This window comes from Theropithecus gelada, chromosome 9 (genome assembly GCF_003255815.1).
Source record: "Theropithecus gelada isolate Dixy chromosome 9, Tgel_1.0, whole genome shotgun sequence".
Lineage (NCBI taxonomy): Eukaryota > Metazoa > Chordata > Mammalia > Primates > Cercopithecidae > Theropithecus > Theropithecus gelada.
In genome coordinates, this window is record NC_037677.1 from 34,641,519 (window position 1) to 34,702,277 (window position 60,759).

At 44.0% G+C, this 60,759-nt stretch overlaps 2 protein-coding genes across 2 annotated transcripts in view; one reads left to right on the forward strand and one right to left on the reverse strand.

Annotated features, from left to right (window-relative positions):
- The window catches only part of ACBD7 (acyl-CoA binding domain containing 7), a 35,091-nt gene extending 33,198 nt beyond the window's left edge, over positions 1-1,893 (forward strand). The window contains exons 2-4 of the mRNA XM_025396329.1: positions 817-934; positions 1,103-1,165; positions 1,253-1,893. Of these exons, the coding sequence (XP_025252114.1) occupies positions 817-934; positions 1,103-1,165; positions 1,253-1,326 (255 nt within the window). The 3' untranslated portion in view covers positions 1,327-1,893. The remainder of the gene's footprint in view (positions 1-816; positions 935-1,102; positions 1,166-1,252) is intronic.
- A 5,353-nt stretch (positions 1,894-7,246) lies between these two features.
- OLAH (oleoyl-ACP hydrolase) lies at positions 7,247-34,089 on the reverse strand. Its single transcript, XM_025396328.1, has 7 exons — positions 33,895-34,089; positions 31,449-31,579; positions 18,899-19,037; positions 16,257-16,356; positions 15,005-15,174; positions 8,641-8,723; positions 7,247-7,432 (listed from the first exon to the last, which is right to left on the reverse strand). Exons 1-7 carry the CDS (start codon positions 33,924-33,926, stop codon positions 7,290-7,292), a joined length of 798 nt encoding a protein of 265 aa, XP_025252113.1. The 5' UTR covers positions 33,927-34,089; the 3' UTR covers positions 7,247-7,289.
- Between the last annotated feature and the right edge of the window lie 26,670 nt (positions 34,090-60,759).

The following is a 60,759-nucleotide window of genomic DNA, read 5'->3' on the forward strand; positions in this document are numbered from 1 at the left end:
AAAAAAAAAAAAGCCAGGCGCGGTGGCTCACGCCTGTAATCCCAGCACTTTGGGAGGCCGAGACGGGCGGATCACGAGGTCAGGAGATCAAGACCATCCTGGCTAACATGGTGAAACCCTGTCTTTACTAAAAATACAAAAAAAAATTAGCCGGGCATGGTGGCGGGAGCCTGTAGTTCCAACTGCTCGGGAGGCTGAGGCAGGAGAATGGCGTGAACCCGGGAGGCGGAGCTTGCAGTGAGCGGAGATCGCGCCACTGCACTCCAGACTCGGTGACAGCGCGAGACTCTGTCTCAAAAAAAAAAAAAAGCAAACTCGCCAGATGTGCAGTGGCTCACGCCTGTAGTCCCAGCACTTTGGGAGGCCAAGGTGGGCAGATCACTTGAAGTCAGGAGCTCCAGACAAGCCTGGCCAACATGACAAAACTCCATCTCTACAAAAAATACAAAAATTAGCCAAGCATGGTGGTGCACACCTGTAGTCCCAGCTACTTGGGAAGCTGAGGTGGGAGAATGGCTTGAGCCCCAGAAGTAGAGGTTGCAGTGAGTGGAGACAGCGCCACTGTACTGCACTCCAGCCTGGGTGACAGAGTGAGACTCCGTCTCAAGAAAAAAGAAGGTAAACCGAACATTTTCTGTAGTTCTTCATATGAGGTAAGTCCCAGGAGAGGTGAACTCCTAGGAATTCAAGTAAATTAAGATCATTCTGATAGAACCAGAGCAGCAGAAGTTCATTTCTGTTTGAAACCTTCCTCTTCCTCTCTTTGAGTTCCTATTCCTTGGTGGTAAAATGCTCCTTTTTTTTTTCCCCCTTTAGGCTGATTTTGACAGGGCTACAGAAGATGTGAGGAAGCTGAAAGCAAGACCAGATGATGGAGAACTGAAAGAACTCTATGGGCTTTACAAACAAGCGATAATTGGAGACATTAATATTGGTATATATTATTAATATTAATATATTATGTTACAATTAATATGCTAATTATAATTATAATATATAATATAGCATTACTTAGTATAGTAATATACTTCGTTTGAACAATGTTTATAGAAGTGCACAGTAAAATGTTAACTTGCAAACGCATCTGTCCTCCTCTTGCCAGAGTGTCCAGGAATGCTAGATTTAAAAGGCAAAGCCAAATGGGAGGCATGGAACCTCAAAAAAGGTTTTTTAGTCTTTCACAAGTTTATGGCAAACTTTCTTAATTTCCCCATGCACCAATCAGGGAGATAACCTGTTTGTATCTTTCTAGGGTTGTCGACGGAAGATGCGATGAGTGCCTATATTTCTAAAGCAAAGGAGCTGATAGAAAAATATGGAATTTAGAATACAGCATACGAGGAATATTTGCTTTTGAAGCCTTCCTAATGCTATCATGACCTAACATTTAGAGGGAGAGGCACACTGTTAACTTGATGTATCATGTGGATTTTTGCTATTAGCATGAATTGTAATACTTAGGAGCATACTGAAACTACATAGTTTACTCAATTGTACTTGCTTAAACCAGGTGTCTTTAAAGTTCTTTCTAAGAAAATATGGTACATATACACCATGGAATACTATGCAGCCATGAAAAAGGATGAGTTCCTGTCCTTTGCGGGGACATGGATGAAGCTGGAAACCATCATTCTCAGCAAACTATCACAAGATCAGAAAACCAAGCATGTTCTCACTCATAAGTGGGAGTTGAACAGTGAGATCACATGGACACAGGGAGGGGAACATCACACACCGGGGCCTGTCGGGGGTGGGGGGCTAGGGGAGGGATAACATTAGGAGAAATACCTAATGTAGGTGACCGGTTGATGGGTACAGCAAACCACCAGGGCACGTGTATACCTCTGTTACAAAACTGCACGTTCTGCACATGTAACCCAGAACTTAAGGTATTTAAAATTTAAAAAAGTTCTTTTAGAAAAGTATTTTGTGTTTTATTTTTATAGAGTTAGAGAGGACAACTGCAGTTTTTGTTCGTTTGCTTGTTTGTTTTTCCTTGAGGAGTCTCGTTCTCTCACCCAGGCTGGAGTACAGTGGTGCGATCTCGGCTCACTGCAACCTCTGCCTCCTGGGTTCAAGCGATTCTCTTGCCTCAGCCTCCCGAGTAGCTGGGATTACAGGCGCTTGCCACCCTGGCTGGCTAATTTTTGTATTTTAGTACAGATAGGGTTTTGCCATGTTGGCCAGAGTGGTCTCGAACTCCTGACTTCAGGTGATCTGCCCACCTTGGCCTCCCACAGTGCTGGGGTTATAGGTATGAGCCACCACACCTGGTCACAAGTGCAGTTCTGTTACATGGATATATTGTGTAGTGGGGAAATCTGGGCTTTTAGTGTAATCATCACCCAAACACTGTACATTGTACCCAAAAGGTAATTTCTCATCCCTCACGCCCTCCCACCTTTCCAAGCCTCCAGTGTCTATTATTCCACACTCCAGGACCCTGTGTTCACACTGCTTAACTCCCACTTATAAGTGAAAGCGTGGCACTTCTTTTGTTTGTTTCTGAGGGTTTTTAAAAATCTTTATTTTCTTGTTTTTTTGTTTTGTTTTGTTTTGTTTTTTTCTGAATTTTTTCACTTAAGATAATAGCCTCCAGTTCCACTCATGTTGCTGCGAAATTTTCTTTTATGGCTGAGTAATATCCCCTGGTATATATATACCACGTTTTCTTTATCCCATCATCCGCTGGTGGATACTTAGGTTGATCCCATATCTTTGCTATTGTGAATTGTGCTGCAATAGACATACAAGGCAGGTATCTTTTGGATAGAATGATTTCTTTTCCTTTAAGATGCCCAGTAGTGGGATTGCTGGGTAGAATGGTAGTTCTATTTTTAGTTCCGTCAGAAATTCCCATGCTGTTTTTTTATAGAGGTTGTACTAATTTACATTCCCACCAACAGTGTATACGCATTCCCTTTTCTCCACATCTGTTGTTTGACTTTTTAGAAAGTCTCGCTCTGGTAATATGTGTACAGATTTGAACAGCTGTTTGTTCTTTTGGCTCATCTGTTCTGTTACAAAGAGTTAATGTTACTGGTGAAATAAAAACAGGTTATTAAGAATCAATGGCAAGGCTGAACGTGGTGGCTCATGCCTGTAATCTCAGCACTTTGGGAGGCCGAGGTGGGTGAATCACTGAGGTCAGAAGTTCGAGACCAGCCTGACCAACATTGCAAAACCTCATCTCCACTAAAAATACAAAAATTGTTATCCGTCTCTTAAACGAAAAAAAAAAAAAAAAAAAAAAGAATCAATGGTAAGACTGTTCCTTCCTTACACCATGTGGCTTTGAGGTCACAGTGATACAGAGACTGTGAACCAGAGAACATACTTGATTCAGGTCTTCATTCATCTGTGAACGTGCTAGGTGACCTGGAGCAAGTTACTTAACCTTATTAAGACTTATCGTAGAGGAGGGAAAACAATGATCACTCTCAAAGGGCTGTTCTAAGAATTGAAAGAGAGGCCAGATGCGGTGGCTCACGCCTGTAATCCCAGCACTTTGGGAGGCCGAGGTGGGCGGATCACGAGGTCAGGAGATCAAGACCCTCCTGGCTAACACGGTGAAACCCCGTTTCTACCAAAAATACACAAAATTAGCCGGGTGTGGTGGCGGGCACCTGTAGTCCCAGCTACTCGGGAGACTGAGGCAGGAGAATGGCAGAGAATGGCATGAACCCAGGAGGCAGAGCTTGCAGTGAGCAGAGATCCCGCCACTGCTCTCCAGCCTGGGTGACAGAGCGAGACTCCATCTCAAAAAAAAAAAAAAAAAAAAAAAGAAATTTACAAGTCTGTCCATAGCAGTTTAAAGAAATTTAAAAAGCCACCATAGAAATATCTCCTGTTTTTCTTTAAATTTTTACATTTAAGACAAATAAAAAAGCAAACTAAAATGTATCTAGTGATAAACTGTACCACTACTGTACCCCATGTGTTCAGTTCTATCAGAGTAAAAAGAGTCTGGAATATAATATTGGCCCCCGACTCAGCCTTTCTGGATGGTACACAGGCTCTTTGAAAGAAGAGTCTTTTGTTAACAATTCAAAAAATTGTTTGAGATTTCTTAAGATAAATATCCCCCCAAAACAGTGCACCTCTGTTCCCCACATAACAATTTAGATTTGGAATTGTATGACCAGAGAAATAGATCAACTTCATGTTACTGCTACAACAACAACAGAACTGTCTAGGTCCGCTAGATAAATTTCCAGGGAATTACGCTGAGCAGAAAAAGCCAGTCCCCAAACGTTACATGTATAATTCCATTTATGTAACGTTCTTTTTCTTTTCTTTTCTTTTCTTTTTTTAGACAGGGTGTCATTCTTTTACCCAGGATGCAGTGCAGTGGCACCATCTCAGTTCACTGCAACCTCTGCCTCCCAGGGTCAAGCAATCCTCCCATCTCAGCCTCCCGAGTAGCTGGGACTACAGGTGCATGCAACCATGCTCGGCTAATTCTTGTATTTTTCATAGAGACAGGGTTTCACCATGTTTTCCCAGGTTGGTTTGGAACTCCTGATCTGAGGTGATCTACCTACCTCGGCCTCACAAAGTGCTGAGACTACAGGCACGAGCCACCGCACCCGGCCTCTCTTTCAATTCTTAGAACAGCCCTTTGAGAGTGATAACTATTTTCGCTCCTCTACAGATAAGGCTTAATAAGGTTAAGTAACTTGCTTTTTAAGTTACTTAATAACTTAAATTATTAAGTATTAAGCCACCGCGTCCAGCCAGGATTCTTGAAAGGGAAAATTTATAGACACAAAGGATGGAATAGTGGTTGCCAGGGAGGAGGGAGGTTAGTGTGGCTTTAAAAGGGCAGCAGGAGGGATGATCCTGCAGTGATGGAATGTTCTGTGTCCTGATTGTAGCAACACCAATATCCTGCTTGTGATATTACACTATATTTCCTATAACAGTTACCATTAAAGGAAATTGGGTTAAAGGCTACACAAATCTCTCTGTATTATTTCTTACAAATAAAAGGGAATCTGCAGTCATCTCAAAAAGTTTAGTTTTAAAAACCAAGGTTGATTTCTCATCGGGAAAATTTTGGCAATTGAGATAATTCTTATCTTTCTAAATTTCTCCTAATGATAGACGTCTTCCACAAGGATATGAAGGCCTAATTTCTTCAAAGAGAAGACATCAGCAATGACAGACTTGGTGTCTTAGAGTTGAGGGCTTGAAAACTCCTAAAAGTTGTTCCCATATGGACTTCACCTCCCCCAGGTAGAGTTGCAGGGGAAAAAGCTCACCCCCAACGCCTGGCATTGGTTCCATCATGAAACTTCAATTTGTAGACTATATCGACGAAACATTTTTCAAATTAGTAACCACAAATCCTAATTACTTTTTTTTTTTTTTTTTTTTGAGACACAGTCTCATTCTGTGGCTGAGGTGGGAGTACAGAGGCACAATCCTGGCTCACTGCAACCACTGCCTCCTGGGTTCAAGCAATTCTCTTGCCTCAGCTTCCCTAGTAGCTGGGATTACAGGCGCCCGCCACCATGCCTAGCTAATTTTTTTGCATTTTTAGTAGAGATGGGGTTTCGCCATGTTGGCCAGGCTGGTCTTGAACTCCTGACCTCAGCTGATCCGCCCGTCTCGACCTCCCAAAGTGCTGGGATTACAGGTGTGAGCCACCACGCCAGACCTCCCAATTACTTTCGTACCAATCTTTCAGTAAGGGAACCCTGAAAATCGTATCAAATTAAAGGATAAAATACAACACATACTACAACATAATTTGCTTAAGGCTAATTGTAGCCTAAATTTATTACCTGCATTCTAACTCAAAGTGCCTCCCCCAAATAGTTAATTTTATATTTTTTGTACTTTTTTAAAAAAGAGTGATAAATTTTGGAAAATACCACCTGTATGCATTTTCCTTAACCTTATTTACTAAGGCCTTATGTACTTTTTTTGTGTGTGATAGGGTCTCACTCTATCACTCAGGCTGGAATGCAATGACATGATCCTAGCTCACTGCAGCCTTGACCTCCTGGGCTCAAGCAATCTTTCAGTCTCAGCCTTCCAAGTAGCTGGGACCACAGGTGCACACCACCATGCCTGGCTGATTTTTAAAATCTTTTGTAGAGACAGGGGTCTCCCACACTCCTGATCTGAAATGATCTTCCTACTCAGCCTCCCAAAGTGCTGGGATTCCAGGTGTTGAGCCACTGTGCCTGGCTCCTATTTCTGCTTTTCTTTTTCTCTTCATTCCTGTTTACTTCCAGCTGTTGTGCTTTCTCCCTAAGTCAAGTTCAAGTTATTGCTGAGTGAGGCTGAGGCAGCCTCTTAGGCGCGACATTTGTGCTTGGCCACTCCCTTTGTCACGGGCCAGACTCTAGATTGGTTGTCCACTGGGGGGACTGGACCCAGGTCCCAGCCAGTCATGCCAGGGTGGCAGAGCCACTCTCCCTCTCCCCCTTCCCCGCCAGCAAGTGGCGTAGAAGAAACTCCTTAGAGGGCTGGGGTATGGGCATTCTGAGGACTTGCCTATACAGGTGACAATAATTATTTAGGGTTATCTGCTTTTAACAAAGCAGTAGATTACATTTTCTTACTAAATGGGGCTATTCTACATTTGAAAGAATGAGATCCAGCTTTGAGCCATGGTGTGTTGTTGAAACAATCATTTACTTCAAGCACTTCCCCTGTTAATCATCTTCACCATTAAACTAACTGAAGAAAAAAACTGATAATTTACCAATCATGAATTTTATTGACAAACTTCCCATAAAGGAGAATCAAGTGAGATTTTAATATGAAGAATAAAGGACTCTGCCAGAAGTATTCTTTTTTTTTTTTTTTTTTTGAGATGGAGTCTTGCTCTGTCACCCAGGTTGGATTGCAGTGTTGTCATCTCAGGTCACTGCAAGCTCCGCCTCCCGGGTTCACGCCATTCTCCTGCCTCAGCCTCCTGAGTAGGTGAGATTACAGGCACCCGCCACCATGCCTGGCTAATTTTTTGTAATTTTTGTACAGATTGGGTTTCACCGTGTTAGCCAGGATGGTCTTGATCTCTTGACCTTGTGATCCACCCGCCTTGGCCTCCCCAAGTGCCGGGGTTTCAGTCATGAGCCACCGCACCTGGCCTGCCAGAAGTATTCTTTACTGGCTTGACCTTTGTCCCCAGATACCTCAATATATTTATGTAACGAATCTCCCTGACAGTAGAAAATGTGTAATTTCCAATCTGAATAAAACTGAGCTACAGCTGAATAACTGAAAAGAGTATCATATTACTTTGATTATTTTAAAAGTGAAAGGAAAAATATCTAAAAATTGGCAAGTGATGATACTTCTAGACACTTGACTATGTAGTTCTTGATTAATTTCTCGTTGGCAGGATCCAGAAGATAAAAGTGATCCCCTGGAAGCTGGTGAATGTTAGTATTTCCACTGGTTACATCTTTCCAGGCTGAAAATAAACAAGATTATATTCAATAACAACACCAATAGCAACTAAAGATTCACTTCAAGACATTATTTCTTTAAGAGCTGACACCCTGGAGTACAGTTACTTTCAAAGCCTTATGTTCTAGGTAAGAAAGCAGGAGCATTGCCATCTTGGACAAGCCCCTCATTCTAAAGTTTACCTTAATCAAAAACCACCTAAATCCAAAGGGCATCAGTCTAATGGCTGAGGTCACCATAACCATAAACCATAGATAACATCTCCAACCAGAAATGTTCGAAACTCCTCCCCAACCAGAGACATGTTAGCCCCAAGATAACTCCCCTCTGGCCAGGAAGATGACGGCCTTGAGATAATCCTGCTTCTGGCCACCAGAAAGATGTCTGCCCCAACATAACCTCCCTTCCTCCCAGAGACATTTCAACTCCACCATAAAACTTCTCCCTCACACAGAAGCATTCCAAGCTAGTAATAAGCCCCTCACCCTAAAACCAGTATATACTCTTCATCTGTAAGAGAAAGTGCTCCTGACTGAAATCGGCCAAGAACCCCTCTCAGGTTTTATCTAAAGAAAACCTGTCTTTGACTGATAAGCTGTGTTTCGTGTGTCTTTCCTCTTTCTTTAACTCTTACACTATGTGTCCTGCATTTTTTATTTCTTTGAGACCTATCAGTATACAGCAGTTGTCTCATTTTACACAAGACCAACATCTCTCCTTTTATACTAAATACAACTTCAATTAATTTTTTATTCGTTATGGTAACTGATGGTTGACACTGGTCAAACACCATTGAACATAAATATATATGCCTACTATGTACCTACAAAAATTAAACATACAAAAAATTTAAAAGCTGGTTGGGCGTGGTGGCTCATGCCTATAATCCCAGCACTTTGGAGGACAAGGCGGGCAGATCACGAGGTCAGGAGTTTGAGGCCAGCCTGGCCAACATGCTGAAACTCCGTCTGTACTAAAAATACAAAAAATAGCCAGGTATGGTGGCTGGCACCTGTAATCCCAGCTACTCAGGAGGCCGAGGCAGGAGAATTGTTTGAACCCATGAGGTGGAGGTTGCAATAAGTCGAGATCGTGCCATAGCACTGCAGCCTGGGTGAGGGGGGGCGAGACTTCGTCTCAAAAGAAAAAAAAAATTTTAAAGCCATCAAACATATATTTCAATACGATACCCGAGATTAAAAATAATTTCACCTTCCACGTCCTTTACTATGTCTTCAGATCCAACAAAACATGTTAAGTCACAAGAAAGAACAGCCTTAGATGGTATGTTAGAGCTGTAAACATAAAAGAGCTGGTTAGTAATAGTTTGAAATCAATATACCAGAATCTTTTCCTGTTCCTAATGTCAATGAAACTTGGGGTGGGTTCACTTCCTTTCTTTGGCTACTTCTAGCAGTGTAAAACATTTTTCACCAATGGCACTTCTACCTGTCAAAGCCTGCCTGAGACTCAGTGTGGAGACTAATTTCCAATATCTAACTTCTAGGATGTGACAAGTGGCAGCAGGATGGCACTGGGGGGCACACAGTTCAACTCAAGGTAAGGCTGGTGGAGCCAGTCCTTTAAACTGTCATCAGAAACAAAGACCTCTTTGGTAACTCTCAGCTCTCATTGACCCAGCAGAGGGTTGCTCTGCACAGAACCTCACAACAGCAGCAAACATGCTTATTGAGTCAGAGGCTCAGTGCTGCGCTAGACACTAGGGGCACATGGAGAAACAAACACAGTCCCTTCCCTCCTGCAGCTGAGAGACTGGCTGGGAGACAGACATTACGGAAACAATCATTCAGCCAGAGAGAGAGGGAAGGTGCTACAAAGTCCAGGGGATGGAGAACTCTTGGCAGGAGGGTGAAGGTGGGGATAGGATCAAGGCAGGTCTCCTGGGGAAGGGGAGAGGATCTGAAACCTGAATGAATAGAAAAGAACCAGTCAAAGGGCAAAGCGCCAGCAGGGAGAGAGGGAAGAGAAAGATGACAAATTAATGGCTAGGTCAGGTGTGATGGCTCACGCTGTAATCTCAGCACTTTGGGAGGCCAAGGCAGGAGGATCGCTTAAGGCCAGGAGTTTGAGACCAGCCTGGGCAACACAGCAAGACCCCATTTCTACTACATAAAAAAATTAGCCAGGTGTGGTGTCAGGTACTTGTAGTTCCAGCTACTCGGGAGGCTGAGCTGGGAGGATCACTTGATCCCAGGATGTCAAGGCTGCAGTGACCTGTGATTGCACCATTGCGCTCCAGCCTGAGCAACAGAGTAAGACCCTGTCTCAAAAAAGAAAAAAAAAAAAAAAAAAAGGCCAGGCGTGGTGGCTCATGCCTATAATTCCAGCACTTTGGGAGGCCGAGGTGGGTGGATCAGCTGAGGTCGGGATTTCAAGACGAGCCTGATCAACATGGAGAAATCCCGTCTCTACTAAAAATACAAAAATAGCTGGACATGGTGGTGCATGCCTGTAATCCCATGTACTCGGGAGGCAGAGGCAGGAGAATCCCTTGAACCCGGTAGGCGGAGGTTGAGTTGAACCGAGATCGCGCCACTGCACTCCAGCCTGGGCAACAAGAGCGAAACTCTGTCTCAAAAAACAAAACAAAACAAAACAACAACAACAAAAAAGGCTATTTTTCAGAGTACAAAGTGGAGTACTAAGGTATAAGAGGTATGCAGGTATAAGTCTAGGCCACATAAAGGAATTTAGTTGTCCTAAGAGTGAAAGGAAGTCACCAAAAAGATCAAACAAGGTACACCATGATCAAACTGGACTTTTATCCTCTGGATAGAGTATGGTTAATGGATCGGAGGAGGACCAAGTGTATTTGATAGGCCCAAGTGAGTGCATCTTGCAATCATCCCGGCAAGGATTTGCTCCTGCCCAGAATGTAAAAAAGCAGCAGCACCGCACACTGCATCCTAACAATGAGAAAAACAAAAACAAAAACAATAAAAGCAGAAAAACTACAGCATCATGACTTTTCGTGAACTTAACAGAGAGCTGTGTTTGCGAGGCAAGCTAGAAATCAAATTCCAAGGAGGACAGATTCCCACTATAGAGAGATGGGGACAGTAGACAAAGTCACCTTGCACCATGTCCAGGCAGAAGAGATATCTGCTGTACATGCAGTAAGACTCAAATCAGCCAAAATTTTATAGTGTTGGAGATACAGTGAGAATGGTGTGTTAGATGGAGTTCACACTGACTCACAGCCTCTTGTGTGTGTGTGTTTTTTTTTTTTTGTTAGATGGAGTCTCGCTCTATTGCCCAGGCTTGAGTGCAATGGTATGAAATCAGCTCATTAAAACCTCTTTCTCCTGGGTTCAAGCGATTCTCCTGCCTCAGCCTCTTGAGTAGCTGGGATTACAGGTGTCTGCCACCACACCCAGCTAATTTTGTATTTTTAGTAGAGACATGGTTTCACCATGTTGGCCAGGCTGGTCTCCAACTCCTGATCTCAAGTGATCCACCAGCCCCGCCTCTGAAAGTGCTGGGATTCCAGGTATGAGCCACCGTGCCCAACCATGCAGCCTCTTTTCCATGGGCCTTCACTAGGAGTTGACGAGAAAAATTAGGAGTGAGGCAAGAGGCTAGAGAGACACCTCCACAGTGCAGTTAATTAGCTGTGGCTATTGGACTGGCACTAGACTGCCACCTGACCAGGTCTGCTCTCATTGTAAGCAGAAGCCTTAAGCTGCTGGAGGAGGAGCATGAAACCCTCTCACCCCCAGGGTGCAGGTGAAGCCCTGTGGCTGCGGCAGGGGAGGATAAAAGCATAAGCCCTGACCCCTGAGGAAGGGATGGGAAACAATTCTACACCAAAACCAAGCAGAGTTCTGCTGCTTGTAGGACGGGGCAGGAATCTTCCACCAAGGCAACCACAGATACAAGGCAAAAATGTGTTTGCAAGAGAGAAGGAGCAGGCATGCTGAGAAAGCCCCACTCACAGAGGCCAGGCACCGGGGTGGAGGGCACCTAGAACTCATGCTTCAGAGTATCTAGGATGTCCAGGAACTCCCTGTGTTACCCACAGGCTAACATACATTGTGTAACAAGCAACAGCTATCTACACTGGGGAGGGCAACAGGAGGAAGAGAGGCTGTTCTGTGAGTCACAGGGAACATTGAACACCAAAGGTAGGGCAGGACCGCTGAGAAAAATTCTGCAACAACTGCATCCCACACCAGACACACAGTAATTATACCAGAGGATTTGAGAGCTGGTGGTGCACTGCAGGTGATCACAGCAACAACAAAACGCTACCCAGCTCAAGCCCAGTCTAGACTAACTCAACTCCCCACACTAATGGCCTGTCAAAAAGGAGAGGCGTGCTCAAATTCAGGTGTAAAACATTACCTTCGGTCTCTACTGTTTTTATGCATAACTTGTTTTTGATTTTATAAAATTATCACTGGGCGTGGTGGCTCATGCCTGTAATCCCAGCACTTTGGGAGGCCGAGGTGGGTGGATCACCTGAGGTTAGGATTTCGAGACCAGCCTGGCCAACATGATGAAACGCCGTCCCTACTAAGAATACAAAAAATTTGCTGGGCCTGGTGGCATGTGCCTATAGTTCCAGCTACTTGGGAGGCTGAGGCAGGAGAATTGCTTGAACTCAGGAGGTGGAGGTTTCAGTGAGCTGAGATTGCGCCATTGCACTCGAGCCTGGGCAATAAGAGCAAAACTCCATCTCAAATGATAATAATAATAAGTATCAGACACACAAGAAAGCAAGAAATAACCCATTGTTAAGAGGCAAAGCAGTCAAAAGAATCAGACGCAGATAAGACCCAGATGTTGGAACTCTCAGGGAGTTTAAAATACATATGATTAATTTGTCAACAGATTTAGTGGAAAAGGTGGGTAACATTCATGAACACATGGGGAATTTCATTAGAAAGGTGAAAACCAGAAGAGGGTCAAATGGAATTTGTAGAAATAACAGAAATGAAGAAGTCCTTTGACAGGCTCATCAGTAGACTTGATACAGCTGAAGAAAGTCAGTGACCTTGAAGACAGGCAGAGGAAATTCTTCACACTGAAACACAAAGGAAACTTTTTAAAAAAGGAGACAAAACAGAACTTGCAAGAGATTTGGGACAATATCAGTTATGAAACACCCTAGTATATGTGGCACCAGGATCCCAGAGAAGGAACAATAACAGTAGTCAAGCAAGAGAGAAGGACAGCTTATATGAGTTGAAATAGTCACAGCTTCTGGCACTTCTCGGCTGACAATTTCCATTTCGGCCACTAGCTCTGAGCTTTGGTGGTAATGATGGGGAAAGAGAACTGGAAACACTCTGTAGGCCTGATTTCATTTATATTGGAAAAAGCCGGGACATAACGAGGACGGGGAGAGATCAGATTGAAAAGGAGAAGGAGCAGGAGGGCAGGATTTGGAAGAGTTTTTGAAATTTGGAGAGAGGAAGTGAAAAGTTGTGAGTAATTACTGCAATTTGACTCACTGGAGAAATGGTGAGAATGTCAACATTTTCTACATTCTATGAGTGGAATGTCCCCGTGAATGATTTATGTTAATGTTTTATTTTTGGTGTTTGGGAGCTTTCTTTGGAGTGAAAAAACTCATTGGTTGTGAGGTTTTTTTGGTTGTGTTTTGTTTTTTCAAAATAGCTCGTGGTTTGTTGTGTGCCAGACCCTCCCCTCTACTAAGCAGTTAATTCTCATTCTGGGCAGGAGCAAATCCTTGCCGGGATGATTGCAAGACCCACACAGTTGGGCCTATCACATACACTTGGTCCTCCTCCGATCCATTACCCATACTCTATCCAGAGGATAAAAGTCCAGTTTGATCATGGTGTACCTTGTTTGATCTTTTTGGTGACTTCTTTTCACTCTTAGGACAACCAAATTCCTTTATGTGGCCTAGACTTATACCTGCATACCTGCACACACCACCTTGAAGAGCTGCTATTCTTACCCCTTCTTTGACGGATGAGAAACAAACCATTAAAGAAACTTGCTCAGAATCTTGCAGTGAGTAAGATACAGGGTCTCAGTCTGCTAAGTGGACTCTAAAGATGGTATGTTTCACCATTGTGCAAGGTTTATTTAAAGCCAGCTTTTGCATCCATGATTGCATTGAATGTCCATAGTGATTTGGATTACTTCTCAGTTTTTTTCAGTTTTGTTTTAAATTCGCAAATAACAATTGTATAAATTGGTGAGGTACAATGTGATATTCTGATATAAGTATACATTATGGAATGATTAAGTCAAGCAAATTAACATATCCATCACCACATATACTTAAACTTTTTAAAATAATGTGCACATGTAAAATCTACTGTCTTAGCAATTTTGAAATATACATGTGTAGTCACCGTGCTGTACAGTAGATCTGAAAAACTTATTTCTGGCCATGCGCAGTGGCTCACGCCTGTAATCCCAACATTTTAGGAGGCTGAGGTGGGTGGATCACCTCAGGTCAGGAGTTAGAGACCAGCTTGGCCAACATGGTGAAAACCCGTCTCTACTGAAAATACAAAATTAGCTGGGTGTGGTGGCAGGTGCCTGTAATTCCAGCTACTCAGGAGGCTGAGGCAGGAGAATCTGTTGAACCTGGGAGACGGAGGTTGCAGTGAGCCAAGATCACACCACTGCACTCCAGCCTGGGTGACAGAGTGAGGTTCCGTCTCAAAATTAAATAAATAAATAAATAAATAAATAAATAAATAAATAAAATAAAATAAAAAAGATTACTGGGGAAGAATTTACAGAGTATCAAGACTTCAGTTCTATCTGAAGAATCAAGTATCTATATAGACATCCCATGAGACAAGGGAATGGAGAGATATTCACAGAACTTAATGAGTTCTGGAACAAAATTTAAAAAAAAGCAAACCCAGAATATTTCTCCCCACTGGTTTGCCTCCACACTTAAAATAAGTAACAATCTGTTTCTGCTGTCCCTTCTAAGAAGATGAAAATGCTTTGGCATTAATTTATTCAAAAATATTTACTATGTTATTATGTGATAAAATATGCATGTCTAATCATATATTTTTTAAAGAAAAATACATGCTAGACATTTTTTTTTTTTTTGAGATGGAGTCTCACTGTGTTGCCCAGGCTGGAGGGCAGTGGTATGATGTTGGCTCACTGCAAACCTGCAAACTCTGCCTCTTGGCTTCAAGTGATTCTCCTGCCTCAGCCTCCCAAGTAGCTGGGATTACAGGTGTGCACCACCATGTCTGGAAAATTTTTGTATTTTTGGTAGAGATGGGTTTTTGCCATGTTGACCAGCCTTGTCTCGAACTCCTGGCCTTAATTGATCCACCAGTCTTGGTCTCCCAAAGTGCTGGAATTACAGGCATGAGTCACTGTGCCTGGCCATGCTGGACATCTTTCATAGATGCAATTTCTGTGCCTAGACTCCATTCTAAACCAGCATACATACCATAGGTGGCCCCAAAGGAAATGAAACCAAACTCTTAGAATTTTGTCTTCCCACATAAGTAACCTCAGAGTACTGCCAATCTATGTTTCTATGTTTTTCTACAAATAATTGTACCAAAAAAAAAAAAAGCTTGTCTCTATTACTTACGTGCAACTACTAACAACGTTCAGATCTGCCATTATCATGGGTTTATATTGTTGCACAAGTTCCTTTTCTTCAACAAAATCCTTAGGGGTGCCTCCAAATTCCTTAAGGTAATGATGCATTTGTTCTTCTGACAATTCATCTTCTTTGGGAATGCGAGGCCAGGCCTTTGACTTGAAACATGAACAACAACACAGGCCTGATATTTCATATAACACACTTGGCTCATAAACTGAAAACTGTTGATCTAAGGGAAAAGTCATTAAACCAAGGCTGGGAAGGAGACTGCTTTATCTACAGGCTTCAGGAAAGAACTATGTCATTTTGAAAGCAGGGAGAAGAAGGCTCGTCAGTAATAACTGCAGCATCATAATCCACCAAAATGGCTTTGTAGATTTAGAATCCGGGGACAGGCAGGATCTTTCTCCAGATGAAGTGGGGAAGACCAAAGAGGTAGGAGGAAGAGCAGCAGGAGCAACAGCACCGGGTTTAAAAAGCCATGGTAGAACTTGATATCACTGTCCCCTTTTAAAATTTCAACGAGTCTTTCCTGGTTCTGATGCAGTCACTTTGCTCAAAGTTGGTTACATTCCCAGCTGACCCAGAATGAAGGAAAAGGCACTATGGTCAGCATTAGCTCAGAGATGCCAGGAATAGTACCAGTAGGGAACAGTTGAAATGCATTTCAGGGAAACAGAGAGACAATGATATTGAAAGAGATTTAAGGGACTTTTCAACAGCAAGTATTAGGTTGGTGCAAAATCAATTGTGGTTTTTGCCATTGAAATAATGGCAGGACGGGCGTGGTGGCTCACACCTGTAATCCCAGCACTTTGGGAGGCTGAGGCAGGGGGATCACCTGATGTCAAGAGTTCAAGACCAGCCTGGCCAACATGGTGAAACCCCATCTCTACTAAAAATACAAAATTAGCCAGTTGTGGTGGCGCACGCCTGTAGTCCCAGCTACTCGGGAGGCTGATACAGGAGAATCGTTTGAACCCAGGAGGCAGAGGTTGCAGTGAGCCAAGATCGTGCCACTGCACCCTAGCATGGACAGCAGAGTGAGACTCCATCTCAAAAAAGAAAAAGAAAGTAGTGGCAAAAACCTCAATTGCTTTTGCACCAACCTAATAGTATCCCTAGCATCATCATCATACTGGACCAGAATTCACCAGACAGGGAAATAATGGCTTCATTTTTATCCCTATTTCCCTGCTCTCCACTGCCCTTCCTAGGAAAAATCTAAATTACTTACATGTATAGGAGTTGCGCTTGACAAAAATAAATGCAATGGTTCTGGTTTATTGTTTTCTTTTAAGTGTAGTGCAGTCCTAAAAGCAATGTAGGATCCCATACTAAATTCAGGAAAGAAAAACATGACAAGAACTGTTAACCAAAACTCATGATGATCCACCGAAAGTCAATAGGAACAGTATCATAAACACAACAGTGATCATGTAACAGTTGAAAGAAAAGCGTGAGTTGATTAAGAAGTCTATCTTTTCAGTGATTTATATCAGCATAAAAAGTGCTTCAAAGACAGCCTAGATAATTCACTCTAAGATTTAGTACTGAGTTTCACAGTGTCTTCAAATTAATTTAAATTTCCTTTTCTTCCTTAAAGATGTGTATCACTATGCCTTTGATAGTGTATATCTGCAGTTCTCAAAATATGGTTTAGGGACCCCTGGAAATTTCTGAGATCCTAATGGATGGTCCATGAGGTCAAAGCTATTTTCAGGATAAATACTAAAATGTTATTTGCCTTTTTTACTCTAATGCATACGCAGTGGAGTTTTCCAGAAGCTATATAACGTGATATAGCAACAGTTTGAATGCAGAGACAGAAATGAGAATCCATCTGCCTTCTATTATGTCAGACATTAAACAGATTTGCAAAAGTATAAAATGATGCCACTCTTCTCACCTTCTCACATTTTTTTTGGAAAATATAGTCTTTTTCATAAAAAATGTATTACTTATGTCAATACATAATAGGTTTGTTAATGTTATTTTTAGATAAGTTAATAAATGTCTTTAAAATTTCTTAGTTTTTCCTTCCAATATGATAAATATCACCAGATATATCACATAAAAACAAAAGCTCTTTGAGTTCCTCATTGTATCTTAAAAGTATAAGGGGGTACTAGGGCTGAAAATGTTTGTGAACTGCTGTTGCTATTATGTAAATTTGTTAGACAAAACTGCCAGAGGTTGCTTATTTGTAAATTTCATATATATATATTTTATGAAAGACAGGAAAACTCAGCATCATGTTCATTGTGCAGGGAGTGTAAAGTGCAGGTAATTTGGAAATATATATCAAGAACTTTTACAGGCTGGATGCAGTGTCTCCCGTCTGTAATCCCAGCATTTTGAGAGGCGGAGGTGGGTGGATCACTTGGGCCCAGGAGTTGGAGACCAGCCTGGGCAACATGGCGAAACCCCATCTCTGTAAAACATCAATGACAAGAAATTAGCAGGGCGTGGTGGCGTGCTCCTCTAGTCCCAGCTACTTGGGAGGCTGAGGTGGAAGAATCACTTGAGCCTGGGAGACAGAGGTTGCAGTGAGCCATGATCGCACCACTGCCCTCCAGCCTGGGTGACAGAGCAAGACCCTGTCTCGAAAAGAACTTTAACAGTGTGCATATTATTTAAGGTAAATTCTGAGAATTTATCCTAAAAAACTGATAGGAGATTTACACTAAATTTTCTATAAGAATGTTCATTGGCCTGGGTGTGGTGTGTCACACCTGTAATCCCAGCACTTTAGCAGGCCAAGGCAAGTGGATCACTTGAGGTGAGCAGTTTGAGACCAGCCTGACCAACATGGTGAAACCCCAACTCCATTAAAAATACAAAAATTAACCAGGTATGGTGGTTGAACCCATGAGTTGTAGGTTGAAAGGAGCTGAGATCACGCCACTGCACTCTAGCCTGGGTGACAGAGTGAGACTCTGTCTCTTAAAAAAAAAAAAAAAAAGAATGTTCACTGTACTAATGTTTATAACAGAAAAAGATAGAAATAACTCATATCCACAAAAGGAGGTTAATCAAACAAATCATGAAGTTTTTTCACTTAAAAGCAATGTATACTTACAGGATGTGAAAGATATTTATAGCAATAATGTGATAAATATATTTAATTTAATATATTTAATGTAATATTACTATAATATAAATATAGCAAAAAATATCTTTCACATCCTGTGAGTATACATTGCTTTTAAGTGAAAAAGATTAAGTAAATACATAAAACCAGACCCCATTGTGGAAAAATACTAAGGAACCACATCAGAATTTTAAAGCATTGTTATCTGGGTAGTAGGATGATGGGTACTTTTTATTTTTCAATTTCTGCTTGACCATATTTGTAAATCTTATGTGAGATAATAGCCAAAATTTATTGAGACCTTAGTATATACCAATTTATTTAAGATCATTATTCATTTAAGCCTCGCAAGTGGGAACTGTTGTTATTGTACTCTCATAGAAAAAGAAACTAACTCAGAATCCTAAGAAATTTTTGCAAGCTCATACAACTGATAAGAGATAGCCAGAAGCCCAGGGTCTCTGACTTAACCTGAAAATTATACAACGTAGCTTAAGAAACATATACTCTTTGCGTAATTTCTTATTTCAAAAATAAATAGAATGTAAGCTGCTGTTAAAGTCTTGGTTTTACAAGTGTTGACTTTATTTGCCTAAAAGGAAAAAAAACAGGTATACTTACCATACAAACTGGTGAATTGTAAAAGTTGTTATGGTCGTAATTACCCAACATGCTGTCTAACCAGTACAAAGGTATGCATCTTATAAAACACAAAGAACAACATTAACCACAAACTTCGGGTAGAAGGAACTCCCCCGAAGTCTTTTAAAACAAATATCAAATACCTGTGGCCAAAAAATGCAAATGGTTTCTCCTGGATGACTGGCTGCAGAGCATGAACAACTTCATCAACTAACTGGGAGATGTCATTTGCAAAAGGTTCTTCAATTCGGCTTTCTCTTCCAGGAAGCCTTAAGGAGTGCACTGGAGATGGAGAATCACAAATGAACATGTACAGACAGTCGATGAGATATTGTGATGTTATAAAAGGGCTATATTTACCTGATGGAAAAAATTTCAAGGAAATGAATGATAACAGTTAAGTCCAGTGAGGTAAAAGTTTTAGAATTTGCTGATAATAAAAGCAAGAACATAATATATAGCAGACTAAGTATCTGCTCACAATAAGATAAAGGGAATACCTAGAAGAGAAAGAAAAAAAAAATCAAAGAAACTGAAAATTCCATTGATGATCATGTGCTGATGAAATGCTTACCCCAACAACTATTACCTACATCAGGAAAATAAAACATCAGGTTTCAGGGGTGACCTAGACGGTCAGGAGATAAGGCACTGGAAAGCATTAAATTTGAGAGTTAGAACTGAGTCCTTTACACAAAGCCAAGAAACCTTAAATTCTAGAACCTCTGTGAAAAAGGTAGACTAGAAATAAAGTATTTATTTTCCAAATGGCAAAGGAGAAAAGAAGAACTTTCTGATTTGCTTATCTCTGGATGGAGGAAAAAATCTGCCCTTACATTTTTTTAATGAAAGCCTTGTATTTATGCAAATTTCAAGTTTATTTATGTTACCTTGGTAGACTGGAGTGCAGGTAACATAAATAAACTTCAAATTTATAGAAAGTGAAGCTGCAAAAATAACTCGAAGTGATCCTGGGCTAGTAGCACTTCAGGATGCCTAACAGAAACAATGACAACTCATCTCCTAATGAATAAATACACAACATGAGCATCTCCAGAATCAAACATCAAGCTGATCCCAAATAACTTATTGGCTTGCTTGCTAGAGCAAAATCTAACATACTGAAAAGGAATACAACAAAATCCAGGACGCAACAATGTAAAACTCACAATGTCTAACATCTAATCAAAACTCACCAGACGTGCCAAAAAGTTGGAAGATATGACCCATAACAGGTCCAGGGGGAGCATCAAACATAAGAAATAGACAAGAAAAAACAAACGATAGAGTCAGCAGACAAGGACCTTAAACAGTTATTAAATACAAATGTGCTCAGTAATGTAAATGAAAACATGAACATGATAAGAACAGAAACTAAAGACTTTTAAAAGACTCAAATGGAACTTTTTGTAGAGATGTAAAATACATGAAAAATTGTTTAAAAAAAAACAAAAAAAAACACCAGATGGGATTAACAGCAGACTAGACAGGAAGAAGAAAAGATCAGTGAACTTAAACATAGAAAAAGAAACTATCTGCAATTAAGCATGTTGGCCTGGCATAGTGACTCACACCTGTAATCCCAGCACCTTGGCAGGCCAAGGTGGCAGATCATTTGAAGTCAGGAGTTCAAGATCAACCTGGCCAACAGGGTGAAACCCCATCTCTACTAAAAATACAAAAATTGGCTGGGCGTGGTAGCACGCACCTGTAGTCCCAGCTATTTGGGAGGTGGAGGCAGCAGATTCACTTGAGCCTGGGAGGCCGAGGTTGCAGCGAGCCAAGATCACACCACTGCACTCCAGCCTGGATGACAGAGTGAGACTCTGTCTTCAAAATAAAAAAAAAAAAAGAAAATTAAGCATGGAAAGAACATGACAAAATAAATGCACAGCTGATGAGTATACTATGGTACCTATAAATCAATCTAACATAGGTGTAATTGGAGTCCCAGAAGGAGAGAAGAGAAGAGGGAAACAGAAAAAACATTTGAGAAAAATAGTGACTGAATATCTCAAAATTTGAAACTTACCAAGTTGTAGATCCAAGAAGTTCAAGGAAACTCAAGCAGAATAAACAATGAAAACCACACCAAGGCTTATCCATCAAATTGTTAAAAACACTTGATAAAAAGATGATCTTAGAAAACAGCCACAGAAGAGAGACATAGATACAAAGGTAATGACAAAACATTTCTTATTTATTTATTTGAAACGGAGTCTCACATTGTTGCTCAGGCTAGAGTGTAGTGGCATGGTCTTGGCTCACTACAACCTCTGCCTTCCAGATTCAAGTGATTCTCCTGCCTCAGCCTCCCAAGTAGCTGGGAATACAGGCACATGCCACCACACCTGAGTAATTTTTGTATTTTTAGTAGAGATGGAGTTTCACCATGTTGGCCAGGCTGGTCTCAAACTCCTGACCTCAAGTGATCTGCCCGCCCTGGACTCCCAAAGTGGTAAGATTACAGACATGAACCACTGTGCCCAGGCCATGACAGCACATTTCTTGTTAGAAATTGTGCAAGCCTGCCAGGTGTGGTGGCTCATGCCTGTAATCCCAACACTTTGTTGAGGCCGAAGCTGAAGGTGCTTGAGTTTGGGAGAGCCTGGGCAATGAAATGAGACCTTATCTCTATAAAAAGACATTTAAAAATATTAGCTGAGTGTGTGTGGTGGTGCATATCTGTAGTCCCAGCTACTTGGGAGGCTGAGGCAGGAGGATTGCTTGAGCCTGGGAGGTTGAGGCTACAGTGAGGCATGATTGTGCCACTGCACTCAAGCTGCGAGACAGAATGAGATGGATGGATGGGTGGACAGATGAAAGAAGGAAGGAAGGGAGGAAGGAAGAAGGGAAGAGAAGGGAAGGGAGGGAAGGAAGGAGGAAGGGAAGGGAGGAGGGAAGGAAGGAAAGGAAGGAAGGGAATGTGGAAGGGAAAGAAGGAAGGAGGAAAGGAAGGGAAGGAGAGAGGGAGGGAGGGAAGGAAGGGAAGGAGGAAAGGAAGGGAAGGAGAGGGGGAGGGAGGGAAGGAAGGGAAGGAAGACAAGAGAGAGGGAGGGAGGGAAGGATGGAGGGAGTGAGGGAAATTGGGCAAGCCAGAGAACAATACTAGGGGGTAGGAAGGGAGGGAACAACTGTCAACCTGCCATTCCATATCCTGTGACAATATCTTTCAAAAGTGGAAGTTAAAGACTTTTTAAACACATAAAACCCACGAGAATTCAATGCCAGCAGACTTGCACTAAAATAAATATTAAAGGAACTTCTTCAGGCAGAATAAAAATAATGTCAGATGAAAATCTGAATCTACTTTAACAAAGGTAATCATGTAAATATATATAAAAGACTATTTTTTATCATTTTGGTTTTTACCTACACACTCAGAAGTTCTTACTAAACATTTTTTTTTTTCACTTTAAAATCACTAAAAAAGACACTGACTGCTCTCCACAAAATTGATAAGTAGGAAAGTGTTTCACAAAAGTAGCACAAAGGTCAAGAGAGAGGAATGGAATAACAGTTTTATAAGGTTCTTTCATTAAAAATGAACTGGTATAATAAAATTTGAAAGTAGACTGTGATCATTTAAAGATGTATTTTGGAAGGCTAAGTACGTTGACTCATGCCTATAATTCCAGCACTTTGGGAGGCCAAGGTGGGAGGATCGCTTTGGCTCAGGAGTCCAAGACCAGCCTAGGCAACATAGGGAGACCCTGTCTGTATGAAAAACTTTAAAAAAAAAAAAAATTAACCAAGTATGGTGGCACCTTCTTACAGTTCCATCTACTCAAGAGGCTGAAGCAGGCCAGAAATAAAAAATGACAAAATATTGCTAAATCAAAACAATACTTTTTAAACTGGAGCAATAGATCTTACTCACGGATCAGAGGATTCAATATTGTTATGATGTCAATTTTCCCAAAATGGATCTATAACTTCACGGCAATCCCAAACAAAATCTCAGCAAATTGATAATCTGATTTTAAAAGCTGTATGGAAATGCAAAGGACTTAAAATATCCAAAACAACATTCAGAAAGAAGAACAAAGCTGGAGAACTTATGCTAGTTGATATCCAAGGCTTATTATAAGGCCACAGTAATGAAGATAGTATTACTTGTGGAGTAAACATAGACATATAGATCAGTGGAATAGAGAATCCAGAAACAGATCTACACATGGACTTCCAGATACTCATTTTTTTTCCATGAAGGCATCAAGGAAACATCCCAATTACCCTGAGACTGCCCTGCTGCTGGAATGAAGACACTGTGTTTCTGGTATCATATAAGGCAAGTACACGGATGGGACAGAATAGAGAACCCGGGCCAGGCACGGTGGCTCATGCCCACAATCCCAGCACTTTGAGAGGTCAAGGCAGGTGGATCACCTGAAGTCAGGAGTTTGAGTCTAGTCTGACCAACATGGCAAACCACATTTCTACTAAAAATATGAAAATTAACCGGGCATCGTGGTTCATGCCTGTTATCACAGTTACTCAGAAGGCTGTGATGAGAATCACTTGAACCCAGGAGGCAGAGGCTACGGCGAGCTGAGATTGCGCCATTGCACTCCAGAGCGAGACTCCCATCTCAAAAAAAAAAAAAAAAAAAAAAGCCCAGAAATAGACTCACATACATGTGAAAACTCAATTTATAATTGAACTGACACTTAAAACCAGTGGGGGAATGTATAGACCTCTTAGTAAGCATTGCCAAGCCAACTGGCTATTCATGTGGCATAAGTAAACTTGGATATCTAGCTCACACTATATACAAAAGACTGGCTCAAATATGACAAAAATACTTTAGAATTGATAGAAGAAAGATAGGCAAATAACTGTGACTTGGAGTTAGGGTATAGGGTTAGGTTAGGCTTGCTTTTAAAGCAAGCCGTAAAAAGCATAAAGTTTAAAAGAAGAGTAATAAGCTTGATTATATTAAAATTTAAAGCTTCTGTGAGTCAGAAGACACCACATTAAAAAGAAAGGTGGCAGGCCGGGCGCGGTGGCTCAAGCCTGTAATCCCAGCACTTTGGGAGGCCGAGACGGGCGGATCACGAGGTCAGGAGATCGAGACCATCCTGGCTAACACGGTGAAACCCCGTCTCTACTACAAAATACAAAAAAAAAAAACTAGCCGGGCGAGGTGGCGGGCGCCTGTAGTCCCAGCTACTCGGGAGGCTGAGACAGGAGAATGGCGTAAACCCAGGAGGCGGAGCTTGCAGTGAGCTGAGATCCGGCCACTGCACTCCAGCCCGGGCGACAGAGCGAGACTCCGTCTCAAAAAAAAAAAAAAAAAAAAAAAAAAAAAAAAAAAAAAAAAAAGAAAGGTGGCACACACTAGAAGATATTTTCAACACACAAAACCTTCTAAAAAAAATTAGAATCCAGAATAGACAAAGAATTTTGGCCAGGCACAGTGGCTCATGCCTATAATCCCAGCACGTGGGCAGGCTGAAGCAGGAGGATCACTTGAGCCCAGGAGATGGAGACCAGTCTTGGCAACATAGTGAGACGCTGTCTCTACAAAAAGAAAGGAAAGGAAGGGGAGGGGAGGGGAGGGGAGGAGATTAGCCGAGCGGCCCGGCGCGGTGGCTCACGCCTGTAATCCCAGCACTTTGGGAGGCCGAGGTGGGTGGATCACGAGGTGAGGAGATCAAGACCATCCTGGCTAACACGGTGAAACCCCGTCTCTACTAAAAATGCAAAAAATTAGCCGGGGTGGCGGCGGGCACCTGTAGTCCCAGCTACTTGGGAGGCTGAGGCAGGAGAATGGCCTGAATCCGGGAGGCGGAGCTTGCAGTGAGCTGAGACCGTGCCACTGCACTCCAGCCTGGGCGACTGAGTGAGACTCCATCTCAAAAAAAAAAAAAAAAAAGAAAAAAAAAGAAAATTAGCCGAGCATAGTGGTGTATGCCTGTAGTCCCAGCTACTCAGGAGGCTGAGGTGGGAGGATCACTTGAGGCTGAAAAGTTAAGGCTGCAATGAGCCAAGATCATGCTACTGTACTCCAGCCTGGGCAATAGAGCAAGGTCCTGTCAAAAGAAAAGAAAGAAAAAGGAAGGGAGGAAGGAAATGAAGGAAAGGAAGGAAGCAAGGAAAGAAAGAAAAAAATTTCTACATGTCAATGAGAAAAAGACAAGCAATCAAAATGTGAAAAAAAAATCTAATCTTGTAACAAGGGTTAGTTAATGTAAAGTTAGAATAATTTCATGCACAGAGCAAAAAATTACAATGGTATTGTCAACAATATAGAGCAATAAGAATTTTCCTATATTGCTTTCGTAGCATAAATTATTATAATTCCTTTGGAGAACAATTTGACAATATTTCATGTAGTTGGAGATATTCATACTCTACCACCCAGAAATTCCATTCCTAGATGTAGACTCTCTCGTACATGTATGTAAGAAGACATCTGTAAGATGCTCATAGAAGCCCTGTTTATACTAATAGTAAAAAAATGAAAATGACCTTAATGCCTGAGAACCGAATAGATACATAAATTGCGATATAGTCACAGAATGGAATTCTAAAAACTAGATTGAGGGAAAAGCAAGTTTCCGAGAAATGTTTACAATATGAAACATTCATATGGGCCAAGTGCAGGGGCTCACACCTATAATCCCAGTACTTTGGGAAGCCAAGGCAGGTGGATCACCTGAAGTCAGGAGTTCAAGACCAGCCTAGCCAACACAGTGAAACCCTGTCTCTACTAAAAATACAAAAATTAGCTAGGCGTAGTGGCACATGCCTATAATCCCAGATACTTGGGAAGTTGAGGCAGGAGAATGGCTTGAACCCGGGAGGTGGAGATTGCAGTGAGCAGAGATTGTGCCACTGCACTCCAGCCTGAGGGACAGAGTGAGACTCTGTCTCAAAAAAAAAAAAAATAGTATATAAAGTTAGAAATATGAGAGATTAAACTATATCTTGCTTAAGCCAAGGTTTGAGGAGGCCACAAATGGAGAGGGAGACTTCAATTATATTGGTACTGTTTTATTCCATAAGGGGAGCAGTGAACACGGTAAAGTTTATGGTATACATTTTTATAGATCAACTATTTGAAAACGTGTTTAAAGGAGTGACCTTTAATTGTCTATATTGAACCATCAGGTATTGATTAAAAACCTCATATAAAAGTATTTCCGATAATTTCTAAAAAGGCCTTTAGGAATTACAGGGCTCTCTTCTTTCAATGAATGCATTATTTTGTTTGAGACTTGATGTCAGAGCATCAAACAGCACAACACTCTAACTTAGATGAAATTAAACCAGAAACAGTGGAAACGAAAGAACACTGTAACTCAGATATGTAAAATTCTTCATAGAAATAGACCAAAAAAACCAAAAAACAAAAAAGAAAAATGCACAAATAGCTGACAGAATAGTGGACAGAAATGGATTAAAAAGACAAAAATTATTTCAAAAATGACTAAAAGTTGCCCATGACACAGCGGATGCAAAGTGCTCTATTGAGTTGGATATGCAGTACAGGAAAAAGAGCTAGGAAACAAAAGCGGGACAGAGAAAACATTACAAAACAAAGTAGTAGTCATGGAAGGCAGAAAAGGTTCCAGCATAGGAACATATGGAGAGCCTCAGGAAAACTAAACAAAATAAAACACTGGAAAATAACCAATATTTAATTCATGCAAACTTCCTGTTGGCAGCCACGAATCCATAGTGGCTCTGCAACAACCTCGATGCTTGTAGAAGGAAGTAGAGTAGAAGGAAGAATTTGACTGAGGGGCATAAGGCAGAGTGAGAGACTGAGGCAAGTTTTATGGCAGGAGTGAAAGTTTATTAAAAATCTTAAAAAGGCCAGGCACAGTGGCTCATGCCTGTAATCCCAGAACTTTGGGAGGCCGAGGTGGGTGGATCACTTGAGGTCAGGAGTTTGAGACCAGCCTGGCCAACATGGTGAAATCCTATCTCTACTAAAAATACAAAAATTAACTAGGTGTGGTGGCAGGCTCCTGTAAAATCCCAGTTACCCGGGAGGCTGAGGCAGGAGAATTGCTGGAACCCAGGAGACAGAGGTTGCAGTGAGCCGAGATTGCGCCACTGCACTTCAGCCGGGGTGACAGAACAAGACTCCATCTCAAAAAAAGAAAAAAAAAAAAAAAAGGCTTAAGAGGATTGAGCACAGTGGCTCACGCCTATAATCCCAGCACTTTGGGAGGTTGAGGCGGGTGAATCCTTGAGCGAGTAAGATGCCAGCCTAGACAAGGTGGCAAAAGCCCATCTCTACAAAAACAACAACAACAAAAATACAAGAAAAGAAATTAGCCAAGCGTGGTAGCTTTTGCTTGTGTTCCCAGCTACTTGGAAGGCTAGGGTGGGAGGATCGCTTGAGCCTGGGAGGTTGAGGCTGCAGTAAGCTGCGACTGCACCACCGCACTCTAGCCTGGGCAACAGAGCAAGACCCTGTGTCAAGAAAAAAAAAAAAAGCTTAGAACAGAAACAAAAAAGGAAGTGAAGTGTGAAGTACACTTGGAAGAGGGCCAAGTGGATGACTTGAGAGATCAAGTGCCCTGTTTGACCTTTGACTTGGGGTTTATACATTGGCATGCTTCAGAGGGTTCATCCCTTCTACTCTGATTCTTCCCTTGGGGTGGGCTGTCTGCATGTGCAGTGGCCTGCCAGAACTTGGGAGCGGCCACATGCCCAGTGTGTTTACTGGAGTTGTATGCATGCTCACTTAAAGCATTTTTCCCTCACTAGTTTTTCTGGAAGAAGGACCAGTTAAACGCCACCATTTTGCCTCTTAGCGCACAAGTGTGAATCCACTTGACCAGCTTCTGAAATCTTATCAGGAAGCTGCCGATTGCCAACTTTCAGTGTGTTGTAGCTATTGGGGGACTGCCTTTCCCTAGAACTGGTGGTGACTAATTATTATTTTAGAGAGGCAGTTTAACAACTGCCTGACCATTACCTCGATATCACTTGACATTCCTGGCTGGGGGTGGAGGGGCCTCTCCTGCCTTGTTTATGTCTTAACTACCTACTGTAACATTCCCTGAAATAGAATGAGAAAGAAAACTACATATTAAAAAAGCCTATCATATGCTTGAGAAACTTGACCCGTAGTAGTTGCATTAAAATGTTAGAATTGGAGGATCTGTGGCCGGACACGGTGGCTTACACCTGTAATCCCAGCACTTTGGGAGGCTGAGGCAGGCGGATCACTTGAGGTCAGGAGTTCGAGACCAGGCTGGCCAACATGGTGAAAACCCGTCTCTACTAAAAATACAAAAATTAGCCAGGCATGGTGGTGCATGTCTGTATTCCAAGCTACTCAGGAGGCTGAGGCAGGAGGATCACCTGAACCTGGGAGGCAGAGGCTGTAGTGAGCCGAGATCACGCCACTTTACTCTAGCCTGGGTGACAGAACGAGACTCTGTCACGATAAAAGGAAGAAAAAAAGCAGCCCTCCAAACAAATTACCAAGTCATTTATAAAAGAAGCAAATTGGGATGGTATCACACTCTTTGATAACAAAATCTGAAACAAGATAAAAGTCAAACAAATTGTTAAAGAAACTCAAAAAAGTATACACATCAGGAATTTATCTCCTGGCCAGATATGGTAGTTTACACCTGTAATCCCAGCACTTTGGGAGGCCAAGGTAGGGGGATTGTTTGAGGCTAGGAGTTCAAGACCAGCCTGGGCAACAAAGCAGGACCCTGTCTCTACAAAAAAATTTTTTTAAAAAAGAAAGAATTTATTTCCAGTATCAAAGCAGTCTTTTTTTTTTTTTTTTTTTTTGAGACGGAGTCTCGCTCTGTCGCCCAGGCTGGAGTGCAGTGGCCGGATCTCAGCTCACTGCAAGCTCCGCCTCCCGGGTTCACGCCATTCTCCTGCCTCAGCCTCCCGAGTAGCCGGGACTACAGGCGCCCGCCACCGCGCCCGGCTATTTTTTTGTATTTTTTAGTAGAGACGGGGTTTCACCATGTTAGCCAGGATGGTCTCGATCTGCTGACCTCGTGATCCGCCCGTCTCGGCCTCCCAAAGTGCAGGGATTACAGGCTTGAGCCACCGCGCCCGGCCAAAGCAGTCTTACAGATGCAGGAACTTAGCATCTATTGGAATCATGAGTCTGCCTGAAGAATCTACTGATACAGCAATCAACTATAGCCCATGGGTCAAAGCCAGCAGCCACATTGGTTTTATTTATTTGTTTATTTTAGGCAGAGTCTCACTTTGTTGCTCAGGCTGGAGTGCAGTGGCATGATCTCAGCTCGCAGCAACCTCCGCCTCCCGGGTTCAATCGATTCTCCTGCCTCAGCCTCCTGAGTAGCTGGGATTATAGGCGTGCACTACTACACCCAGCTAACTTTTTGTATTTTTAGTAGAGACAGGGTTCACCATGTTGGTCACGCTAGTCTTGAACTCCTGACCTCAAATAACCTGCCCGCCTCAGCCTCCCAAAGTGCCAGGATTACAGGCGTGAGCCACCATGCCCAGCCTGCAGCCACATATTCTGGTAAATAAAGTTTTACTGGGACACAGCTGTGCTCATTTTGTATGCATTGTCTGTGCTTGCTTTTGTGAGACAACGACAAAGTTGCAGCAAGGACTATATGTCCCATAAATGTGCAAATATTTACTATTAGGCCCTTTACAGAAAAAGCTCACTATCCTTGTACTAGAAGACAAACTTCATCCAGTCAATACATGATTAGGGAAAGTTTGGCAAAAGGACTGGTGGTGAGCTTTGAAGACTTTATTGTGTTTTTAAGACTAAAAAAAAAATTAGGGATGATGTTATATGCTCTGACAGAGTAGAAATAATACAACCGTTTTTAGAGAGGAGAAGGAAGAAAAAAGAAAATACAGTAAGTTCATTGATTTCATACAGATAGTAAGTGTGTCTCTAAGAATACTGTCAGAAGAGGGAAAATGTGAAAGAAAAATTTTCCAAAATTGCCCAAGATGTCCACAGGTTGGAGAGATGTGTAATAAAAACAAGCCTCTGAATTAAAGCTGAACTCTCAGCTGCAAGACTTGGAGCCATCAAATTAGATGGCTGATCCCGATCAGATGAAGCACAGAGACGAATTAAATCAGTCATGGTTCTCCAGACCTTAAGATGTCTGCATACTTGTTAACTTTTTATGCTATATACTTTAACCAGTCATAATTGTTAAGAATTCTGATTGTTGGCCGGGCGCGGTGGCTCACGCCTGTAATCCCAGCACTTTGGGAGGCCGAGGCGGGCGGATCCCGAGGTCAGGAGATCGAGACCATCCTGGCTAACACGGTGAAACTCCGTCTCTACTAAAAATGCAAAAAATTAGCCGGGCGAGGCGGCGGGCGCCTGTAGTCCCAGCTACTCGGGAGGCTGAGGCAGCAGAATGGCGTGAACCCGGGAGGCGGAGCTTGCAGTGAGCCAAGATCGCGCCACTGCACTCCAGCCTGGGTGACTAAGCAAGACTCTGTCTCAAAAAAAAAAAAAAAAAAAAAAGAATTCTGATTGTTAACAATGTGAATTTAGTAGAGACTGTGAAACCCTATCTCTACTAAAAATACAAATATTAGCAAGGCGTGGTGACATGTGCCGGTAATCCCAGATACTTGGGAGGCTGAGGAAGGATTATTGCTTGAACCTGGGAGGCAGAGGTTGCAGTGAGCCAAGATCATGCCACTGCACTCCTGCCTGTGGGACAGAGCAAGACTCTGTCTCAAAAATAAAAAAAGTAATAAACCATCTTGAAATCAGCCACAGAAAAACTACAATTGCACATAACATTAAAAAAAAAAGGTGCATATAGTAAATCGAACAGCATCCACTAAAACAAGAAAACAAAGAACTATGGCTAATAAGGCAATAGACACATGCATAACAATTTTTAATACTTTTATTTTTAACTTAAAAAAATTATTATTATAGAGGCCAGCTGCAGTGGCTCACACCTGTTACCCCAGCACTTTGGGAGGCCAAGGCGGGTGGATCACTTGAGGTCAGGAGTTTGAGACCAGCCTGGCCAACATGGTGAAACCCCATCTCTACTAAAAATACAAAAATTAGCTGGGCGTGGTGGCGCGTGCCTGTAAGTGCAGCTACTTGGGAGGCTGACGCACAAGCATCGCTTGAACCCGAGAGGTGGAGGTTGCAGTGAGCCGAGATTGCACCACTGCACTCCGGCCTGGGTGACAGAGCAAGACTCTGACTCAAAAACAATAAATAAATAAATAATTATTATTTTAGAGACAGGGTCTCACTGTGTTGCCCAGACTGGTCTTGAACTCCTGGCCTCAAGCAATCCTCCTGCCTCAGCCTCCCAAAGTGCTGCTATTACAGGCATGAGCCACTGCACCTGGATTTATAGCAGTCTTTTAGATTGTATTCAAAAGCAAAGCAGAAAAAGGGAAAATAGAACACATCATGGGACAAATTGGAAACAATTGCAAGATGGTAGATTCAGTTCAATCACATCAATAATTATACCAAAGACAAATGCAGTATTAGAATATCATCTCCTAAAAGGTCCTTCTGGCACTAATGATAAGAACAAAGTAAAGGCAACTTACTTTAGAAATATAAAAGTTACCCTCTGGAAGCGTAATCTTGAAAGTTTATTATTAATTACCTACCAGGAAGGAAAGTCTTGACCAAACTTCAAATTCTAATACATTTATATCATCTGCCCTAATAAATTGTTTAAATGATGTTAAAAATGAACATACCTTCCAGTGAATCATGAGTATCTTGTCCCCATTTGGCAAAATGAACTGAGCCACCTGCTACCCAGGGAAAGCAAATCAGCTTAAAAGTTGCCTCAGGGTTTTTGTATAAGCAGTTGAAAACCTTTTCATTCCTAGGGAGAAAATTCAAATATATGTAACATTATGTATATCAATTAAGTTCCCCATACTGAATTGCCTGTGTTTTAATGAAAATCTTTATTAATTATAAGAAAAATGTGTTCAAATATAAAGTGATTGCAAATTTTTCCAATAAGAAAGGGCAAAAAAGGTTTTTACAGTCTGTGTTGACAATTTGAATACATAGACTTTTAGGACTGGGCATGGTAGCTCATGCCTGTAATCCTAGCAATTTGGGAGGCCAAGGCAGGAGGATCACTTGCAACCAGGAGTTTGAAGCTAGTCTGGACAAGACAGTGAGACCTCATGTCTTCAAAAAAATTTAAAAGTTAGGTTGGCATAGTGGTATACATCTATGATCCCAGCTATGTGGGAGGCAGAGGCAGGAGGATCTCTGGAGCCTAGGAGTTTGATGGTGCAGAGAGCTATGACTGCACCACTGAATTCCAGCCTCAGTGACAGAGTAACATCTTGCCTCTAATTTTTTTTTTTAAGACCTAGTCTCACTTTGTCGCCCAGGCTGGAGTGCAGTGGCACGATGTTGGTTCACAGCAACCTTCACCTTCCAGGTTCAAGTGATTCTCCTGCCTCAGCCTCCCAAGTAGCTGGGATTACAGGCAAGTGCCACCAAGCCCAGCTAATTTTTTTATGTTTTAGTAGGGACGGGGTTTCTCCATGTTGGTCAGGCTGGTCTCGACCTCCCAACCTCAGGTGATTCGCCCGCCTCAACCTCCCAAAGTGCTGGGATTACAAACATGAGCCACCACGCCCAGCCCTTGTCTCTAATTTTTAAATTAAATAAACTTTTAGGGATGTAGGTGAAATTGTCACATACCTATATATAACATTCAGGAAGTGCATTTTATATGCACACTTAAAGTGACATAAATGTTAATTTAGAAATTGCCTTTTTCACAATTTGGTGAATACTTTTATCTAAACCGTTCATGGGCACCTTCAATCTTGGTATCTTCATGATCTCCAGAGTCACTTTTCAAGTTATATGTCAGTTTTATAGAGCATATAATTTTGACTTCCTTCTGAATGTTTGATAAACAGTGCTTTATACATTTACTTATAGGCTGGGCTCAGTGGCTCATGCGTGTAAGCCTGGCACTTTGTGAAGTCAAGGGAGGCAGATCACTAGAGGTCATGAGTTCGAGAGCAGCCTGGCCAACATGGCAAAACCCTGTCTCTATAATAATACAAAAATTAGCTGGGTGTGGTGGTGGGCAACTGTAATCCTGGGTACTCGGGAGGTTGGGGCAGGAGAATTACTTGAACCCAGGAGGCGGGGGTTGCAGAGAGCCGAGATCGCACCACTGCTCTCCAGCCTGGGTGACAGAGTGAGACTCCGTCTCAAAACAAACAAACAAACCAATCTACTTATAATGTCACTGGAATTTTATTCCAAGATCCAAGTACCCAATCAGGTGATATTAGGAAAAGTTCTTTTTGAAAAAGTCATCCTATCTGTACACATTTGCGCTCGCCACAATTTAAATGATTTCTATAAAGTTTCCAAATTGACCATTAAATTCCTTACAAAGATATATAATATTCCCAAATGTGAGGTTCTAAACCCTAGTATAATGATGAAATCTGTTAGACCCCTCTCTTGTTTTTTCAGTTGATCTCTACAAACATCGAAAACTAACACCAACTGATACCTTTTCAGGTTAACTTGTGTTCTGTAAAGGGTACTTTATTCTTCATAACAAGATAATTGAGAATACTCGTAAAATGAGAGATTTTAGATGAACCTAGGCACAAACGAAAATTTTTTTGGCAGGGCAGAGGGTAGATAATTTCTGGAGAAAAACTCCCTGCTGTTTACTTGGGCGCTTATGTAAATATTTACTAGTTTAAAGATAAAGGCAAAAAAGATGAATTGTTATTTATTTTATTTTATTTTTTTTTGAGATGGAGTCTTGCTGTCAACCAGGCTGGAGTGCAGTGGTACGATCTCGTCTCACTGCAACCTCCACCTCCTTGGTTCCAGCAATTCTCCTGCCTCAGCCTCCTGAGTGGCTGGGATTACCACCATCCTGAGTGTACGCCACCACACCCGGCGAATTTTTGATATTTTTAGTAGAGATGGCGTTTTGCCATGTTGGCCAGGCTGCTCTTGAACTCCTGACCTCAGGTGTTTCACTTGCCTCAGGCTCCCGAAGTGCTGGGATTACAGGCGTGACCCACTGCACCTGGCCTAGAAGCCTCTTTCAAACTCAAAAGGGAGCCGCACAAAGGCAGGGTATCGGAGCCCCTGGGATGGAGGAAGAGCCTGGTGGCGCAAGGAGTGACCTACCTGGTTCTCTTAGCTTGGTCTCCTCTGTCCATGCTGTGAGGTGAGGGTGCAAGATTGCTGGTCTCTGCGGTGTGTTGAATGCCCAACAGCACTCAGTTCCTCTTGAGAGGCAGAACCTCTGCTCAGCCTTGTGCACACAGAAAAGTGAGTAGATTTCTGTTTAAAGGCTCTGACTCTTATTGACTGCTCCAACTTCTGTTAAAAATGAAGAAGGTTAGAGGCAAAGGAAGGAGAAGACAGGGAAGAGAGAAAAAAAATGATAGTGGTGATGACAAAGGAGAAGAAGAAATGGGTTAGAAGCAACACAACTGATGTTATTCAGATAAGGAGTCACCACCCTTCACCGCACCCCGTTCATATCCAATTCGCAGTAATGGCCTCCACTGTCAGGACTGCCCACATATATACAGAAAGACAAANGCATGATGTGAAAATACCAGCTATGCCCATCATACCACACACTGGGAAAACCCTGGTCACAGGGACCCCATATGGCATGTGATGGTCTTAAGGGTCATGTTTTTGAAGTAGGACTTGCTGCAGAAAGATGAAGTGGCATTTAAAACCTTCAAGCTAATTACTGGGAACTGTTCCAGGAAGAAACTGCCTGACCAGCTTCCTTGGAATGGATCCTATCTGTAACCAAAATGTGGTTCATGGCCAAAAAATGGAAGCCCATGACTGAAGCTATGTAGACTTCAAGGCTAAGGAGAGTTATTTGCCCCATCTGATCTGTGTAGGTGTCCTTCTTACTGCTGCTTTAATAAATGAGCACAAACCAAGTAGTGGAAAATGATATTAGTTTATTCTGTTACAGTTCTGGAGGCCAGAAGTCTGAAATGGGTCTTATTTGGTAAAAACAAGGTGTGGTTTCTTCTGGAAAGTCTAGCCAGAGAATCTGTTATCCTGTCCTTTCCAGATTCAAGAGGCTTTCTGCTTTCTCCAGCGTGGCGCCTTCCTCTCATCACTCAGACATTTGCTTTCATGATCACATCACTTTCTCTAACTCTGACTCATCCAGTGCCCTTTTAGGAGAATCCTTATGATTACAGTGAACCCACCCTGAAAATCCAGTATAATCTCTGCATCTCAAGATATTTAACCTAATTACATCTGTAAGGTTTATTTTGTCACACAAGGTAACATATTCGCAGGTTCCAGGGATGAGGATGTGGACATCTTTGGGGGGCAATTATTCTGCCTATTACAGTGGGTTTAGTATCATCAGATTTAGAAGACTGCTGTCTTAGTCTGCTGTCTTACTCTGTTACTTAGTTTGTCACCATGACAGAATACGTGAGACAGGATAATGTATAAACAGTACAAATTTATTTGGCTCATGGTTCTGGAGGCTGGGAAGTCCAAGAGCATAGCACTGGAATCTGGTGAGGGCTTTTGTGCTGCATCTGGTCCCATGAAGGAAGGCAGGGGTCAAGAGAGCACAATAGCATGAGCAAGAAGGGACTGAAGTCTTTTTTTTTTTTTTTTTTTTTGAGATGGAGTCTTGCTTTGTCACCCAGGCAGGAGTGCAGTGGTGCAATCTCAGCTCATGGCAACCTCCACCTCTGTTATGTTGGCCAGAACTTCTGAACTCAGGTGATCCACCCACCTTGGGCTCCCAAATTGTTGGTGAGAGGTGACAACGTGCTAGCAGCACTCACTTCCTCTTGGTGCACTTGAGAAGCCCTTCAACCGGCCGCTGCACCGTGGGAGCCCCTCTCTGGACTGGTCGAGTCTGGAGCCAGCTCCCTCTACTTGCGGGGAGGTGTGGAGGGAGATGAGCAGGTGGGAAGCGGGGCTCCATGTGGTGCTTGCGGGCCAGCACAAGTTCCAGGTGGGCATGGGCTCAGGAGGCCCTGCACTTGGAGCAGCCAGCAGGCACTGCTGGCCTCGGGCACTGAGAGGCTTAGCACCTGGGTCAGCAGCTGCAGAGGGTGCGCCGGGTCCCCCAGCACTGCTGGCCTGACAACGCCATGCCCGATTTCTTGCTGGGCCTCAGCCGCCTCCCCGCAGGGCAGGGCTTGGGACCTGCAGCCCACCATGCCTGAGCCTGGCCCTCTCCATGGGCTCCCGCACGGCCTGAGCCTCCCCGATGGGCACTGACCCCTGCACCTCCGCGCCCAGTCCCATCCACTGCCCAAAGGCTGAGGAGTGTGGGCTTGCGGTGTGGGACTGGTAGGCAGCCCTGCCCACGGCCCTGGCATGGCATCCACTAGGGGAAGCCAGCTGGGCTCCTGAGTCAGGTGGGGATTTGGAGAACTTTTATGTCTAGCTACAGGATTGTAAATGCACCAATCAGTGCTCTGTGTCTAGCTCAAGGTTTGTAAATGCACTAATCAGTGCTCTGTGTCTAGTGAATCTAGTGGGGACTTGGAGAACTTTTATGTCTAGCTAAAGGATTGTAAAACAGCACTCTGTGTCTAGCTCGTGGATTGTAAATGCACCAATCAGGACTCTGTCAAAATGGACCAATCGGCTCTCTGTAAAATGGACCAATCAGCAGGATATAGGTGGGGTTCAGATAAGGGAATAAAAGCAGGCTGCCTGAGCCAGCAGTGGCTGGCTCTAAAATAACTAGAAGAGTATAATTTGATTGTCTGTAACACAAAGGATAAATGTTTGAGAGGATGGATACCCCATTCTCCATGATATTATTTTACATTGCATGCCTGTATTAAAACATCTGATGGGCTGGGCGTGGTGGCTGATGCCTGTAATCCCAGCATTTCAGAAGGTTGAGGCAGGTGGATTGCCTAAGGTCAGGAGTTCCAGACCAGCCTGGCTAAGATAGTGAAACCCTGTCTCTACTAAAAATACAAAAAATTAGCTGGGCATGGTGGTGGGTGCCTGTAATCCCAGCTACTCGGGAGGCTGAGGCAGGAGAATCGCTTGAACCCAGGAGGCAGAGGTTACAGTGAGCTGAGATCGTGCCATTGCACGCCAGCCTGGGCAAAAACAGTGAAACTCCATTTCAAAAGAAAAAAGAAAAATACCGTGTGTATTTGTTGTATCTGTGCCTGGTACCATTCAAGGGTCAGGAGTTGTGGATACTCTCCTCAAACTCAGTGACCAACTCACTGAAAGTCAGTGGTTTGCAGGTGAAGAGTGTAGGCTAGAGTCCTGAGAATCACTGGCATGTAAACAGCAAGCAGAAAAAGAGAAGCTGAAGAGTTAGATGGGCATGCCAGGGAAGTAGGAGCACAAAGAGGTAACTGGGCCTCTCAGGAAGAGCCAGGAGGATGCCAACGGGTCAAAGGTGTGGGCCAGGTGCGGTTGCTCACACCTGGAATCCCAGCACTTTGGGAGGCCGAGGTGGGTGGATCACCTGAGGTCAGGAGTTTGAGACCAGCCTGGCCAACATGGTGAAACCCTGTCTTTACTAAAAATACACAAATGAGCCAGATGTCGTGGTGCATGCCTATAATCCCAGCTACATAGGAGGCTGAAGCAGGAGAATCGCTTGAACCAAGGAGGTGGAGTTTGCAGTGAGCCGAGATCATGCCACTGCACTCCAGCCTGAGCCACAGAGTGAAACTCTGTCAAAAAAAAGGAAAAAAAAAGGTGTGGAATGCTTCTAAGAGATCAGAGAAGACAAGAACTGAAAGTATCCTATCATGCTGGTGACAATGGGTTAATTCTAATGCAGGAAAGAGAAGCTTTGGGTACTTCTCTTTGCTTGTGGGAAAAGCACAGTAGCCTGGGAGCCCCTCTGGGGTTTGCTGCTGAAATTGGGGCGAACCCACTCTACTCAATAGGGGATTTGGGCTGAGCACCAACGTTGTTTGCTATCTTCAACAGAGAAGCCTTGGGAGCCCCATGGGAGTAGAGTGAGCTGGCCAGGTAAACTGATCCGATGAGTAATCTGATGGTTGAGGTAGGGAGAGAGTGCTTAACAGGGAGGCAGGATTGAGGAAAATTAAAAAGAGAGAAAGGGATGGTTTGAGACCATCCCTTTGAGATGGAGCAAAGTCCTGGAGTAGAAAGAGGATTTTTGTAATAATCACCGATTTTCTATCCTGCTAGATGGTAAGCTCTTTGAGTGTGGAGGCTTTGGTGGTTTTGTTCATCCTTTTTTCCTACCATGCAAGAATGAACAAGGAATTCCTATCATGCGGAATGAACAATAAATTAATGAATAGGAGTAGAAGACGGGGTAGCGGTTATCGCTAAAAAGGCATGATGAAACTTGTTCATCTAGGATGGGGGGAAAGGAAGAAAGGAAGGAGCGATGCTATAGAGATATTTTGAAGCTGAAGCAGAAGAGGTTAGAGTTTACACAGATGGCTTCTTTTCCCAGGGATGTAGGAGAGATCACTGGGCAATTATGGGATGACTGGTGATTAGGATAAAGTTGGAATGGTCAATAGTGGGAGCAACTGGAAAGGCTAAATCCACAGGTGCCAATAGCCGTGACTGAAATCTGTATCTTTCACCACTGGTGTCAGCCAGCTTTCTTGATCTTCTGTAGCAATGAGTATAGGCTCAGAAACAAAGATGGCAGACAGATGGGTTGGCCCAAGCATGAGAACTGGCAGGTTGGAAGGACAGAAACTAACGGGGAAGGAAAATCGAGGGTACCCCATAAAGAGAAAGGGTGTAATGGGATTATGACTGGGGAGTGACAAAGAGACAGCAGGAGAGGGCTCCACTTTCCGGGGAAAAAGAGGCCCCAGGATGGGAAGTTGTGATGGGGACAGAGAGTAAGTCCATAGGAAAGAAGGAATGGGTCATGGGGAAAGTGTTTGATGGCTGCAGTGGAAAGGTGAAATTTCAATGTCTGAGACTTAGGAGGTGAGACCACTCTAAAAGACCACCCAAGCACAGGCTCTTGTGGGGACTGTGAGGTTCAGGGGTTCAGAAGCAAAGTGAACTAAAGACAGCGGGAAGTATACCTACCTTGGCACAGGTGACCTTTTTGGTTCCTCATAAGATGAGGATCAGTTTTGCTTAACAAATCATCATAAGTGATGCCCTTCTTCTTAGGGGATACACTGACTTCTCCCTGTGGGGTCTTGTCTTCCAAACTGACAACTGCACAGTCTTGCTGTTGGCCAGATCCTAAAATGTTGCCTTCCTCCGGCGGAGTCTTGGCTAAAATACAGACAGGCCTCTTTCTAGCAGTAGCTGCCCGTATGCTTAGAGTGAGTAAAGATACAATCATGGGGAAAGGGTGCTAGTGCAGCATCTTAAAAGTCACCTACAAGTGCAATCTTCTCTTTTTCTGTTTTTTTTGGAGGCAAAGTTTTGCTCTTATTGCCCAAACTGTAGTGCAGTGGCACGATCTCGGCTCACCGCAACCTCCACCTTCCAGGTTCAAGTGATTATCCTGCCTCAGCCTCCCAAGTAGCTGGGATTACAGGCATGCATCGCCACACCCAGCTAATTTTGTATTTTTAGCAGAGATGGGATTTCACCGTATTGGCCAGGCTGGTCTCAAACTCCTGACCTCCGGTGATCTACCTGCCTTGGCCTCCCAAAGTGCTGGGATTACAGGCATGAACCTGGCACCTAGCCACACATGCAATCTTCTAGGAGATTTTTAAACTAGCTTTTCTTTGAGTTGCAATTCCATTTTTTTTTTTTTTTTTTTTTAAGAGAGACATAGTCTTGCTCTGTCACCCAGAATGGCATGCAGTGGTGCTATCATAGCTCACTGCAGCTTCAACTTCCCAGGCTCAAGCAATCTTCCCACCTCAGCCTCCCAAGTAACTAGGACTAGAGGTGCACACCACCACATGTGCCTAATTCTAAAAATTTCTTTTTGGAGATGAGGGTCTGTCTATGTTGCCCAGGCTGGTCTCAAATTCCTGACTTCAAGCAGTTCTCCTGCCTTAGCTTCCCAAAGTGCTATTATTACAAGTGTGAACCACCGCACCCAGCCTGAGGTGCAATTCCCAGTTAAGATGCTGAATATATTTGCAAGAATTCAGGGCAATACTGGTACTAACAGCCCAAATGACTGCTCCATGCTCTTGGAAACTGTATTTCATCAATTCTCCCACATGCCCTCCCAGTGAGTTTTAACACATCCCTGCTGTTTCCCCTGCAATGTCTCTGCATTACTCCATTTTCATGCTGCTAAGAAAGACATACCCAAGACTGGGTAATCTATACTGGAAAAGGGTTTCATGGACTTACAGTGCCACATGGCTGGGGAGGCCTCACAATCATGGTGGAAGGCAAAGAGAAGCAAGTCATGTCTTACATGGATGGCAGCAGACAGAGAGAGAGAGTTTGCACAGGGGAACTCCCGTTTTTAAAACCATCAGATCTCATGAGACTCATTCGCTAGCACAAAAATAGTGCAGGAAAGACCCACCCCTTGATTCAGCCACCTCTCACCGGGTTTCTCCCATAACACGTGGGAATTGTGGGAGTTACAATTCAAGATCAGATTTCGGTGGGGACACAGTATCATTCCACTCTGGACCCCTCCCAGATCTTATGTCCTCATATTTCAAAACCAGTCATGCCTTCCTAACAGTCCCCCAAAGTCTTAACTCATTTCAGCATTAACTCAGAAGTCCACAGTCCAACATCTCATCTGAGACAAGGCAAGTCTATCAGCCTTCAGCCTATCAGCCGTAAACTCAAAAGCAAGTTAGTTACTTCCTAGATACAATGGGGTACAGGCATTGGGTAAATACTGCCATTCCAAATGGGAGAAATTGGCCAAAACAAAGGGGCTACAGGCCTCATGCAAGTCCAAAATCCAACAGGGCGGTCAAATCTTAAAACTCCAAAATGATCTCCTTTGATGCCGTGTCTTGCATCCAGGTCACACTAATGCAAGAAGTGGGTTCCCAGGGTGTTGGGCACCCTCCAACCCCACTCAAATTGCCCAAGCTCACAAGCACCTGCAGTCTGCCCCGAGGGCTGGGGCAGGGCTTTTCCTGGTTTATCCTGGCAGCATTCCTGGCCTGTGGCTCTTTGTGTTGGCGATACAGAGGACACTGGGCTATTCTTATTTCTGGCTGAAGTTGCTGCCAGTTACATAAAGAACAGTGCTTACATTGATAAGGCCGTGAAAGTTTAATGTCTCCCATCCCCATATGTAGAGAATTCAGGCTAAGTTCTACCAGCAATATAAGATTTCCTATACTATTCCTTCATCCCACTCAGACATTCTGCCACCTGTGGATAGTGCACAAGAAATGCTCGTATTTCATCTAGGAAGCCATCCAGCTATGGGTTAGGCCCCTGATGTGATGTGCCTGGCCTCCACAGTTACAACTAGTGACTTACACTTTTTTTATATATATAGAATCTCGCTCTGTCACCCAGGCTGGAGTGCAGTGGTGTGATCTCAGTTCACCGCAACCTCCACCCCCCAGGTTCAAGTGATTCTCCTGCCTTTGCCTCCTGAGTAGCTGGGATTACAGGAGCTCACCACCACGCCTGGCCAACTTTTGCATTTTTAGTAGAGATGGGTTTCACCACATTGGCCAGGCTGGTCTCAAACTCCTGACCTCAGGCGATCTGCCTGCCTTAGCCTCCCAAAGTGCGAGGATTACAGGTGTGAGCCACCGCAGCCGGCTTCTAAGATAATAATTCTTTAAAGTTAGAAATAAAAGTATTAAAAACTGTTCCGTATATCTCTATTGCCTTATTAGCCATAGCTCTTTGTTTTCTTGTTTTAGTGGATGCTGTTGGATTTACAATATGCAATTTTTTTTGTTGTTGTTAATGTTATGTGCAATTGTAGTTTTGCTGCGGCTTATTTCAAGACTGTTTGCTCGTTTCTTTGTTGATTTATTTATTTTGAGACACACTCTCGCCCTGTCTCCCAGGCTGAAGTGCAGTGGCATGATCTTGACTCACTGCAACCTCTACCTCCCAGCTTCAAGTGATTCTCCCGCCTCAGCCTCCCAAGTATCTGGGATTACAGGCACGTGCCACCACACTTGGCTAATTTTTGTATTTTTCATAGAGATGGGGTTTCACCATGTTGGTCAGGCTGGTCTCAAACTCCTGACCTCGTGATCTGCCCGCCTCAGCCTCCCAGTGTTGTGATTACAGACGTGAACCACCGTGCCTGGCCTACAGGCCTGCTTTTAAAAATTCTTGCTTTTAAAAATTCTGAGAGGATGTAATCCTAGAACATTGGGAGGCCGAAGAGGGAGTATTGCTTGACCCCAGGATTTCGAGACCAACCTAGGCAACATAGCAAGGCCCCCCAGTCCCTACAAAAAAATTTAAAAATTAGGCACAGTGTTGTGTACCTGTAGTCCCAGCTACTCAGGAGGCAAAGGATGGGAGGATGACTTGAGCCCAGGAGTTTGAGGCTGCATTGAGCTGTGGTTGTGGCATTGCACTCCAGCATGGGCAAGAGTGAGATCCTGTCTCTCTTTTTAGGGGGATGGAGTCTTATTCTTGTTGCCCAGGCTGGAGTGCAGTGGCACAATCTCAGCTCACTGCAACCTCCATCTCTCAGGTTCGGCAAATCTCCTGCCTCAGCCTCCCAAATCGCTGGGATTACAGGCACCCACCACCAGGCCCAGCTAATTTTTGTATTTTTAGTAGAGATGGGGTTTCGCCATTTTGCCCAGGCTGGTCTCAAACCCCTGACCTCAAGTGATCCACCCACCTTGGCCTCCCAAAGTGCTAGGATTACAGGCATGAGTCACCACGCCTGGCCCCATCTTTAAAAAATAAATAAATAAAAATTCTTAGAGGATTTGACATCCAGGAAATAGCTGTAACCACAATTCAATGTAAAGGCAATAATGTAACTTAAATGTACAGTTAATCAGCATCTGGGCCAGGACCTTCTTAGCAGGGCTGTGCAGTTTCCTTTGCTGGTTTCTCATTGCAGGCATATACAGCTGTAGGGAGGTGGGCTAACATCTAGAATCACTCAGGTCCTGGTAGGCCATGGGTAAACCACACACTTCTGGGCCTGGGTTTTTTCAGCTGCCTCCGAGATTGGTGTGAGATTCAGTAAGAACATGAACAATGAAAGGAGAGAGTCGACAATGTCGGGCTACAAAACCTCAGGCTCTTTTTGTTCCATGCTCTGTGATTTGGGCATTTTCTAAGGTGGAAATGGCGTGCCTCCCTCTCTCCCCAAGAGCCAGGTCTATCTCTGTGCTTCCTCGTGGTGTCCCAATGCAGAGCCCCGAGAAGAAAGCATAAAATGCTTTTGACTGGGAAGAAAACCTGGAGCACAGGAGGTGGTGCTTGATATAGTTTGGGTATTTGTCCCCACCCAAATCTCATGTTGAAATGTCATCCCCACTGCTGGAGGTGGGGCCTGGTGGGAGGTGTTTGGGTCAAGGGGGCAGATCCCACATGGCTTGGTGCTGTCTTAGAGATGGTGAGTTCTCGTGAGATCTGGTTGTTTGAAAGCTATGGCACCTCCCTATCCAGCTTTTTCTCTTGCTCCTGCTTTCGCCGTGTGACACGTGCCTGTTCCTACTTTACCTTCCCCCACGAGTCGAGGCTTCCGGAGGCCTCAGTAGAAGCAGATGCCAGAGCTATCCTTCCTGTATAGCCTGCAGAACCAGGAGCCAATGAGCCTCTTTTCTGATAAATTACCCCATCACAGGTATTTCTTTATAGCAAAGCAAGAACAGCCAAATACAGTGCTGTTTGGCACCAGCCTCGGGATTTAGAAGTCACACTCTGAATATGCCAGGCTTTCTCTGGTCTGTGGCTTCCTTTTCTCTAACTTTGCTTCTCTATGCTCCTAGAATGCCTCTCCCCACTCACCACTGCCTTCTCTGCTAACAAACTCCTACTTTTGGGAGTTCAGTGAACAACCCCAGGCTTTTAACTCTCAGTGCCTGTAATCCCAGCACTTTGGGAGGCCGAGATGGGTGGACCACAAGGTCAGGAGTTTGTGACCAACCTGGCCAACATGGCGAAACCCTGCCTCTACTAAAAATACAAAAATTAGCAGGGCCTGGTGGCGCGCATCTGTAATCCCAGCTACTCGGGAAGCTGAGGCAGGAGAATCGCTTGAACCTGGGAGGTAGAGGTTGCAGTGAGCCGAGATCGTGCCACTGCATGCCAGCCTGGGCAACAAGAGCAAGACCCCGTCTCAAAAAAAAGAAAAGAAAAAATGAAAACTGTCTACCCTACAGTCTTTTTTTTTTGAGATGGAGTCTCGCTCTGTTCCCCAGGCTGGAGTGCAGTGGCGCCATCTCGGCTCACTGCAAGCTCCGCCTCCCGGGATCATGCCATTCTCCTGCCTCAGCCTCCTGAGTAGCTGGGACTACAGGCGCCCGCCACAGCGCCAGGCTAATTTTTTTTTTGTATTTTTAGTAGAGATGAGGCTTCACCGTGGTCTCGATCTCCTGACCTTGTGATCCGCCCGTCTTGGCCTCCCAAAGTGCTGGGATTACAGGCGTGAGCCACGGCGCTCAGCCAACCCTACAGTCTTATGCTTCTTTATGGGCTGTTCAAGATACTCTCTGGTTTTAGCATAGGCCACAGTGGAACCCACTGTGAGCTCCCAAGACCATAACTGATTAGTCCATCACACAGCACACCTGCAAGAACAAAGTGGCCGGGCCATAGACCACTTCCAGCCTCAGCGCACCCTGCAAAGGGACAATCTTCTCTCGTCATCATCTGGGTCCTGCTGTGAAGGCCTCAGATCCCAGTAGGGCCTTGTCCTTCCTTCTTCATTGTATTTCCTTTTGGAATTCCTTGGTATCCTTTCTTGCCCATCAAAGAAGTTCTAATAATGTTCAAAAAGGGTGGAGTCGGCTGGGCGCAGTGGCTCACTCCTGTAATCCCAGTACTTTGGGAGGCCGAGGTGGGCGGATCACCTGAGGTCAGGAGTTCAAGGTCAGCCTGGGCAACATGGCCCCATCTCTACTAAAAATACAAAAATTAACCTGGCATGGTGGTGGGTGCCTGTAATCCCAGCTACTCGGAAGGCTGAGGTAGGAGAATTGCTTGAACCCAGAAGAATCGCTTGAACCTGGGAGGTGGAGGTTGCAGTGAGCCAAGATCATGCCACTGCACTCCAGCCTGGGTGACAGAGTGAGACTCTGTCTTAAAAAAAAAAGCGGGGGCGGGGAGGGTGGAGTCTGCCCTTTCCTCTAGGAGGTTCCTTCCCCCACCTCTTTCTCTCCTGGCAGTTTCCATCTCCACCTGGCAGAGCTGATTCTTTTGCTAAAGTTCCTCTTAACCCATCTGTCTCTTTTCCCTCCTTCTTCTCCTACTTTTCTCCCTACCTGCTATGGTTTGAACATTTGTCTCCTTCAAAACTCATGTTGAAAGTTAATTGCTTTTGTACTATTAAGAGATAGGACCCTTGGAAAAACGATTAGATGGTGAGGGCTCTGCCTTCATGGGTGGGATTAACGCCATTATAAAAGGGTCAGTTCAGCCCCTTCCTGCCCTCTCTCTTTTTGCCCTTTCATCTTCCACCCTATGAAGACAAAGATAAAGCCTTCTTCCCATCTGGAGGATGCACATTCAATGTGCCATCTTGCAATGAGAATGCCCAGACTGCTGGTACCTTGATACTGGACTTCCCAGCCTTCAAAACTGTGAGCCAATCAATTTCTGTTCATTATAAATTACCCAGTCTTGGGTAACCTGCTATAGCAGCACAAACTAAGACATCACCTCTTCTCTCTGCCTTCTCTTCCTCTTCTTTTTTCTTTTCCTCCCCCTCTTCTTCTTTTTATTCTTCTCTCTCCTCCTTCTCTTCTTTTTTTCTCTCCCTATTCAATCCCTCCCTTGCACTCTCTTACTATATATATTGCAAATAATGATAAAAAAGGAAATGATCTTGCTGATATATCAGCCTAGATTTTAAGTCATCAAAGGATTTGCCCTTTACAGTCACCCATTATCTCAATTAAGTCAGTCCAGAAATTCAAATACGTGCCTTAAAAATTAGGGAACCATGGATTTCTAGTCATTTTTTCCTACTAGTTATAAAATCCACAATCAGTAAAATTGCTACATGAGTTAAATACTTTTTATTGGCTAGGCCGTGGCGGTTCATGCCTGTAATTCTAGCACTTTGGGAGGCTGAGGCGGGTGGATCGCTTTAGGTCAGGAGTTCGAGACCAGCCTGGCCAACATGGTGAAACCCCCACCTCTACTAAAAAAAAAAAAAAAAAAAAAAAGATTAGCCTGGTGTGGTGGCGGGCACCTGTAATCCCAGCTTATCAGGATACTGAGGCACGAGAATCATTTGAACCTGGTAGGTGGAGCCAAGATTGCGTCACTGCACTCCAGCCTGGGCTACAAAGTAAGACTGTATTTAAAAAAAACAAAAAACAAAAAGCTTCTCTTTATTGATAGGCATCAGAATTAAGGAAGTTGCTTTTTGTTGGAGGCAGAAATATGGGGCCAGATTTCGTTACCATACTTCTCTGAATTTAAGAACCTTCTGATTTTGTTTCCTTCTGAGAAACATTTGGGAAATCACCTCAAGGGCCAAGAATAAAGCAATAGTGAGAAATGTAATGCACGTAGCACTTTGAAAAACAAGTTATAGAATTCCCTGTGGGATGTTTTTCTTTTCTTTCTTTTGAAACTGAGTCTCACTCTGTCGCCCAGGCTGGAGTGCAGTGGTGTGATCTCAGTTCACGGAAACCTTTGCCTCCTGGGTTCAAGTGATTCTCCTGCCTCTCTCTCAAGTAGCTGGGACTAGAGGAGCCCTCCACCATGCCCAGCTCATTTTTCTTTCTTTTTTTTTTTTTTTTGTATTTTTAGTAGCAATGGGCTATATTAGGGTTCTCTAGAGGGACAAAACTAATAGGATAGATGTATGTATAAAGGGAAGTTTATTAAGAAGAATTGACTCACATGTGACAAGGCGAGGTCTCACAATAGGCCATCTGCAAGCTGAGGAGCAAGGAAGCCGGTCCGAGTCCCAAAACTGAAGAACTTGGAGTCTGATATTCAAGGGCAGGAAGCCTCCAGCACGGGAGAAAGATGGAGTCTGGGAGGCTAGGCCAGTCTAGCCTTTTCACATTTTTCTGCCTGCTTATATTCTAGCCACACTGGTAGCCGATTAGATGGCGCTCACCCAGATTGAGGGTGAGTCTGCCTTTCCCAGTTCACTGACTTGCCTGTTAATCTCCTTTGTCAACACCCTCACAGACACAGCCAGGAACAATACTTTGCATCCTTCAATCCGGTCAAGTTGACACTCAGGATTAATAATAACATGAAGTTTCACTGTGTTACCCAGTCTGGTCTCAAATTCCTGACCTCAGGTGTTCCACCTGCCTCGGCCTCCCACAGTGCTGGGATTAGAGGCCTGAGCCACTGCGCCCAGCCTGAATGTTCTTTTGAGCATGTGTCACTTCTGAATGAAAAAAAAAAGTGTCTTTTTCCAGTTCTTTCTGGTAATAAATTCATCTTCCCTTTAATAGGGCTCTATTGAAGTTTTAATAACAGAATTGTCTTTTGTTAGTAATAAGTAGAACGGATGATCTATTCATTTGCTTATTTACCCATCCATGCTAGTACAAGAGCACTAAGGGATCCAAAGGCATGGTAGGTTTCTGCCTCTGTGAGCTCCTAATCTGGTGGAAGGTATAAGAAAACGGACTTTTTCCGGGCACGGTGGCTCACGCCTGTAATCCCAGCACTTTGGGAGGCCGAAGCAAGTGGATCACTTGAGGTCAGGAGATTGAGACAAGCCTGGCCAACATGGTAAAACTCCATCTCTACTAAAAATACAAAAATTAGCCCAGCATAGTGGCGTACACCTGTAATCCTCGCTACTCAGGAGGCTGAGGCAGGAGAATCACTTGACCCTGGGAGGCAGAGGTTGCAGTGGCCAAGGCTGTGCCACTGTATTCCAGCCTGGGCAACAAAGCAAGACTCTCAAAAAAAAAAAAAAAAATTCTTCTGAGAGCGTAGACTTGGGACATTTTTATATATTGCGTGTAATATGGATGTGACCTCAGAACGGGGGTGCCAACAGCCTACAAAGGTGAAATTGACTCTGAACTTTCCACTTTCCATGTACACAGGTGTTGTCTAGATTTGCAAGGCTGAGGAACTGACATTATGGACAAAAAACTATTCAGAACTTTCTTATAGGCAGTCCTTCTGCAATCGAGGACTCAATCAATTATTTGCGCTGGACTGGGTACCCTGGGACCAATGGGAAGCCACGTTGCACATGCTGGAAAAGACACCAGATTTAAAAAAACTGCACTAAGCCTTGATAGAGAAGAGCTTATTGGGGACTTTTTAGGAGCTGGCACAGCAGCAGCATTCCAAGGGGCTGTCTTATTTTTTTTTTTCCTTTTTTAAGACACAGGGTCTTTTTCTGCCACTCAGGCTGGAGTGTAGTAGTGCAATCATAGTTCACTGCAGCCTCCGACTCCTGGGCTGAAGGGATCCTCCTGCCTCAGCCTTCTTAGTAGCTAGGACTACAGGTGTACACCACTATGCCCAGTTAGTTTTTATATTTTTTGTAGAGACAGTCTCACTATGTTGCCCAGGCTGGCCTTGAACTCCTGGCCTCAAGCAATCCTCCCGCCTTGGCCTCCCAAAATGCTGGAATTATAGGCATGAGACACCACACATGGTCCCCAAGGGATTGAGTCTTAAATTCACGTTTCCTGATTTTAAAAAATATACATCGTCAGGCATGTTGGCTCATGCCTGTAATCCCTGCACTTTGGCTGGCTGAAGCGGGTGGATCATTTGAGGTCAGGAGTTCATGACCAGCCTGGCCAACATGGAGCAACCCTGTCTCTACTAAAAATACAAAAATTGGCAGGGCATGCTGGTGCCTGCCTGTAGTTCCAGCTACTCAGGAGGTTGAGGCATGAAATCACTTGAATCCAGAAGGAAGAGTTTGCAGTGAGCCGAGAATGTGCCACTGCACTCCAGCCTGGGTGACAGAGTGAGACTCTGTCTCGAAAAAATAAATGAATAAAACTAAACATAAAAAATAGACACCATCTTCCCCTTCCAGCATCCATCCATTTCCTGCAGGAGATCTGCAGAGAGTAGAGGAGAGTCCACCTGAGCCCCTTGCATTGAGCCAAGGCCTGCTAGTTGCAGATTGCTTCTGCCTGTGAGTCCTTAGCTGCCTTTGGCTTTCCTTTGCTCTGCTACTAATCTTGCTTATGATTGTACTTTGATGCACTCTAGTGACCAACTCATTATGCTCTGCACATCTGGGGTCCCCAAGATGAGCCCTGGATTTGATAGTTTAAGAGGAGGGCTCACTGGACTTGTGGCTATGAAGTATTACAGTGAAAACATCCAAAGTGGATAAGCAAAAGGAGAAGGAACATAGCATGAACTCCAGAGGAAACAAGGCTCAAGGTTCCAAGAGTCCTGTCCCAGTGGAATCAGACAGGCCATGCTCAGTTCCTTCTGAAGCAAGTTGTGACAACATGTGAAATGTTGTCTACCAGGAAAGCTTGTTAGAGACTCAGTGGTCAGGGTTTTTATTTGGGGCTGGTTACATAGGTACCCTCTGCCTAGCATGTACCAAAATTTCAGGCTCTCAGGAGAGTGACATAAATCAGATTGTACACATATGTTAAGTGCTGTGAGCCACTCTTATCAGGAATGGTGGGAACACTCCTGAGATCTCAGTTGCCCCCTGCCAGCCCGCCTTTCTAAAGACAGCAATCTCGGCTTTACCCTGTTAATTCTTTCCTTTACCCTTGATATGCTTTGGCTGTGTCCTCACCCAAATCTCATCTTGAATTGTAGCTCCCATAATTCCGATGTGTTGTGGGAGGGACCTGGTGGGAGATAATTGAATCATGGGGGCGGCTTCCGCCATACTGTTCTTGTGATAGTGAATAAGTCTCTCAAGATGTGATGGTTTGATATGGGGCTTCCACTTTTGCTTGGCTTTCATTCGATCTTGTCTGCTGCCATGCAAGACGTGCCTTTTGCCTTTCACCATGATTGTGAGGCATCCCCAGCCATGTGAAACTGAGTCCATTAAACTTTTACTTTATAAATTATCCCATCTCAGGTAGCTCTTTATTAGCAACATGAAAATGGACTAATGGAAAGCTCTTTTTGTTTTTGACAACCCATGTCTTCTACCACTTGAGAAAGAACAAAATTACCTTCTGCTTGTTCTAAGACTCTATCTATTGCTAGTGCTCTAAATTTAACTAACTAGGCTGGGCATGGTGGCTCACACCTGTAATCCCAGCACTTTGGGAGGCCAAGGCAGGTGGATCAACTGACGTTAGGAGTTTGAGACCAGCCTGGCCAACATGGTGAAACCCCATCTCTACTAAAAATACAAAATTAGCTAGGCGTGGTGGTGCACACCTGTAATCCCAGCTACCCTGGAGGCTGAGGCAGGAGAATTGCTTGAATCTAGGAGGCAGAGGTTGCAGTGAGCCAAGATTGTGCCATTAAACTCCAGCCTGGGTGACAAGAGTGAAACTCCATCTCAAAAATAAATAAATAAATTTAACTGATTAGTGGAGCTACTATTACTTACCTGGTGCAACCAGTAAAAATTTGATAGTTGTTTTAAATAGGTTAGAAAATAGATTTCCTTCTACAGGTCCCTTCTGGCCCTGACATTTCATGCATATCATTAATCTCAATATTTGATCTTGTAAAAACTGGACTTTGATCTCAGGTTTACAAAATTTTTCTACTGAGGATGTTATAATCCTATTATCAAAACCCAGCCTATCACGGGTGGACACTAAAATCAGGGTTGTCTTTACTGCAATAAAATAATCAGTTTGCCAACAGTCCTATAAGGGAATTATCATTATTATTTCAGTTTTAAAAATAAAATGCTGAGGTTTAGATAAGTTAAGCAACTTGCCCAAGGCCAGTCAAGCTTAAGTGGTGGTGCTGGCTTCACATCCAAACTCTTTTTTTTTTTTTTTTTTTTTTTGAGACAGTCTCATTCTGCTACCTAGACTGGAGTGCCTGGGTGGTATGATCATGGCTCATGCAGCCTTGACCTCCTAGGCTCAAGCAATGCTCCTGCCTCAGCCTCTTGAGTAGCTGGGACCACAGGCGTGCACCACCACACCCAGCTAATTTTTGTATCTTTCATAGAGACAGGGTTTTGCCATGTTGTTCAGGCTGGCCTCAAACTCCTGGGCTCAAGCAATCCACCTGCCTCAATCTGTCAAGGTGTTGGGATTACAGGCATGAGCAACCATGCCCATTTCTAAACTCTTCATCTCTCTCTGGCCTCTACCACTCTGGTAGGCTATGGGGTCTCCACGAATCCACAAAAATGAAGGTCATTAAATACTGGAAAATGGGGCTTTGAAGCCATTTGACATAATATGCAAATGGTTCTATGACAGACTTCCTGGGGCACCTTCCTAGACAAGATGGTAGGTGTCCTAGCGTGTCCAGAATTGGTGGGTTCTTCGTCTTGCCGACTTAAAGAATGAAGCCACAGACCCTCGCAGTGAGTGTTACAGTTCTTAAAGATGGTGTGTCCGGAGTTTGTTCCTTTAGATGTTCAAATGTGTCTGGAGTTTCTTCTTTCTGGTGGGTTCAAGGTCTCGCTGACTTCAAGAGTGAAGCTGCAGACCTTCGCAGTGAGTGGTACAGCTCTTAAATGTGGTGTATCTGGAGTTGTTCGTCCCTACCAATGGGTTTGTGATTTTGCTGCCTTCAGGAGTCAAGCTGCAGACCTTTGTGGTGAGTGCTGAAGCTCAAAAAGGTGGCACAGACCCAAAGAGGGAACAATGGCAAGATTTATTACGAAGAGCCAAAAAACAAAGCTTCCACAGCTGGGAAGGCGACTCAAGTTGGTTGCTGCTGTTGGCTCTTGCTGGGTTGGGCAGCCTGCTTTCTCTTATCTGACCCCACCCACATCCTGCTGATTGGTCCATTTTACAGAGAGCTGATTGGTCTGTTTTGACAGAGTGCTGATTGGTGCATTTACAAACTTTTAACTAGACCCAGAGTGGTAGACAGAAAAGTTCTCCAAGTCCCCACTAGATTAGCTAGACACAGAGCACTGATTGGTGCATTTACAAACCTTGAGCTAGACACAGAGCACTGATTGGTGCGTTTACAAACCTTGAGCTAGACACAGAGTGCTGATTGGTGCATTTACCAAACTTGAGCTAGACACAGAGTGCTGATTGGTGCATATATAATCCTCCAGCTAGACATAAAAGTTCTCCAAGTCCCCACCCGACTCAGGAGCCCAGCTGGCTTCGCCTAATGGGTCCTGTGCCAGGGCCATGGGGCAGACCTGCTAGGCAGAGCTGCCTGCCAGTCCCGTGCCATGTGCCTGCACCGCTCAGCCCTTGGGCAGTCCATGGGATCGGGTGTCACGGAGCAGGTAGCTGTGCCCATCGGAGAGGCTCAGGCCGCATGGGAGCCCGCCAGGGGGGTGGTTGTGCTCGGGCATGGCAGGCTGCAGGTCCTGAGTCCTTCCCTACGGGAAGGCGGCTAAGGCCTGACGAGAATTCAAGTGTGGCGCAGGCGGACGGCCGTGCTGGGGGACCTGGCTCACCTTGCGCAGCTACTGGTCCAGGTGCTAAGCCCGTCACTGCCCAGGGCCAGCGGCGCCGGCCCGCTGCAGCGAGTGCAGGGCCTGCCTAGGGCGCGCCCGCCTGGAACTTGCGCTGGCCCACAAGGGCGGCGCGCAGCCCGGGTTCCCGCCAGCGCCTCTCCCTCCACACTTCCCTGCAAGCAGAGGGAGCCGGCTTCAGCATCAGCCAGCCCAGAGAGGGACTCCCACAGTGTAGCAGCGGGCTGAAGGGCTTCTCAAGTGCAGCCAGAGTGGACTCCGAGGCCAAGGAGGCACAGAGAGCCTGGGAGGGCTGCTAGCACATTGTCATCTCTCACTAGTTTCATAAAGTCTTGTGTCCTGAGGAGGCTGATCTAGTTCAGGCATTGCTGAAAGTAGTAGAGGTCTCAAATTTGTCGACACTTTGGTGATCTTCATAGAAGAAAAACTCAATCATTTTGATTTATGGAAATGAGCCAGAGAACCTGATAAGTCCTACTGCAATTTATCCTTAATGTGCTGGCCAAGAGCCTCAACCACAGGCACTCATGATATATGATTGGGGCAATAAGATGTTGCTGAAGATGAATTGCCCAGCCTCTCTTTGAGAGAAGCTTCCCCACAGGCATGCCTTAAAATGTTACTGTGTGTGGGGCCGGGTGTGGTGGCTCATGCCTGTAATCCCAGCACTCTGGGAGGCCGAGGTGGGTGGATCACAAAGTCAGAAAATCAAGACCATCCTGGCTAACACGGTGAAACCCCGTCTCTACTAAAAATACAAAAAATTAGCTGGGCCCGGTGGCGGGCGCCTGTAGTCCCAGCTACTCGGGAGGCAGAGGCAGGAGATTGGCGTGAACCGGGAAGGCGGAGCTTGCAGTGAGCGGATATCAGCCACTGCACTCCAGCCTGGGCAACAGAGAGAGACTCCGTCTCAAAAAAAAAAAAAAAAAAGTTTTGTGTGTTCCACGTACTTATCTGGGATCTAGGCCCATGGGTGGCAGCCAGGGGATGGCTGGATTTGGGCTCACCACTCTACAGAAAGCAGGAATCTAGGGTAATAGTTTTCAATCTCGATTGTTGTTTTTTAACCATTTAAATAACCTGGGGGAGATTTTGCTTTTGTTTTTTAAAAATAAAACCAATGCCTGTGTCCCACCCGCAGATATTGTGGTTTAACTGTAACGGGATGGAGCCTAGCCGTTTGTATTTTTTAAAAAGTTCCTTGTTAGAGTCCAGTGTGCAACCAGGTTTGAGAACCACTGATCTTTGGGGAATGTGTGGTTAAAGAGCAATTGTTGGCTTCTTGACGTGTGTCACCATGTGCAGTTTAAGGGCAGAAAACCCACTGGTTTCTGACGCCGGAGCAAAAATTCTTCAGGAATGTTCATTCCTAGTTTTGGACCAGAGCTTGACACTCTGGCCCTGTTGCTGCCTCGATCTGCAGTCTGAAACTGGCAACTGTGTGCGCCATTGGGAGTAAGAAAACCCATGACTGAAGCTGGGCACCAGCATCTGGTATGGAGCAGGATGGGGCTGTTTTCTTGGTAGGGAGGCTGTTGCCATTATGGACCACAGGCTGTGGGCCAAGTCCTACACCACAGCACAAACACATCTACTAAGCCGAGCCCCACACCACAGCACAAATACATCTACTAAAAGCAGCTGGCAGTGGGTGTAGCTGTTCCTCTCAGTAACATAATGAATGGTAGTTATTAGAGAAAAGCACTTTATAAAAGGTGGTCACAAAGGCGCCAAGAAGAAAGTTTTTCTTCTGAGAATGGTTCCCATGATGTGAAAATACCAGCTATGCCCATCATACCACACACTGGGAAAACTCTGGTCACAGGGACCCCATATGGCATACGATGGTGCTAAGGGTCATGTTTTTGAAGTAGGACTTGCTGCAGAAAGATGATGTGGCATTTAAAAACTTCAAGCTAATTACTGGGAACTGTTCCAGGAAAAAACTGCCTGACCAGCTTCCTTGGAATGGATCCTATCTGTAACCAAAATGTGGTTCATGGCCTTTTAAAAAATGGAAGCCCGTGATTGAAGCTATGTTGAATTCAAGACTAAGAATAGTTATTTGCCCCATCTGATTTGTGTAGGTGTCCTTCTTATTGCTGCTTTAATAAATGAGCACAAACCAAGTAGTGGAAAATGACATTAGTTTATTCTGTTACAGTTCCAGAGGCCAGAAGTCTGAAATGGGTCTTATTTGGTAAAAACAAGGTGTGGTTTCTTCTGGAGAGTCTAGGAAGAGAATCTGTTATCCTGTCCTTTCCAGATTCAAGAGGCTTTCTGCTTTCTCCAGCGTGGCTCCTTCCTCGCATCACTCAGGTATCGGCTTTCATGATCACATCACTTTCTCTAACTCTGTCTCACCCAGTGCCCTCTTAGGAGAACCCTTATGATTACAGTGAACCCACCCTGAAAATTCAGTATAATCTCTGCATGTCAAGATATTTAACCTAATTACGTCTGTAAGGTTTCTTTTGTCACACAAGGTAATGTATTCACAGGTTCCAGGGATGAGGACGTGGACATCTTTGGGGGGCAATTATTCTGTCTATTACAGTGGGTTTAGTATCATCAGATTTAGAAGACCTCTTATGATCAGCACCTACAGGTCTGCTGTCTTAGTCTGTTACTTAGTTTGTAACTATGACAGAATACCTGAGACGGGATAATGTATAAACAATAGAAGTTTATTTGGCTCATGCTTCTGGAGACTGGGAAGTCCAAGAGCATGGCACTGGAATCTGGTGAGGGCTTTTGTGCTGCATCTGATCCCATGAAGGAAGGCAGGGGTCAAGAGAGCACAATAGCATGAGCAAGAAGGGACTGAAGTCTTTTTTTTTTTTTTTTTTTTTTTGAGATGGAGTCTTGCTCTGTCACCCAGGCTGGAGTGCAGTGGCATAATCTCAGCTCACCGCAACCTCCACCTCCTGGGTTCAATCAATTATCCTGCCTCAGGCTCCTGAGAAACTGGAATTATAGGCATTCACCACCATGTCTGGCTAATTTTTGTATTTTCAGTAGAAACAGGGTTTCACTATGTTTGCCAGGCTGGTCTCGTGATCCTCCCACCTCGGGCTCCCAAAGTGCTGGGATGACAGGCGTGAGCCACCATTCCCAGCCTGAACTCCCCTTTTTTTTTTTTTTGAGACGAAGTCTTGCTCTTGTCCCCCATGCTGGAGTGCAATGGTGCAATCTCGGCTCACTGCAACCTCCGCCTCCTGAGTTCAAGTGATTCTCCTGCCTCAGCCTCCCAAGTAGCTGGGATTACAGGTGTCTTCTACCACGCTGGGCTAATTTTTGTATTTTTAGTAGAGACGGGTTTCACCATATTGGCCAGGCTGATCTTGAACTCCTGACCTCAGGTGATCCGCCCACCTCGGCCTCCCAAAGTGCTGGGATTATAGGTGTGAGCCAGTGCTCCCCGGCCTGAACTCACTTTTATAACAAGCTCACTCCTATGATAACAAACCCACCCTCACAATAATGACATTTATTGCCTCCTATTAGTCTCTTCCTCTCAACACTGTTACCCTGGGGGTTAAGTTTCCAATATATGAACTTTGGGGGACACATTTAAAACATAACATCTGCCAAATCAGGAAGAAGATGATAAAAATCATGACCAGAGAGACCTGAGACAAGTGGTAAATAAGGTAATTCCAGACTGTATTGGGAAGGGCATAAAAGCAGCTTGCCAATCTACATACTCTTTCTAAGATGTGTTCAGGCAGTTGAAGAGGCATGAGTTTGATTTGAGAAAACTAATGGAGTTTCAGGGTGAAGACAGTGGTTCTGGAAAATGGGAGCTAAAGTTGAATGAATTGACAGATATGAGCCCCTACCCAAAAATCTATTTAGGCCAGGTGCAGCGGCTCATGCTGTAATCGCAGCACTTTGGGAGGCCAGGGTGAGTAGATCGCTTGAGTTCATAGCAGAACCCCGTAGTTACAAAAAATACAAAAAAATTAGCCGGGCATGATGGCACGTGCCTTTAGTCCCAGCTCCTTGGGAGGCTGAGGTGGGAGGGTAGTGGCACAATCAGAGATGGGAGAGACCGAGCAGAGTTCAGGAGAGCCCTTCATTATTAAGGTGATCACTGGCTCAGTAGGACTAGGGTCCAGAAAGTCTGAGCACCAAAGAAAGCAGCCACCTTTTAAGCAGTCGGTGGCTGGGAGCTACGTGATACAGGAAGCGTACTTACAGAAGCCAGAACAAAGGCAGTTGATCAGTCTGTTACATTTATCTATACTACATGTTCTACATCCCTGGGAAACCGTGTTTCTGTATCAACTTTGTAACTTTGCAGCTATGCTAGGGACATAAAGCAGGAACTCAGCCTTAAGGAATGTGAAACTAGTGAGAACAGATAAGGCTCCCTGAGCACAGAAGGAAAAACAGGAAGTTAGTATTCTTCTCTAATTTAGACTATGGGGGCACTACATTATACTAAGCCCTGAGGGGAAAGTTAATTTTCTGGCTTTACATATTGTAAAAGTCATTAATTTCCTCTTCATTCACCCACTTTGGTGCGCGCCATAAATGTAGATTAATAAAGAGCATCACAATCGTTTATCTCGTCCGGTGTTGGCACATATTCTTCCTGGGGGACTGGTTGGTATTTTTGTAGCGCCATCATTTTGGTTGTTGTTCGGTCCACTATTGTTTTAATAGTAGACTAGAGGCTTTGGATGAGAAGAGGTAAAAGACAAGGCAGTATTCGACATTCTCCAATTATAGCTACAAAACCAATTATCAAGGTTTTAAAGCCTCCAAACCATGAGAACCATTCTCCAAAAAGTGAGTTTGGGTTCCACCTGTGCTAAGTTTGGACTGGTACATGGGCTAACTTCTGCATTCTGGCAGTAATTTCCATAACAGCTCTTTCATTATAATCGATCTGTAAGCAACAGTTGGTCAAATTAAGCTTGCCACAAACTCCTTCTTCTGAGGCTAGAAGATAGTTTAATGCTAGCCTATTGTAGTATATAGCATCTCTCATTTGAGAGGCTTGTGTGGCTAATAGATCCAAGGCTTGGGCTGTCTCATTGACTATGATTTCTAGTACTGCTTGCAATCTTATAGTTTGGTTTAACATGTAAATAGGGGTGCAGTAGGCTGGGCGCGGTGACTCACTACGGTAATCCCAGCACTTTGGGAGGCTGAGGCAGGCAGATCACAAGGTCAGGAGATTGAGACCCTTCTGGCTAACACGGTGAAACCCCGTCTCTACTGAAAATACAACAAATTAGCTGAGCGCGGCGGTGAGCGCCTGTAGTCCCAGCTACTTGGGAGGCTGAAGCAGGAGAATGATGTGAACCCGGGAGGCCGAGCTTGCAGTGAGCCAAGATGGCGCCACTGCACTCCAGCCTGGGCGACAGTGAGACTCAGTCTCAAAAAAAAAAAAAAAAAAAAAAAAAAAAAAAAAAAATTGGGGGTATGGTATCCTTATGACCCATCTTGGGCTCATGTAGCAGGCCTATAGTATTTGATAATTCTTTTAGGAGGCCATTCATTTTATTTCCAGTTATCTCTTTTAATGTCCTTTTTTATGTTTGTGTTTATCTGTTTTAAAGTACTTATCTGAGTAAAGATGTTTCTTCTGGTCCTTTTTCTTTTCTCATTATAGAACCGGTAACTTAAATCTTCCTCGTTTCAGTGGGAGCAAGAAGGAGGACCGTCTTACTGTTCCTAACACACAGGCTCCGGTCCACTTCTTGGGCAATAGTTGACAGGCTTTTGTCCTACAGATTCAGTATAACCTTGCTGGTGCTCTCCAAACATTTGGAGCGTCTAGTTGATACCACCGTTGATCTAGCGCTGGAAACTGAGAGAGAGGGTTAAAATCTGGTACAGAGGAATTGTCTATGAAGCTTCTCCACTGTGTCTTGCTCTTAGACTCTTGAAAATATTGTTGACCTAGATAGGTTGTATCTCTTACTGGAGTCTGAAAGTCTTTTCCCCATAGTGCTTTGCAGTATCTTCCAATGACAGGGGTTTTTAATAGCCAGACACTAGGGTTTGCATTGAACTTTGCAACAAATTCTGGTATGATAAAATTATCTTGTGGTATTAGTTTTCTAGCCACCCAGGGCTATTGGTCACCTATACTGGTACCTCCACATACATAAAATGAAGTGACTTCAAAATTAGTAGCAATACTTTTAGCTAGTTGAGCGAATAGGGCCTCAGTGACATTGGTGGAATTTGAACTTTTGGCTCCTTGGGGTTAAAATGTTTATTGAGGGACTTGAAAAATCTGAACTGTGACATTGGACTGACTTGAATTTTAGCTTGTTAAGTCTTTTTAATAATGATCAATGAACACCTAGGTCTGCTCTTTCTCAATTAAAGCTTAGCCTTCCTTGATGTCCTTTAGTCCAAAAAGGCATGTTTGGCTTTAACATGGTCAGATTAAGGGGGGGGGGGTTGCATGTTTTAATCGCACAACCAAGTTTTGCTTCTTGACTGGCAAGCAGAGCCACTTTCCTTCTATATAGGTGTTGGTGGAACTCATGTGTGGTCTATGGAATGTTACAATGAGGACATTCTTTTTCTGGTTCTCCTATTATGATCTTAGCAGCCTTACTGCTGACTCTTTTGTGTCTGAAGTTCTTGCAGACTTCTCCTAGATTGTTCAGGTTGCTAAGGTGTGCAGCCTGACAGGCATCAAAATATATAGAAACTGGTCCTTTATGTGAATAAGGGAATACCTGTGTTTTGCTTGTGAGTTTCCTAGTTCTAACGTCTTTAGGATTGACATATGAGGGTTACAAAGGTTTCCTTATTTGAATTTCATACCAGAAGTTATAGAGCAGGAGGCCTGGATCATAACAGGCTTGAGGTTGCCTATTTCCCGGGTCACAGACAGAGAAAGCTGGTTTGATTATAAACACATGTCCTCAGGGGAGCTTCTCTACACTCATAATAAGTTGATATAACAGAGTCTTAGTTATATTTTCCCTAGACTAAGCTTCTATCATGCAGTGATGGCAACTATCTTGGTTTCCTTGGATAGCTGTTAGCATTTTTACTGCTAGTACAATCAGCTTTAGACTATGCACAGGCATCCTCTTGGGCAGCAGGTTTGACAGCAATTGCAAAGGTAACATGACAGTAAGACAATTATTACAAGCAAAAGAATAACTACACTGGCAAATTCTATCCACATGTACTTATCTGGCACCAGCTTCCTCAGGCTTTGGCCATGCATAGACTAGTCAGCTTCTGGTTGTGTGACTAGGGCACGGCTTGGTGTTTCCTCAAACTTCAGCCATGCGTGGACCGAGCAGCCTCCCGCATGGTCGGAGCAGGGCAGTCATCCTTTTCTGACGCACCTTGGTCTTTCTGCAAGATCAGTCAAGTTGGATTTTCTGCATCTTGCTGACTTGTCCATCTGTTTTGGACTGAGGCTGCAGGTTTCAGGCAGCTGTGACGGATCCAAGGTGTAATAATACCTGCAACTTTAACAGCTGTAGGAGAAGAATTGATCACAATATGGGTGCCATTTCATAAGGGCCCGAGGGCGGTAGGATTCCAGCGTTTAACTTATACAGAGTCCCTAGGTTGAAAGGGATGTATTGTATCTGTAAGGCTAACAGGTATTTTTTCTTTTACCCACCTTTGTACTTCTTGCATTACCTCACCTAATGCTTGCATTTGTGTTTAGGATCAATTCTCCAATTTCCTTTAAATTTCCTTTTACCTAAGATAAAAGTGGGGGTGGTCGGCCATATACTATTTCATAGGGTGAATACCTGGTTAATTTAATAGGGGTACACCTGACTCGGAGAAGGACCATGGACAATACCTGATGCTACCATAAATGAGTCTCTTGGCAAAACTTCTTCAACAGTTGTTTTTCAGTGTCCGATACGTCTTTTCAACTTTTCCAGAACTTTGTGGGTGATAGACTGTATGCAGTTTCTATTTAATCTTTAACATACGTGTTGGTTGCTGCATTACTTCTGCCACAAAAGCTGGTCCTTTGTCCGAGTCTAAAGTTAGAGGCAGTCCAAATCTAGGAATAATGTTTTTAAATAATATCCTGGTTACTTCTCGTGCCTTTTCTGTCCTGGTGGGGAATGCCTCCACCTACCCTGAAAAGGTGCAGACAAACACTAACATGTACCCAAGGCCTCCAGCCTGAGGCAATTCGGTCAAGTCTACAAATAGGTTTTCACGTGGCACTGCTCCTGTTTCCTGAATTCCTGGGGGCCCGAGTAGGCCCTTGCCTTAGGTTATTCTGGGTGCAAGTAACACACTGCTCGCACCCGGCTCGAGGCACTTAGGCGTGGCAGACAGAAATACCGCCCTACGAGAATTTCTAACGTTGTCTTTCCCATGTGTGTTCCTTGGTGAAACTGCTTTATAAATCGGGGACAATGGCTTCTGGAATGGCAGGCCTCCTATCTGAAAACTTCCACCAG

Excerpts from the sequence above, each read along its gene's own strand:
- OLAH (XM_025396328.1), bottom strand. The coding sequence starts at position 33,926 with ATGGACAGAGGAGACCAAGCTAAGAGAACCAG. Across the intron at positions 31,580-33,894 it reads GACCAAGCTAAGAGAACCAG|GAATGAAAAGGTTTTCAACT; the intron begins GTAGGTCACTCC and ends TTTTCTCCCTAG. Across the intron at positions 15,175-16,256 it reads CAAGCGCAACTCCTATACAT|TCAAAGGCCTGGCCTCGCAT; the intron begins GTAAGTAATTTA and ends TCATGTTTCAAG.